This window comes from Symphalangus syndactylus, chromosome 7, assembly GCF_028878055.3.
Source record: "Symphalangus syndactylus isolate Jambi chromosome 7, NHGRI_mSymSyn1-v2.1_pri, whole genome shotgun sequence".
Lineage (NCBI taxonomy): Eukaryota > Metazoa > Chordata > Mammalia > Primates > Hylobatidae > Symphalangus > Symphalangus syndactylus.
In genome coordinates this window covers 140,624,304-140,695,467 of record NC_072429.2, presented here as the reverse complement: position 1 = coordinate 140,695,467, position 71,164 = coordinate 140,624,304, and the positions used below count along the sequence as shown (strand labels likewise).

Genomic DNA, 71,164 nt, shown 5'->3' with positions numbered 1-71,164 from the left:
CTTACACAACTCACCTCAGCTGCCTTACGCTACCCCCAGCCTTGACGGAGGCTATCTTGATCTTAAATTTTGTTATTTTGCTTCTTCTGAATGTGTTTGCATTAATTTGGATTTTTTAAGTGTGGTGTTAAAATAGCATTTGTCTTGGTTATCGAGTGCTTGGATCTCAATCCAGTCCAGCCCTGCCTGATTCCTTTCCCAAGCCCTCTCCGCCCCATGGCGCTGCTGAGAAGCTGGGAGTGCAGAGCCTGAACCGGGACTCCTCCCAAGGCATCCCTGACCCATGGGTGCCCTCAGCCCTGCCCCTCCTAGGAGCCCCGCCCTTTCTCCTCATCTCCCAGCCACCAAGCTAGGCCGGGGTGAGCCCCTGACCTGAGCTGAGCCAGCGGAGTTTCCTCCCAAAGAGGGGGACTTGGGCTGTTGAAACCCAGAGCCAAGCAACCTGGCCCTGGAGCTCTCACGGCTGTCATTTAGGCAGAACCAAGATGGCCTTGGGCAGACAAGGACACAAGCCTTCCTGTGTCTGGTGTCCTCAGCATCCTCTGGCATCGCCCCACATGTTCCTTCACTCCAACAGGCTGGAGCAGGTGCTGCTGTTTGCAACCAGATAGGCCAGGACAAAGAACCTCTCAGCCCGGGTAGCTTTTCAGGCCCTGGGATGAGGCCTTGGCAGGGGCTGGCTCGGGCAGCCAGGTGGAAGTCTTCCCTGTCCCTGAAGGGACTTGGGTTTTACAGCTTCCGAAATGGGGAGAATGGTACCAGCTGGGGTCTTGGAAGAAGGTGCAGAAATGGAAATGTGTTTTCAGCCCCTATTCACATGACCTTGAACAGGTCACTGCACATCAGTCTCCTTAGCTGGGAAATGGGCAGAAAAGTCATGAGAACAAAGTGACCTACTCCATGGGCATGGAGTTTGCACACTGAGGAGCCAGCTGTCCTGGATTTGAATTCTGGCTTTCAATTTGCTGGACTGTGGACCCAGCAAGAAGCTAAGCAACCTCCCTTTCTGTCATCTATAAAATGGGATAAAGATAGCATGTATATCTTAGGATTGCTGCAAAGATTAAATTAAATAATGTATGCTAAGTGATAAGCAATGTGCCTGGCACCAACAAAGAGTGCTCCAAGGGCACTTAAGGTGTGATAGAATCACCACCAGCATCATCATCACAATCACCATCACCATCATTACTATTATCATCATCACCATCATCACCATCATCACCATCATTTCCATCATCATCCCCATCACCACCACCGTCACCATCATCACCACCATTACCATCATCATCACCATCATCATAATCACTATGATCATCATCACCATCACCATCACCATCATCTACCAATTAAATAATGTATGCTAAGTGATAAGCAATGTGCCTGGCACCAACAAAGAGTGGTCCAAGGGCACTTAAGGTATGATAGAATTACCACCACCATCACAACCATCATCATCACAATCACCATCATCACCATCACCATCATCTCATCACTATTATCACCATCATCATCACCATCACCATCACCATCACCATCATCACCATTACCATCATCACCATCACCATCATCATCACCATTACCATCATCACCATCACTGTCATCATCATCATCATTATCACCTCCATCACCATCATTATCATCATCATCACCACCACCATCACCATCATCATCACCATCATCACCACCATCGCCATCACCATTATCACCATCGTAATCATCATCACCACCACCATCACCATTACCTTCATCATTACCATCATCACCATCACGATCATCGTCATCACCATCATCATCATTTCACAGCTCCGCCATGCGTGTAAGGTGAAGTCATGGGCATGCATCTATGGGCAGACCAGAGGATGCCATAAGGATGTTATTTTCCCAGTTTATCATTTCCAAGTCTTCCTTGAGTGGCCAGGAATGGAGAGGTGGCCTCGAATAATGTTCATTTATCCTGCACTTTCTCATAGATCCCAGTGTCTGGAAAGCAATCAGTCTCACATCTCTCATAAGTTAACAAGAAATGAATTTCCTTTGCTCATTTTGCTGATACTGAGATCTAACATGCACTGTCCGTAGCAATAATATATGGCAACAACAGTTAATACCCTGGTGACAGCTCAGCCAAAAAACACACACCAGGAGGAGTCAGCATGGCCGCTGCAACCCTCAGCTGACCAGGAAGGCCCTGGGAGAAGTAAGGATGCCGGTCGCACCTTGCTGCTGCTGGTGAGGCTATGGCGCTTGTTCCAGGGGAAGCCCACTCCACACACCCTGGAGTCCAGACTGGGGAAAGAGAGGGACTAGGAGTCCAGATCTCAGGCCTGAGTCCAGTACTATTCATGACTGACTGTGTGATGGTGGCACAGCCCTGCCCCTGGGGAGCCTGAGCAGCCCCTTCTATAAAAGCAAAGAGGTTCAGGCAATCGTAAACTGAGCAAAGACCACAGCAGGCATTCATAGTAGGAGTCCCCGAATGGCTAAGGAACAGCTGAAGACACAACCAACTTCAGCAGTAACGTGATGAACACATGGTAAAACAGCTGCTTTGCACCCCCAGAAGGGCAACGATTAGGAAGGAGGACATGGCCGGGTGCACTGGCTCACCCCTGTAATCCCAGCACTTTGGGAGGCCGAGGTGGGCGGACCATATGAGGTCACAAGTTCAAGACCACCCTGGCCAACATGGTGAAACCCCATCTCTACGAAAAATACAGAAATTAGCCAGGCATGGTGGCGGATGCCTGCAATCCCAGCTACTCGGAAGGCTGAGGCAGGAGAATCACTTGAACCCAGGAGGTGAAGGTTGCAGTGAGCCCAGATCGCGCCATTGCACTCCAGCCTGGGCAACAGAGCGAGACTCTGTCTCAAAAAACAAGAGGTCACACAAACAATGGGACATATTTCATGAGGCTTCACACGTGCTGATGCACTTAACAAACCTATCAGAGAAGGTGCCCATGGCAAGTGGGAACAGCCCCATGGGAAGCCGCAGGCAGGCAGGGCTGCGGGACCCACTGAGAAGCAATGTGGACGTGTGGATTCTGAATGAAGCAAAAGGGGAGAGGCTGTGGGGCCCGAGATCCCTCAGTTCTGACCTGGCCAGGACACCGGGGAATGCAGCCTGCAGGGCTCTCTGCACCGTCACTCTGAGCTGGGTGTGGACTGGTCTTGGGTTCTGATTTCACCAAGCAGCTGAGCGGCTGGAGCTCCCCCAGCACTGGGAGGAGAGCCCCGCATTGCCTGGCAGGGGAGGGGGACGGCGTGTGTGAAGATGATGGGGCCGGGAGTGCCCAGGACCGCAGTCCCTAACTTCCCGGAAGTGCTGCCAACCCCACAGCCACTCCGATGCCGGGACTCAGGAAGGGCCTCGTTAAGCCACTCTGAGGGCCAGCCCAGGTTGCAGCTCCTGTGACCTGCCAGGGCAGGACTCGGCCTGCAGCCCAGGGCCTGTCTCAGGGGGGGAAGGAGCCCCCGGAAGCCAAGTGGGGGGTGAGAGAATGAGGGGGAAATCGAGGCACTACCTGCACCGCCTTGCATGGGGCAGGCCCTGAGAGTCAGGAGCAGTAACTCTGCCCTGAGGAGGGTTCTCAGCCAGCCCTGAGAAAGCTGAAAGCAGGTTCTGAGTTTACAGAGGGCTGAGGCCGGCAGGGGCCTCCTCCAGCTGCAGGTGCTGACGCAAGGAAGCACTCCTGGGTGTGGGCACACCTCCAGCAGCCACAGCGGAGCCCTCCTGGGCATCTCCCCACTGGGGGGTCCCATCTCCCCCAGCCGCATCCCTGTAACTGAATTTGCCCAGGCCCTCCATCCATTCCCAAAGGCGCCTCTCCTGGGCCCCGGCCCTCCCCGTCACATTTCTTCAACCAGCTTCTTTGGCCTCCAGAACCAAGTCCCAGGACTCAGTGACGCAGCCCAGGCCTGTGACATCTGCATCAGGGCCCACGTGGCACATCACCTGCCTGTGCCCCACCCTCACGGGAGGGACTTGAATCCCCAGTTTCCGGCTTCACGTCACCCCCAGCTTTGCCACTGGCGCTCCCTCTGTCCAGGAAATGCTCTCCCAGCCTCTGTCCCTGTGGAGTTTCTGCAGCAGGGGCCCCCGCCCCCGTCACCTTCTCAGACCTCAGCCTAGAGATCCAGCCTCCCTGACACTGGTGCTGACCCCGTCATGGCAGAGGGACCTTTGCCAGGCCTGCTGCCCTCCTCATTTCCATCCCCCTCCATCCCCTTCCAGAGATAACCACCGCCAGGAATCGGACGTTTTATCACTTGCTTGTGTTTCCCAATTTTACTACATTTTTATGCTCCCATAAACAATAGAGAAGGTTCTTTTGCAGGGTTTTAAACTTTACCGAATACCACGTTACTGTACTCACCACCTCCAGCTAGAGGTTTTCACTCACAGTCATCTCTGCAATTTATCCTTATTGGTAGATGTGGCTCTAGTTCACATTTTAAATGCCCGGCCTCTTATTAAATACACTACAGTTGACTTACCGGTCCTTGGTAGGCAAGGTAGGCTGTTTTCAATTTTGCCAGTGCAAGGATGCCACAGTGAGAAATCTTAGAAATGTCTGTCTGTGCATGCCATGTGGAACTTTCTAGAAGCAATATTGCTGGGTCGTAGGCCATGAGTGGCTGCACCGGGTGGTGGTGGGAACATCCATTCATGAGCAGCGGGTTGGACAGCTCGTGCCTCACACCCAACCTCACTTGGTGCTGGCCAACTTCTAGCATTAGCCCATCTGCAGAGTGGGAAATGGCATTTTTTGAATTAGTTGTCATTTTTCCCAAGTAGTAGTGAGATTGAACTTCTTTTTATGTACTTACTTGCCATTTTGTTTCCTCTTCTGTAAACTGGCTATTTAAACTCTTCATCTATTTTTCTGTTAAGGTTTTCTCGGTCTTCTTCTTACTGATTTGTAGATGCTTTTCATGTAACATTTTGTTGGTTTTGTACATGGAAATCACTTTCTCCCGTTAGCAGAGTAGGGGAGTTTTAGGATTCTGTTTTGGACTAGCTCTTTCTAGTCCACACAACTATTTTAAGATTGGTCCACACTGTTGCATGCGTTTCTGATCCATTCTTTTTATGGCTGAATGGTATTCCACGGCAGGGATGGAACACATCACCATGGGTTATCCATTCACGTGTGGATGGCCGTTGGGCTGTTTTCATTTTTCAGCTTTTATAAATAAAGCTGCTGTGAATATTCATGTGTAAGCCTTGCTGAGAGGCACACTTTCTTCTCTCCTGGGAAGTATGGCTGGATCCTACGGTAAGTGTATGCTTAACTTTTAAGACACCATCAAACTTGTTTCCAAAGTTTGTAAATGTACCATTTCCATTCCCATCAGTAGGCTTTGAGAGCTCCAGTCCTCCCACATCCTCCCCAGCACTTAGAATGATCAGTCTTTCTCATTGCAGCCACCTGAGTAGGCATGTAGATGCATCTCAGTGGAATTTTAATTTACATTTTTTAAATGACTAACACTGTTGCACATCTCTCCATATGCTTATTTGTCAGCCTGTTATCTCTGTCGAAATGTCTATTCCTATATTTTGCCTATTTTTTTTTTGTTTTCTTATTACTGAGTTTTGAGAGTTCTCTATGTGTTCTGCATGTAAGTCCGGTATCAGATATATGACTTGCAAATATTTTCTGCCAGTGTGTAGCTTCCCTTCTTATTCTATTAACAGTGTCATTCAAAGAGTAGATGTTTAAAACCTTAGGAAATTCATTTTGCTCTTTTATTTTTTTGTTATTTTATTTATTTATTTTTTGAGACAGAGTCTCGCTCTGTCACCCAGGCTGCAGTGCAGTGGTGCAATCTCGGCTCACTGCAAGCTCCGCCTCCTGGATTCATGCCATTCTCCTGCCTCAGCCTCTCTGAGTAGCTGGGACTACAGGCACCTGCCACCACGCCCGGCTAATTTTTTTTTTTTTTTGTATTTTTAGTAGAGACGGGGTTTCACCATGGTCTCGGTCTCCTGACCTCGTGATCCGCCCGCCTTGGCCTCCCAAAGTGCTGGGATTACAAGCGTGAGCCAACGTGCCCGGCCTTTGCTCTTTTATTATGTTTTTGGTGTCATATTAAGAAATCTTTGCCTAACCCAAGGCTACAAAGGTTTTTGTTCTTATGTTTTCTTCCAAAAGTTTTATAGTTTTGTTTTTCATATTTAGGTCTATAATCCATTGTAAGTTAATTTCTGTGCATGGTGCAAGGAATAGATTAAAGCTCCTTTTTGAGTCGGTAGGGGTGTTGCATATATGACTATCTAATTGTCCCAGCACCATTTGCTATAAAGACTGTCCTGTCTGCACTGAATGGCTTTTGCACCTTTGTTGACTTTGGTTGAAAATCATTTTTTGTTGTTGTTGAAAATCATTTGTCCAATATATGTGGATCTGTTTTTTCACTCTCTATCCTGTCTCATTGATATACTTGTCTATCTTTGTGTCAGTACCACAATGTTGTGATTACTGTAGTTTTAAAAGTCTGGAAATGAGGTAGTGTTAATCATCCAATGTTGTTCTTTTTTTTTGAAAGTTGTTTTAGTTATGCTTGGACCTTTATATTTCTGTACAAATTTTAGAATCAGTTAGACAATTTCTTTAAAAAGAAATTGCTTACATTTTCATTGGGATTGCATTGAATATACAGATCAATTTGAAGAGGGTTAATATCGTAACAATATTGAATCTTTTGATACATGAACAGGGTATATCTCTCCCATCTATTTAGATCTTTAATTTCATTCAGCAATGTTTTGTTGTTTTCCAATGCACAGGTCATCCATATCTTTTATCAGATTTGTTCGTATTTCATAATTTTAATGCTACTTTAATTTTGATGCCAAATTGAATAAAAAATTCAATTTCCAATTGTTTTCTGGTAATACATAGAAATAAAATTACTTTTGTATATTGATCTTACATCCTGCAACATTGTTAGACTCAGTTATTAGTTCTAGTAGGTTTGGGTTTTGTTTGCTTGTTTTTCAGATTTCCTTAGATTTTCTACAAAGACAATCATGTTGTCTGTGAATAAAGACAATTTTACTTCATTTTCTTTTCCAATTTGCATGACTTCTGTTTTTTTTCATGCCAGTTGAACTGACTACAACTTCCAGTACAGTGTTGAATAGAAATGGTGAGAGTGACTATCTTTATACTGTTTCTGATCATAAGGAGAAAACATTCAGGTTTTTATCATTAAGAAGGTGGTTTATTGCAAATATTTCATAGATGCCTTTTATTCGCTTGAGGAGGTTCCCTTCTATACCTTATTCACTGAAGGTTCTTATTATAAATATGGATGTTGGACTTTGTCAAATACTTTTTCTGAGCCTATTAGCATGATTATATAATTTTTATTTTTCAGTTTGTAAACTAGGTAGATTAATTTTTCAAACATTAAATCAACCTTGCATTCCTGGTAGATAAACGCCACATCATCATGGTATATTATCCTTTTCATATATTGTTGAATTTGATTTTCTACAATTATGATTAGAATTATGCATCTACGTACATAAGAGACATTGGCCTATAGTTTTATTTTTTTGTAATATCTTTGTCTAGTTTTGGTATTAGGATAATGTTAGTTTCATAGAATGAGTTAGAAAGAATTCCATCCCATTCAATTTTCTGGAAGAATTTTGTATAGAATTGATATTATTTCTTCCCTAAATGGTTGGTAGAATTCACCAGTGAAGTCATCTGGGACTAGCTTCCTTGAGGGAGTTTTAACTCCCACTTCAATTTCTCTACTAGATAAAGGACTAATCAGGTAATCTGTTTCTTCTGACATGAATTTGTAGTTTTCACAGAATTTATCCATTTTATCAAAGTTGTCAGATGTATTGATGAAAGTTGGTTTTCTTTATTGTTCTGTTAATATCTGTAGGACCTCTACTGAGGTTACCTCTCTAAATCCTGATATCAGTGATTTGTGTCTTATCTCATTTCTTCCTAACTGGTCTGTTTAGAAGTTTATAAATTTTGTTTATTTCTAAGAACTAGCTTTTGATTTCATTGATTTTCTCTATTGTTTTTATACTTTCAATTTCATTTTCTGTATGATGTTTATAGTTTCATTTCTTCTGCTTACTTAGGATTTAATTTGTTCTTCTCTTTCTAGTTACTGCTATAAATTTCCTCCTAAGTTCTGCTGTAATGGCATCTTCAAAATTCTGATTTTATCTTATCATGTCAATTTGGTTCAAAGTACTTTCTAACTGCCTTTCTAATTTTTCCCTGACCCATGAATATTTTATAAGTATCTTATTTAATTTTCAAATACTTGGAGATATCTCAGATATCTTTCCATTATTGATTTTTGCTTTAATTCAATTGCGGTTAGAGAACATACTTTATAAGACTTGAATCTTTTTAAATTTATTGCGAATTATTTCATGGCCCAAAATATGGTCTAGCTTGATAACTGTTTCATAGGTTCTCAAAAATAATGTATACTCTGCTGTTGGTGCTGGAGTGTTTTATAAATGTCAATTAGATCAAGTTAGTTAATGGTGCTGTTTACTTAGTGCTTTTGCTGTCTACTGATTCAGTCAATTATTGAAAGAGGTGTATTAAAATCTTCATCCATAATTGTGCATTTTTCTACTTCTCCTTTCAGTTCTATCAATTTATCCCTCATATATTTCAAAGCTCTGTTATTAGGTGCATAAACATTTAGGATTTTGCTGTCTTGGTGACTTGACCCCTTTATGATAATGAAATGCTTGTTGTTTTTTTTTCCTGGTAATAGTCTTCACACTGAAATCTAGTTAATCACATATTAATGTAGCCACTCCAACTTTCTTTTTTTTTTTTGAGACGGAATCTCGCTCTGTCACCCAGGCTGGAGTGCAGTGGCATGATCTCGGCTCACTGCAAGCTCCGCCTCCCGGGTTCACGCCATTCTCCTGTCTCAGCCTCTCCGAGTAGCTGGGACTATAGGCACCTGCCACCACGCCCGGCTAATTTTTTGTATTTTTAGTAGAGACGGGGTTTCACCGTGGTCTCGATCTCCTGACCTCGTGATCCGCCTGCCTCAGCCTCCCAAAGTGCTGGGATTACAAGCATGAGCCACCACGCCCAGCCCAACTTTCTTTTTTTAAATCATTAGAGCATTTTACAGAAACACTGAGCAGAAAGTACAGACAGCTTACATGTATCCCTTTCTATCATGTTTGATGTATCCCCTTTCTCTCTGCTCACAGTTTCCCCTGTTATCAGCATCTTGCATCAGAGTGGTACACTTGTTACAATTGATATATAAAATTAATATATTGAATATTGATATATTTTTATTAACGAAATGCCATAGTTAACATTAGGGTTCACTCTGTGTTACACAATTCTATGAGTTTTGACAAATCTACAATGCCATGTGTCCACCACTATGGCATCATACAGGATAGTTTTACTGCCCTAAAAATCCTCTGTGCTACACCTACTCATTTCTCCTTTTCCACATTTACTCTGATTATTTATATAGCCAAAATTAAATCTGACACCTTATTACTTTTTTCTAGTTGTAGAAATAAACTTTTCGTTCATTGTTTCTTTTTTCTTTTTTTCTGCCTTGTTTTGTGTTAACTTTTCTATGATTATATTTTATATCCTTCGTTGGCTTATTACCTATAAGTCTTTCTTTTGTTATTTTAGTGCTTGCTCTAGGATTTCTAGTGTACATTTTAAATTTATCACAGTCTACCTTCAAGTGATGCCACACCACTTCACATATAGGATAAAAGTCTTCTGAAAGCATCCTTCCATTCTGGGCACTTGCAGGCTTGTGCTGCACTGTTATTGTCATACATTTCACACTTTTATGTATGTTATATGCACCTCACATCTACATACACAGATTTTGTTATCATTGTTACTATTTTTATTTAAAAGTCAGTTTTTGGCCAGGCATGATTGCTCATGCCTGTAATCCCAACACTTTGGGAGGCCTAGGTGGGTGGATCATTTGAGGTCAGGAGTTTGAGACCAGCCTGACCAAAATAGTGAAACCCTGTCTCTACTAAAAATACAAATAAAGTAGCCAGGCATGGTGGCAGGTGCCTGTAATCCCAGCTACTCAGGAGGTTGAGGCAGGAGAATCACTTGAACCCAGGAGGTGGAGATTGCAGTGAGCCAAGATCCCACCACTGCAACCCAGCCTGGGTGACAGAGCAAGACTCTGTCTCAAAAAATAAATAAATAAATAATAAATACATAAATAAAGACAGTTCTCCTTTAAAGATATTTACAGAGTAAGAAAAATAATGTTATCTACGTATTCATACAGTGCCTATTCATGTGTTCCTCAGTCTTTTGGGCAGATTCTAATTTCATTGTGCATCACTTACCTTCTGCCTGAAGGACGTTGTTTAATATTTCTTTTAGTGCAAGTCTGATGATGATGCATACTTTTTGGCTTTTATTACCGTTTAGAAGAGTCTTTACTTTCTTTTTGAAAGACATGTTCACTAAGTATAGAATTCTGGGTTGATGGCCTTTTCCCAGTGCTTAAAGATATTGCCCCATTGTCTTCCCACCTACATCGTCTTCACTAAAAAGCCAGCTGTCATCCTTGCTGTTGTTCTTCCAGATGTGTGCGACTCCCACTCTCTGCAAAAAGCTGGCTGTGTTGGAGATTCCTCTTTATCCCTGGCTTTGAGCAATTTGATTATGCTGTGCCTCAGCCCAGCTTTCTTCATGTTTCTGTGCTTGAGATTTGTTGAGCTTCCTGGAGTTCTGGGTTTACAGTTTTCATCCATCTATGAATTTTTTGCTGTTATTTCTTCAAATACTTTTTAGTGCTCCTCCACTTGGGGGACTTCATTTATGCACATATTCAGCCATGTGAAGTTGTTCCACAGCTCACTGATTTTTGTTCATTCTTTTTTAATTCTCTTTCCTCTTTCAGTTACGTTTTGGATGGTTTCTATTTCTGTGTCTTCAAGCTCATCCTCAAGCTAATCTTTTTGTCTTCGTTGTCAACCTCACTCTTAATTTCTTCCAGTATATTTTTTATCTCACACATTGAAGTTTTCATTTTTAGAAGTTTGAGTCATATTTTTGCAACTTCTATGCCTCCACTTAACTATTTTGTTCCATTTATTAAAATTTATATTCATGAGTTCTATTTATACTCAGGTTGTGAACATATATATATTTGAGCCCTGTCTGCTAATTCGAATATCTGTCTTCTGGATTGATTTCAATTGATTATTTTCTCCTCATTGTGTGTTGTATTTCCTGTTTCTCTTCATTATTGGTAATTTTTTACTGGAAGCTAGATATTGTGAATTATATTTTGTTGGGTGCTGAATGCTTTTTGTATTCCTGTCACTTTTTTTTGAAACAGAATCTCACTCCCATAACCCAGGTGGGAGTGCAGTGGTGTGATCACACTCATTGCAGCCTCAACCTCAAGGGCTCAAATGATCCTGCTGCCTCATTTTTTTGATTTTTTGTAGAGACAATGTCTCACTATGTTGCCCAGGCTGGTCACAAGTTCCTGGGCTCAAGCAATCTTCCCACCTCACCTTCCAAAATGCTGGGATTATGGGCATGAGCCACTGCTCCAAGCCTCCTATTAATATTTTTGAACTTTGTTGTGGATGCAGTCAAGTTACTTAGAAAGAGTTTGATACTTTCAGATCTTGCTTTTAACATTTGTTGTACATGATCAAAGAAGTCCTCAATCTACAGCGAATTATTCCCCGCTCTTTCGTAAGACCCTGCTGTATATTCCCGCCGATGACCCATGAATTGTGGGGCTTTCCAATCTAGCTGATGGGGATGGGCACTACTCCTGGCCCTGTGTAAACACTGGCACTGTTCCATCTAGTCCTTTCAGGTGGTTCTATCACCATTCTCAGTTAGTTCTTTCATACGTATGTGCTGATCAGTACTTGGCTGATTACTCAAGGGGGTCTCTCTGCAGCTGTCCACACTTCCCTTTGTATCTTCTCTCTGGTACTCCACCCTGGGAACTCTCCTCAACTCTCTGTCCCCTTTCTTCAACCTAGAGAGATTGCCAGGCTCTATTTCAGTTCCCCTCCTCTTGTGGCCTGAAAACTCTCACGCCCATAACTGGGGCAATTTTAGGGATCTCCTCATTCATTTCTCATACATCAGGGTCCACTGTTCATTACTGGACACCCAATGTTATGAAAGTCATTGTTTCCTGTTATGTCTGATTTGGGAGTTATCTCATGTGGGAGAATAAGTATGGTTTCTGTTATTCCATCTTTGTTGGAAGCAGAAATGCTACGATAGCTTTGAAGATTGCCTTTTGTATTAGTCAGGATTCTCCAGAGAAACAGAACTGGTAGGATATAAATAAATATGTAGAAAGAAATGTATTATGAAGGATTGGCTCATACAACTATGGAAGCCTGGAAATCCCATGATTTACTGTCTGCAAGCTGGAGAGCCGGGAGAGCTGGTTGTGTAGTTCCAGTGCAAACCCAAAGGCCTGAGAACCAGAGGATCCAATATCTGAGGGCAGGGGACAATGGATGTCCCAACTCAAGCAGAGAGAATTCACCCTTTCTCCACCTCCTTGCTCTATTCAGGTCCTCAACAGGTTGAATGATGCCCATCCCTATTCATGATGGAGGTGCTCTTGACTCAGTCCATGGATTCAGATGCTCACCTCTTCCAGAAACACCCTCATGGACCAGCTCTCTGGGCATCATTTATCCCAGTCTAATCGACACATAAAATTAGCCATCACACTTCTTCATCCTCTATATTCTCCATTATTGCAATGATGTACCATGGATAGGGTATTTTTATTTATCTGACTCAGTTTCTCAGAGGGCTCTCCTAATCTGAGGACTAATGTGACTCTCCATTTCCGAAAAATTCTCAGCAATTATCTAGTTAAAAATTGCTTTTCTGCTGGGTGTGGTGGTTCTTGCCTGTAATCTCAGCACTTTGGGAGGCCAAGGCAGGTGGATCACTTGAGGTCAGGAGTTTGAGACCAGCCTGGCCAATATGGTGAAACCCCATCTCTACTAAAAATACAAAAATTAGCCGGCTGTGGTGGTGGGCACCTGTAGTCCCAGCTACTCAGAGACTGAGGGAGGAGAATCACTTGAACCTGGGAGGCAGAAGTTGCAGTGAGCCAAGATCATGCCACTGCACTCCAGCCTGGGCGACGGAAAAAAAAATACTTTTTCTTCCTGTCTCAAAAAAAAAAAAAATCCTTCTCTATTTCACGGAGTGGGAGGGTCTCCATCTCTCCCTCAACCCTATTGATTGCTTTTTCATGTTTTTATATTTGTTTCTCTCTGTGATGTATTATGGGTGAATTCTTCAGCATGGTCTTCCAGTTCAGTACTTCTCTCTTAATGACATCCTTCTTAGGTTTACATTATCTATTGCATTTCATTTTTGACAGCTCTATTTCTTTTTTTTCTGTATCCAGGGTTTTTATTTAGTTATACGTATCCTTTCGATCTTGTTTTGTTTCTGCTTTTCTCTTTGTGTAATTTCTTATTCTTTCTGAATAATTGTACCTTTGCTAACCTCTTTAAGTAACCTAAACATACTTATTTTAAAGTCTTTCTCAGAGACAAAACCATCAGGAGAAGGTAAAGGGCATGTTTGGTTACTTTCACCCAATATCCCAGCATCATTCAAGTCTCTCTACCTAAAGGCAAAATGAGGAGTGAGGCAGAAAGGCAGCCCCAAGAAGTGTCAGCCAAACCCATGTCTTCCCACTTGATCCTGGCCCTCAGTCAGTGCCCTCTGTCACAAGCAAGCCGGACACCTGGAGGTCACCCATGAATCTCCACTTCCTGTTTCCCCTCAGTCACCACCCCTGTTGATTCTGCCTCCCAAATCACTCTCCACTCTTCCCCCATCACCGCTCTCCAGGGCCACGCCTGTCATCCTCACCTGTCCAGGCTTCTTCTGCTCCTGAGCCTCCAATCCTCCAATCCTTCCAATCCTCCCAATCCTTCCCCATCACCCTTCTCCAGGGCCACGCCTGTCATCCGCACCTGTCTGGGACATGCCTGCTCCTGAGCTGCCTGAGCGTTGTAGTTCTTCATGCATTTTGGAATTTTGCTTTGCAGGTTCATAGAGAGTAGCAGGGGTTATGTTTGTCTGTCTTGCTTTCATCTTTCTTCTTCCCTGTCTGGTTTTCTGGGCACTTCTTCCCAGCCCTCCAGCACTCCACACAGAAGCACAGAGCCAGGCTTTGTGATGGCAGTGGGGGCTCCTGTGCTTCAGTCCCCTTACAGATCCCAGGGCCTGGCTGGGCCCCCAGGTGAAAGTCTCTTTCTGCATCTTCCCACTGACTTGCCTGTCTTGGCCAACGTGCAGCCCCAGTTGGCCCCAATGGGTCTTGTTTTGTGTGTTTGTTGCTGCCTTTTTCAAGTGGGGTGGAGGGGAGAGGGACAGCCCTAGCTTGAAGCCAGGAGGCCAGCCCCAGTCCTGCCATCCTGCAGAAGCTTCGAGTGCCGTTAACCTGCGGGAGCTGAGCATCCAGCCCCTGCTGCCTGCTGCCAGGCCCTGAGCCCAGGACACCTGTGGCTTCAGCTCTGTTCCCTGCAGCCGGTACATGAGGCCCCATGACAGGCCCCTGACCACCTTTCACACCACTTCCATCATCTTCCGCCAGCCCATGCACCCAGCTCTGCTCCTGGCCTCATTGCCTTGGCTCCTGCTGGAAGCCCCTCCCCACTCCATCTTTTAAGACTCACATGGGAGTCACCTCCTTAGAGAAGCTTAATTGGATGTGTCTCCTCTGCACCGCCTAACTCACTGTGCACACTCAGGCCACTGTACTCAATGCACCATTGTTCTATGTGTCTGTCTCCCTGTCTGGACCACCAGGCCCTTCAGAGGCCTGTGCCTTATTCATGGCTCTGTCTCTGGCCCCGAGCACAGCCCCCAGCCTAGAGGAACAGGTTCATAAATGATACTGCATGAACGCACACATGTCGGTCCTCCCATCAGGAGCCACTGGAGATCCCCAGGACCCTCCCCGCCTCAGCCTCACGTGTGGATTGTGCCACCTCCACACCCCCTGCTCTTCAGCACCAGGTAATATGCACTCCTGAGAGTGCCATCCTGGCATGCTACCCCTGGGCATTTTGCCATTCTCCTAGGAGAAATCATTCAAAACGGCCCCTCCACCTTCCTGCCTGGACATCTAAGTGGACATCCCGGGTGGAATCCCAGAGCTCCGAGACAGCCTGGGCTCACCACGGAGGGAGAGGAAACGCTGGGATCAGGAAGGAAGACAGCTCCTGGGTCAGAGGCAGGGTTGGCTAATGGAGAGGACCCTGCCAGAGGCCAAGGTGAGGTGGCACAGCCCACTCATCACATTCTGCCCCCCACGCAGGCAGCCCACAAGTGGGCGAGGACAGACACTACCCGAGGGGCTGCTCCAGCTGGAGGGCACCAGAGACAGGTGACAGTCCCTGCAGACCCTCCTTCATGGGGCAGGAAACAGAGAAATGGTGGCATTCAGATGCACAGTGTGGAATAGCAGCTGCTCGGGCTGGGGCGGGGGTGTGACGTAGCCAGCAAAGGCCTCTCTGAGAAGGTGGCCTTTGTGCTGAGACCTAAAAGATAAAGGATGCATAGAGGTCCAGGCGAAAGCAGCCCACAGGCCCCGGTGGGCTGGAACCAGTGGGTGAAAGAGGTAGACAGAGGTGGCGGCAGCTGGCACATAGAGAGGAAGGCCAAGGGCACCTAGCGGGACCCAAGTACAGGCAGAGATGGCAAGAGTCAGGGCATGGTCAGGACTCCATGCTGTTGGAGTCAGGGGTCTTGCTCCGGGGCCTCCTGGAGGGGCACAGAGACCTGCCATGAAGCCATTGCTGCCTCCAGGCACATGGGGGACCCCAGCCGCCGGGAGGGCAGCCCAGCCGGGTGACAAATATGTCTCCAAGGGGCAGCTGGCGGCTGTGGATGCTCAGGAGTGGCATAGGAGGCAGTGCACTGTCACCATGAGCAGAGCCAGAGCCCCGGCTGTGTGGTCACACATGATCCTGAGATGGGAAGGAGCAGGGTCCAGGAGGGGGACATGTCAGGAACTCCATCGAGACACTGAGTGGGCCACGGAGGCAGAAGTGGGAGTGGAGGGAGGGGATCTGGCTGCAGATGTGAATTTGAGGCACAGAGGTGGCTTTGAAAGACACAGGAGACCCCAGGAGTGTATGAGGGTGGAGGTGTTCTGCAGGGAAGCTCCAGCCATGGGCTCTGGTGGGACCTGAAGACGCCTCCCGCCAGGAGCCAAGGTCTACTGTGGAGCTCAGCCCCTGCCTGCACTCCTGAAATGCAGACACCGCCTCTGGGAATAAGGAAGCCGGCCACCCACCCCGAAGGCTTCCGACAGCAATTGAGCTGCACAGCTGCCAGCCCTTGCACGCTCTTTAGGAACTGCAATTGACGCCCAGGCTGGGGTCTAATTGCTGGCCTGTTGCTGTGATCTCAGAAAAGGCTGCCACCCATGGGGGAGCCGAGAGTGTGAGGCTCGCCGCCTTCCCCAGATAAAATGAAGGAGGTTTTCTCTCTCCTCCTTTGAATGGTCTACAGGCAGGAAACCGGCAATTATGCATCAAAGCGTTGGCGTTGATGTGGCTGGGACTGGTGGCGGAGGACTTACTCCTGAACACAGTCTCCAGCAGCACTGTTAGGAGGGCCTGGGTCACGCAGTCCAGCTCCCCCTCACCACATCTTAGAGAACCGGGGCTGTTGCCTGGACCCACACGGCATGGGGAGCCAGCTGTCAGCCGCAGCCTCCGCCCCCCAGCGGTGCCACACACACGCAGAGACTGAGGATGCAGTGGACGGGGTCCGATTCTTGGGTTGGAGCTCTTAGGACAGAGGAGGGGCAGTGCCCACGGGTGATAAGGGGGCACTGCTGTGTGGGCTAAAGCACCAGAGGCCTAGCTGGGAGCATCCTCTCAACCCAGGTCCAGACTTCAATACTCCTAGAACCAGCAAGCCCGGGCTGAGGTGTATCTGCAACCAGCCCAGCCTCTCCACTCCACCCCCATCAGCATGGGGGCCCCAGGAGCAAACCCAGCCCCCACCAAGAGGATGAGCCCCTGAGGATGGCCCCCTGGCCAGGCGTTACGGCAGATAGGGGAAGAGAACACACAGGAGGATGAGATGGACAGTGGCGGGCTGTGGCACCCCTGGCCCCCAAGGCCAGGCTGCACCCAGGTCACTGCCCTGCCTCCCCATCATCCCCCAAAGCCAGGCTGCACCCGGGTCACTGCCCCTGCCTCCCCATCATCCCCCAGGGCCAGGCTGCACCCAGGTCACTGCCCTGCCTCCCCATCATCCCCCAGGGCCAGGCTGCACCCAGGTCACTGTCCTGCCTTCCCATCATCCCCCAAAGCCAGGCCGCACGCGGGTCACTGCCCCTGCCTCCCCATCATCCCCCAGGGCCAGGCTGCACCCGGGTCACTGCCCTGCCTCCCCATCATCCCCCAAGGCCATGCTGCACCAGGGTCATGGCCCCCGCCTCTCCTTTCAGCGGTGGAGCCTTGTGAGACCCTCTGTGGAGGAGGCACCTTGCTGGGGTCTCCACATTACCAACTCTGAACTCCTTGCCTCCCCCACCCACAGGCAGCCTGGAAGGAGAGGATGGGGCGAGGGCTGCCTGTGGGAGAGGGTGACCCAGACTGAAGGTGTCATTCACGAGGCTGGGCAGGAGCAGCAGCAGTTGGGGCTGGCCCAGCCTGGAACTCCAAAGCCAGGCTCCAGGCCATCAGCCCGACACTCTCTAAGACATGTGCAGCCTCCAGCTCCACCGAGGTGTAGGATTCAAACCTCTCCGGTGCTCAAGGCAGAATAACCCAGCACTGGGTCCAGAGTCTATGCTGGGCCCTTTCGTTTGTTGGTTCACAGACTCAAAAGCAGCTGTTGACTTTCCAGCCCACTCTGACATGTGCAAGCTGTCTCTGTGGTGAGCTGAGTGGCCTCGAGCCGTTCCCTCGAACCTCTGTGAGCCTCGTTCCATTGTCAAGTGGGAACTATTACAGCCCCCCATGGGGTTGTTTGGAAAATTAAACGAAGCCCTATGTGTATAAAACACCTCACAATATTCATTCCTGCCATGGCTGCAGCTGCTGCCACCGCTAGATCGCTGAGTGCTCCCTAAGTCCCCAGCACAGGTGCAGCTCACTCGCTACGAGGATCCCGTCAGGACCTGCAGCCACCCCGCACCCACGCCTGAGCCTCAGAGAGGGGCTAGAGAATCACACAGCAGGCGGGAGCAGGGCTGGGCTGCAGCGCAGTTCACACCTAGACCCTGAGGCTTGCCGTCCACTCGCTCAATGACCACCCACTACATACACACGGCCTGCCCGCCCTGGGTCACCCCACCCAATGCCGTGCCCACCAACAGCAGGTCATTCTGGATGGGCCCTGGGCTGAGACCAGGAGAGGCCAGCCTGGGAGACCTGGAGTACAGGGCGTGAACGCTCGTAATTCTTCACCCAAGAAGAGTCCGGGGGACCCCCTTCCCCCCGACCTGCCGACTTCCATCTCAGCCTGTGATTGACTCACAATTTCTAGACTGCCCTGTCAGGGGCCTGCCTCAGAAGGAGAAGCACACAGCATCCGTCCAGCAGTCCCTTGTTTCTGAGCTCAGGCCCGTGCAGTTTCCAGACCCTGCCCTTCCGCCATAAACACCCACTCTGCACTCCCAACTCTGCCCAGGGAGGATGAAATCTCGGTGAAACTCCTGTTCATAACGGGATTATCTGGGAGCAGGGCCTGCATCAGAGAGGCCAGGAGACTGGAGAGAGAGGGAACTCTGCTGTGGGCTGGGGCGGCCTGGGGGCGGGAGCACGGAAAGTCACAGGGGGTGGGCATGGTGAAGTGTTTACCAGCCCTGGGCGGAGGGAGAAAGCACCTGGTCGTGGGCACGGCTCATTCCGTGGCTCCTGGTGAGGGCTGCCCCCGCAGCCGGTGCCCGTCCTGCTCCAATCACCAGCACAGCTTGGCTTTGGCAGCTCCACGGCCGGCAGCCCCATCCTTCTCCCAGATCCTGTCTGCCCACAGCAGTGTCACCTTCCAGGTGGCGCCGAACGAGGACAGCCCAGCACAGCAGTTCCACGTCTCCCACCCCCCAGGTCGGCTCCTGGGTCCGCGGCACAGGCGGACAGCCCAGAGCAGCAGTTCCACCTCCCCCCCAGGCTCCTGCGTCCTCGGCACAGGTGTCAGCCTTACTGATGTCTACGACCCTGGTGCCCACCCCACATGGGACTCATCAGGGCTGATTGGATGCAGGCAGTGAATGTCCTGAGCCACACCTGCCTTGTCCTTCTCCTACATGAGCCTCAAAACAGTTACTGGGATCTTCGTCCCTGTGGACAGAAATGGTCAGGGAAGAGCTGGAGGGATTTGCCTGGGGTCGCAGGGCCAGCTAGGGGAGAGCCTGTGCTTGAAGCCACCTCACAACCTCAGCCCCCAGGAGACATGGAGGACCCTAGGTGCCACACAGAGAAAGAAGGCAGGTGCCTGCCCAGGGACACTCACCAACACATGGGAAGAGTGTTCTCACCCAGAATAAGCCAATGCCCAGGCAGAGAGGGAGGCCACTCCAGGGGGAAATTGTCTGGGCTGGAGGCAGGCCAGTGTCTGAACTCTGTGGGACCAACAGGGGTCAGGCACCATGGTCGCAGGCCTCATGACCAGGCGGCACTGAACACCAGATCCATCCCCCATGATAACACGTCACTCTCCTGGTACCTCAATGTGGGAGAGAGATGCTCTCCCCTGGGAGGAGGCGAGTCCAGCCCTTCCCTGCCCCACCCCCAGGCCAGGGAGAGTTTGTGTGCAGGAATCAAAGGCAGCGGTGAGACTGGCAAAATGAGGGCTGGGCAGGGGGAAATGGTGTCCCCGGGGCTGTGGTTCCCGGCGCTGCTGGCCACGTCATGCCATTCTTCCAGGACCCGTCAGCTGAGGGAGGCAGGGCGCATGCTGCTTCAGCCAGCCTGGGGTCAGGCTGGTCCGCCAGAACCAAGCATCCTGCCTCACCCTGCACTCTTACCACCTGTCCCTGGCAGGGAGCAGGTGGACTCAGGGCTCAGCCAGGGCGTAGCCTGACCGGAGAGAGAGGGGAGAGCGAGCACCGTCTGCGATGCGAGGCCTGTGTCTGCAGGCCACCTGCCACTCGCCAGGACTGCCAGCCTCCTCACCCTTGACTCAGGCTCCTGACTTGCAGAGTGGTGATGGGAGCCCTGACTTCACAGGGGATTCCTGGAGCAACACAGGACAGCACTTGGGACTGTGACATAGAAACAGGCCCACCAGGCGACGGTGAGGGCAGGCAGGGGCGGGAATGAAGGCCCAGAGAGTCGGCCAGCCCACCCCTGGAGAGACCTGCCTCGGGCGCCATTTCTCCCAGGGGTGTGGCTGACCTGTGAACCCAGTCAGGATCCACGTGGCATGCCCTGATTCTGGAGGGTTCCCAAGGTGGATGCGTGGATTCCCTTTCTTGGTGCAGCCCTGGGGCCTGGCGCTGGGCAATTCAAGTTGCCTGTGCACTGAATGGGGTCAGCTCCAGGGCTTCTGGGTGGCAGTGGCATGAGGAGGGTGAGGAGTGGCAGGAGGTTGAGCAGGAGGATGTGGCGGCCCTGGCTCAGGGGGCGTTGGCAGCACAACCGGGGATGTTTTGGTCTGGGCCATGGTGACGCCGGAGCTGGCCGTGGTGATGGAGTCGCCGAAGGTGATGGTGGGAAGCAGAATGTGAGAAGGATGAGTGTTTCGGGGACCTGGCCCTTGGGGGGCCCTTCCCGGTCCTGTCTGCCTGCAGAACTGGTTGAGGGCTCGGCAGCCGCTCCAGGTCCAGTGTGGCATCTGGGTCTGGATCACCACAAATAGGACCAACAGGGCAGGGGTATGTTCATCCCCACTCTATCCCACGGCACCGCGTGGATCTGAAGATAAACACTGTTAAAAATAGGGATGAGTCAGGAATCTTCTTCCCTCTAGCAGAGTCTCCCGGACAGATGGCGGAACCTCTCTGATGGATTGGATGCTCTGCAGTCCCTCCCGGCTCCTCGTGGCCCAGTGAGACTCATCTTCTCTCGGCATTATTTTTTAAAGGTTATTTTTGGCATTCTTGGAAAGATCTGACTTCAGACACGAAACCAGAGCAGCCCCCACTTTGCTCATTCTCTGTGTCCTGGACCCGCACCATCCAGCAGGGCGGCCACCAGCCGTGGGTGGCCATTCAAACGTAAATGTAAGTAGCAGAGACAATGCTGGCATTCTGTTCCTCCTCGCTGAAAGTGCACAGGCGCACACGAGGCCGGCAGCTGACGTGTCGGACGGCACAGCCGTGGAAGGCTCACATCCTCGTGGGAATTGCCCCTGGATGGCCTGCTGTGGGCATCCCACTCAGCCACAGGGACCCAGTCTCTGCCCCCAAGGCCTAGAGGGGCCCTGGCAGGTTTGTCTGAGTCATCCCCCCGAGAACCATGTCTCAGTTCTTTGGGGGCAGTCAGGAGGAGCACGGCATCTGGCCTACTCCCACCGGGTGCGTGGGAAGCCCTGGGGCATTCCCCAGTTTCTGACAATCTCGCCAGACCTGTCACTGGGTGTCTCAGAGCCTTCCTTTCTGCCAGGTCACCCTAACAAAGATTCAGCTTTCACCATGGCGGGGTGGCCAGCAGTGGCAGGACTCAGCGAGCACACCCGCCTGTTGCACAAGGGGTTTCGGTGTGTTAAACCCCAAAGAGGCTCTAAGAGGAGTCATTTCAGGCACTGACAGGACATAAGGAAATGTTTCCGGTGAGACTTTTGGCCCACCTTCTGATCAAGTCATCTGTGCTTTGAGTAAAATGCTAGACCCGCTGCTCATGTATTCTCACCCTGGGTATCTCCCAGCGGCTGCTGTGCCCCAGGCTCTGCATTGGATGCCGGGATACACAAAGCGACACCAGGTGTGGCCCCCAAAGCCCAAGTACACAGTCTGGAGCTGGCTGGGGGGCGCAGTCTCCAAAGCCCCTTTTCTACGAGCGAGAACAGGAAGGCTCTAGGAAGAAGGAACAGATGAGAGGAGCTGACACACAACAGAGGGGCTGTCTCAGTCACCAAGGGGAGGGGTCCCAGGCCCCGTCACTGGAGGTGGGAGCAGGGCTAGGTCAGGAAGCCCATCTGTCAAGGCTGTGGGGTGCTGAGCCCCTACCGCGCCCCAAGGCGTCCCTGCTAATGTGTGCCATGAATCACCCACTACTCACGGACCCCAGTAACACGCTCGGACTGAGCCAGCTCCGCTATGTGCCGGGCCCAGAGATAAGAAGCAGCTCAGACGCACCCACAGACGGCTCACTGACCAGCCCCGAGGAGGGACGGCAGCTCTCCCGAGTGCCTGGCAGCCGCTGTAAGTCTCATGGGCTATAGCCAAGGTGTGGGTTGAGGCTGTGGTCATCTCAAGGCTCCACTGGGGAGGCTCTGTCCAGTCTCACCCACATGGCTGTTGACAGGATTCAGCTCCCCATGGACTCAGACTGAGGCTTCGCCCCTCTCTGGCTGCTGGCCAGTGGCTGCCCCTCCATGGAACAGCTGACTGCCTGGTAGCCACTTCGTCATAGCAAGTAATCCGAGGACAAGGCGGGTGGGCAAGGCAGAGTCCTGGCGATTTGGAACCTAACCTGGGGAACATCCCATCACTCTGGCTGTCTTCTGTTGGTGAGAAGCCAGTCACTGGGTCCAGTCCAACCGCAGGAGGGGATCACACGAGGACGTGAATGCCAGGAGTGGGGATCACCAGGGCCATGCCAGGAGTGCCTACCATAGATACCGTCTGTCCTCATTCTACACATGGGGAAACTGAGGCCCAGAAAGGGCGAGGGACCCACCCACAGTTGCACAGCTGGATGCTACGGATCTGGGATAGGAACCCCGTCCGGGACTGTTTATCACCTCCAGATACCCATGAGCCCCCACGGCAGCTTGAGCTGTCACTCTCGGAACACAGATCCACAGCTTAAAATGAGAAGCGATGTCTCCTAGTGCACTCGGCCCAGGCAAAATGTAAGAGATTTCATAAATATGTAAATCACCTGGTCCGTCCCCAAGGAGGGCAGCACAGGCGCCCCTCCTCCTGCCTCGCCTCACATCCCGTCCACTTCACAAATGCTCTAAGAGGATCAGAGACAGACTTTTTAATGAAGTTAGAGTTGGACAACGAACATAATCTCCCTGGGGCGGGCGGCCGCCCTGCCTCATCATTAGCCTTTCTGGTGCTGTGCCTGTGGCGTGGGAGCTCTGGGGCCCCAGGGGATGGGATGCACTTCAACTCTGCATTCCTAGCAAGGCTGGGAAGGGTCCCAGAGGGCTTGGAAGGCATTGGCCCAGCCTTCAGAGTTGACAGATGAGGAAACTGAGGCCCGGGTGGTGCTATGACTTATGAAGAACAGACAGCAGCTTGCTGCAGAGTGAGGCCTGGCATCCATGTCTTTTGGCTCTCATCTTCCTTGCCATTCCATTAAAACAGAGATCCCCTAGCTCAGCTGAAATGCACCTGTCTCTAGAAGGCCCCACCTCGTGCAGTGCTTTTCTGTCATCTTGGTTCACCTTGCCGCCTTCACGTTGTCCAGGTGAAATAGGAAGATCGTCTCTATGTGACCAGTGCAGACATGGAGCCGGCATGGGTGGGCTGATGTGCGCCCTGCACTCAGGCCTCGAGGCTTTTTACACAGTCAAAAGTGAGGATGGCCTGGAGATGAAGGCAGCGTTCTCTGGGTGGAAGCCAAGGCCCTCCATTCTGCCCCCAAATCATTTTCACTGCCCCACTTCCCACCTGGAGCCCCTCCACAAACTCCCACCCAAGCATGCTGGTCGGCCATGACCCCACTGTCTGCTCCGACCTCCCAAAGAGCCTGTGCCTGTGCTGTTCTCAGCCCTGGGAGGTCTGTCCCTCCTGTCTGACACACCAGTGTCCTTGTGGTTCTGCCCAGCACCAGTCCTTCCACCCCAGCAGCCCAGCCACCCAGCCTGCCCCTTCCACCTTGCCACCCCCTTGGCCCTTCTGCAACCGGCACAGCAGCCGACCTCTGTGCGAGCCCTCCCATCTTGCCTCGTGTTCACCGACTGCAAGCTCAAAGGGGACAGAGGAGGAAAAGTCAGTGTCGGGCGTTCCCTGGGGCTTCCCACCAGCCGATGGATTTCCACTCACAGCCGTGGCTTGCGGTCTCCCTCTTGTCCAGGGTACACAGCGTTTCTAAGGGTGGGTGCTGGATGTGCAGCAGAACCCTTGCTCAGGGAGAATGGAACACACAGCCCCGAGACTCAGCCTCGGGAAGCCTCGCAGCCCTGGATGCCCAGAAGCAGTGTCCTCTGGCAGCCCCCAAGTCCTAAGGCAGCCTCGATGAAGAGTGGGGACAGCAGTACCAGGAATGCACCAGGTTCAGGGTCACACAGACCAAGTCTCAGGCCCTCAATCTCCCCCTCCCATTCATGCTCTTATTCCTTGTTCAATAAAGACTCACCTCACACCTGTAATCCCAGCACTTTGGGAGGCCGAGGCAGGTGGATCATGAGGTCAGGAGATCAAGACCATCCTGGCTAACATGGTGAAACCCTGTCTCTACTAAAAGTACAAAAAAGTTAGCCGAGCGTGGTGGCAGGCACCTGTAGTCCCAGCTACTCTGGAGGCTGAGGCAAGAGAATGATGTGAAACCAGGAGGCGGAGCTGGCAGTGAGCCGAGATCGCGCCAATGCACTCCAGCCTGGGCTACAGAGCAAGACTCCATCTCAAAAAAAAAAAAAAAAAAAAAAAAAAAACTCACCAAGGACTACACCTGCTGTGGGCTGCTGGGAAGTTGGAGGTGAACAAAACAGATACAATCTCCACCCATCTGGAGCCTCCAGTCTGTGGGAGAGGTGCTGATCCTGTAAAGTGGCGTGGAAACACATAAGGCACATTTCAGCAGCCGCATGGCAGGCGGGGCAGGGAGCCCAGAAGGACAAAGGGGCAGTCGAGGCTGCAGGGGCAGGGCAGGCCCCTCCGAGGACGGGGCACGTCCGCAGAGAGCTGAGACAGCAGAGTCAGCCAGGGACAGCAGCAGAGGGAGTCATCCACACACACACAGGGGCAAGGCTGAGGTGGACACGTCACCAAGATCAAGGGCCACCAGACAAGCCCCTAGGCCCTGCAGGCCACGGAAGGCACTTCTGAGGAGTAATTTGACCTGAAGGAAGTAAGGACCCCTCTCCAAGTCCCGCTTTTCTCACCTACAAAATGGAAAGTCTGGACTGAGGTTGGGTGCCACCACATGCACGAGGCACCTGGCTTGGCAGCTTTATCCTATGTGGGGGACACCCATCCCCTCTGCACCAGGCCCAAGCTCAGGAACCTAGATTTGCCTCCTTGCGCCCTGGCAAGCTCTGGGCTGCCATGAGCCCTCTGGTGAGCCCCATCACGGAGCTGAGTGTCTCCTCTCCCACCGACTGGCATCAAGGAGCTGCCACAGAATCTCACCCAGTCCAGTAACATGCAGGGACCCAAAGCACTTTCCACAGCAATGCAGTGAAGATGTGGGTTTCTATGTGGGGCTGTGTGTCCCAGCAGGGGTGGAGGCCCAGGAGCAGGACCAGGCTGGGAGCCCGTGGCTGACATAGGGACCCCCCATACAGCAAGTGGGTCTGAGGCCCACTTCTGGGGGTGGATAGTACAACCGCGGCCAGCCAGGGGCTATGAGGTGTGGATGTGCAAACCTGAGCCTCCCTTATCTGGTCCTGCAGATCAGGCAATAATACCCACCCTGCAATATTGCTGTGAGAATTAAATGAGAAAATATATGCAGAGAAATTGCAGCTGTGTAATAGTAGGTGCTGAGCTAATAGCAGCAAAAGTGAGATTCTATTTGCCTTGGAGTCCTGGCCGGAAGATGAGCCCCTTGCCCCAGCCTTGCCTGGATGCTGTGCAGAGCAGGGGCTCCGAGCCTGAATCGCAGGGAGCACAGAGCCAGCATCCTCCTCCCTAGGCCCATTCAAAGCTCCTTGCCTCTCATTGGCTCTCACTGAGTCACATGCCCATCTCTCGACCAATCCCTGTGGCCATAGGAATGTGACTCTGTGACTGGCTGCAGCCTGGGTCACATGTTCCAGGGCAAGTTTAATTCCTCCCGAATCACAGGGCTGAGAGTGGGGGAGGGAAACAGAGCAGGTAGAAGCCAGAGGAACGCTGTCCACACATGGCCAGGGGCTCCTGGGGGGGATGCCAGCCTCCACTGGGCCCAGCCTCCCCTGCACACCCTCCTCTGACTCCTCCACACACACCCTGCCCACCCCCGGGGTGAAAGGGATGCATCCTGAGTCAGGCTGACTTCACTTAGCACACAATTCGCTTGACTTAATCACTCCACAGTGTATTAAAAAACAATCATGACATCAGTTTGTACCCCATCTATGTACGATAGTAGAATTCATCAATATATAATGCTTAAAGGAGATGGGGGCTGAGGGGACACCGGAAAAAGAGCCAGGAGTGTCCCAGCTCCAGCCCGGTGTGTTTGCACAGGGAAAAGGAGGCCAGAAAGGAAAAGGAACCAGCTCAAGGTCACACAGTGAGTTCAGATCAGAAACCAGAGCTGGATTCTCACCCCGGACCCTGGGACAGCAGGAAACCTCCGAGCCCAGCCGGGCTCCCTGGCTGCAGGCTGCAGGCAGCAGGAGAGACTGCGGCCCCACAGGGAACCCCGCACTGCCTGCTGCAGCCTGGATGCCTCTGAAGGCTGAAATCTGCTCACACCACGACCCTTTGGAGTGAAGGTTTGGGAAGCTGGCAGTGCAGGTGGGAGGCGACTGTGTGAGTCATTCCCCAAGGAAACACAGAGCACAGAGCTGGAGGAGGAGAGGAAGGAGGAGGAGGAGGGGGAGGAAGAACAGAGGATGAGGAAAAGGAGAGGCAGGGGAGGGAACCTGGAGATCCACAGCATGGCAGCCTTCAGGCCCCACCCTGTGACATCGCAGAGGCTCAGAGAGGACAGGGGGCTGCCTCAAGGTCACACCTAGGAGTCCCTGGGCCCATCCACCCTGCCTGTACCTTCCCTCCACCCTGGAGGGCTGCAGCCGGCAGGTCTGGGCAGGCAAAGGAGAATGATGTCTGCCTTTGCTTCCAGGGGGATAAAGATGTGGGAACCAGGAGAGGGATGGAAATGGACAGCATGGGCAAGGCAGGAGCTGGGGAAGGCACTCCATGGGCAGGGGCGCTGGAGAGCAAGGTCCTGATGCAGGCACTGGGGTGTGTGCCTGGAGAGCCCACAGCCCTTAGGGTGATCGTGCCCCTCTTCCAGATGGAGAAGCTGAGGTTTCCTGAGACTTGGCTGTTTGCTGGGCTGTGAAGATGCCCCAAATTAGATTAACCTCTCTGGTCTCCCTCAAGAGGCTCCAGAAATTCACTTGGATCTTCCCAAGCTAGGAAGACAGAGTGTGTGTTTAGGTTGGGGTGTGATCTACCCATTTCTCTGGAGAAGACAGTGTTGGCAGGGGTATCAAGCAGGGCTGAGCACGCAGCTCCAAAGGCCACCTGGGGTGCTAAAGGGAGGATCCCCGAGGACCAGTCCATCACCATTGAAATCCAGGCTTGGCAGAATCACTTGCAAAACGGAGCATATGTCCCAAAAGAGCAGAAACTGCCTACCTGAAAATAACAGGGCCCTGCTGCACTAGGAAGGTACAGGCAGGGTGGATGGGCCCAGGGTCAGGGTGGAGGGAAGTTACAGGAAGGGTGGATGGGCCCGGGGTCAGGGTGGAGGGAAGGTACAGGCAGGGTGGATGGGCCCGGGGTCAGGGTGGAGGGAAGTTACAGGCAGGGTGGATGGGCCCGGGGTCAGGGTGGAATGGGGATACTGCAGCTGAGAGACCTCGTGACACCTGGCAGAGCTTGGGGATGTAAGATAGGACGGGTGGGGGCTCTGCCCTGCATTGGCCCCTCCTTACCTCCCTACAAAGCTTCTGGGAATGGGTGCAGGCCCAGGACAGTGAGTGGAGGGGAGGCTGAGGCCATGTAGCCTCATCCAGGGAAGTGAGACAGGTGCTGGGGAACTGCCCACACTCTCTCCTTCTCCAGGAAGGCAGAGCACCTCTGGATCCATTCCCCCTCCCTCAGTGCCCTCTCCCCTTGCCTGGCTGAGCCTTCTTATGAGCAAGGGAATGAGCCTCGCCTCTGGCCTCCCTGCCTCCACTCTGGGGCTCCCAAGGGAGCCCTCAGAAGCACAGATTGGGAGAGCTCACACTTCCTGAGCTCACAGTGCAGGCCAGACTCTCTCACATCTGCTCTGGCCAGGAGTTATTAGACTTGGTTGCTGACTAGGATGCAGGGCCCGGTGACTTCCCCTCAAGTCATAAGGCTTGGGAGGGCAGAGCAGGGACGAGTCCCTGGAGGCAGCTCCAGATCCAGTACTGTTACCACGAGCTGGGTGGGCAGAGAGCCCTCTTCGTTGAGCCCTGCAGGCCAGCCCCCCAGACCCCAGCCCCCCAGCCCCCAGCCCCCCAGCCACCCCAGCCCCCCAGCCCTCCAGCCCCCAGCCCCCAGCCCTCCAGCCCCCCCAGCCCCCAGCCCCCCAGCCACCCGAGCCCCCAGCCCCCAGCCCCCCAGCCACCCCAGCCCCCCAGCCCTCCAGCCCCCAGCCCCCAGCCCCCCCAGCCCCCCAGCCCCCCCAGCCCCCAGCCCCCCCAGCCACCCCAGCCCCCGGCCCCCCCAGCCCCCCAGCCACCCCAGCCCCCAGCCCCCCAGCCACCCCAGCCACCCCAGCCCCCCAGCCACCCCAGCCCCCCAGCCCCCCAGCCCCCCCAGCCACCCCAGCCCCCAGCCCCCCCAGCCCCCAGCCACCCCAGCCCCCAGCCCCCCCAGCCACCCCAGCCCCCGGCCCCCCCAGCCCCCCAGCCACCCCAGCCCCCAGCCCCCCCAGCCCCCCCAGCCCCCCAGCCACCCCAGCCCCCCAGCCCCCCAGCCCCCCCAGCCACCCCAGCCCCCAGCCCCCCCAGCCCCCCAGCCACCCCAGCCCCCAGCCCCCCCAGCCACACCAGCCCCCGGCCCCCCCAGCCCCCCAGCCACCCCAGCCCCCAGCCCCCCCAGCCACCCCAGCCCCCCCAGCCCCCCAGCCACCCCAGCCCCCCAGCCACCCCAGCCCTCCAGCCACCCCAGCCACCCCAGGTCCCACTGCTGCAGCCCCCGACCAATTCTCTCTGACGTGACGCAGACCCTCCAGGGGCCCAGCTCCATCTTCCCATCCCCCGTCCTCCCGAGCCCACTCACCCTGCTCGTGGACCCTATTCTCCAGCCTTTGCCTGAGCCACTTCCTCCCTCTCCATGCTACCTCCTCCATTTCACAATTCTGGGCTGAAGACCCCGCCCAAATGCCAGCTCATTCAGGCAGGCAGTGAGTATTAATGAGCACCTAGTACCTGCCAGGAGCTGTCAGACCTCAGGGGGCAGGGCAGCAAAGAAAGAGAAGTAGAGCGAGCCGCTCGGCACTCAGCGAGGCTGGGCTGAGTGCGCAAGAGCAGGCACCTTGCAGGCAGGGAGAGGGGCTGGGGCTGGGGCTGCGGCTGGCCAGGCCATGGGCGATGACATGTGGAGTGCCCTGCTCAGTTTATGTTCGCAAAAAATGAGCCTGGCCATCACTAGCGAAGGGACTGGAGGGGCAGAGAGTGGGGGCAGGGAGCCAAGGCAGCGAGGGGATTCCTGTCGTCCCTGGGGAGGGACCATGGTGGCCAGGCCCTGGGTAGCAGCAGCTAGGAGGCAGAGAAGTGGGCACCATCGAGAGACATTCAGAATAAAATTGGCAGGACTTGGTGGTGGCTGGAAGGAACGGGAAGCCAGGAGAAGGTGCCAGAAAGGGCTGTCCCAGTTTCTGGCCTGAGTGAACTCTGAGGTGGGGACGACCCGGGCCAGGAACAAGAGCACCGTGAGTGCCCCTGTGCTCATGAGAAGGGGGAAAAGACTTCCCCGAGCCAGCGCCTCTCGGATTCCCGGGCTGGAAGAAGCCGCTCTGCAGTCCAGGCCCTGAAGCCTGGCTCTCGCATGGCAGTCACCACTCATCGCCTTAGCTTCCGGGCAGCGGCTCGGCAGTGGGCTGCTGTCATATCCCAGCAGCAGGGCACCAGTTTGGGCTTGCGGGACAGCCTGGTTCACCACATGTGTCCTCCACTGGACTGGAGGCCTGAAGCCAAGTCCAGCCCCTCCCACCTGTGTTCTCCGTGGCCATTCCCTGGCTTCCCAGGCTGAGGGCCAGGCCACTGGCACCCAGCAGGAGCAGCCCCGCCGGCCCGTTTCTGCTGCTGACAGCCAGGCCTGTGCATCACCCTTCACCCCTGTGAGCTCCGGGGCTCAGCTCACCCCCCACTCCCCAGGGCCAATTAGGAAACTAGGCAGATGCAAACTTCAAAAGCACTTTGAAAACTCCACATTAGTATAAAGCTATGAATCGGTTTATGTTTCAGATTAAATGCTTTGGGCTTGTCAGCATCCTGGAGATGTGAACTTAACAAAACCTCTTTAGAGGCGGGAGGGCTGAGTTCAGAGGGGCAAAGCACCTTCTCCAAGGTCAGACAAAAGCAGAAAGCAGGGCTGGAGCCAGACCCCAGTCTCCCAGGCCGGTGGCCGGGTACCTGCAGCCTCACCCAGAAATACATGCAGATTTCTCCCCAGGATGGATTTGCCGAGTGCCACGGCCGAGGTTGGAAACCCACCCAGCTCTCCTTCTGCAGCCTGGGTAATTAGGCACAAGAAGCACAAATGCTTTGTTCAGATGCTGGGAAGTGGAAATTTTCTAGTCTGTTAGGCAAATTCTCCTTTTCTCCTTTCACATTTTTTTTTACCCCAACAGGAAAAGACTTTTCACTTGGAATCCTTCCGATGCAGATGTGTGAAGACTCTGGTAGCGACATCTCGGGGACTGAGCATCTTCTATTGATTGGAAAAACACACACAGCATCAGTGAGTTTGCAGAGCACGCGCCGCATTTTTCAGGGTTTGGGCAGGCTTGGAAAGCCAGCCGCGGGGCCTCAGCGCCCCCTGGGAGCCGTAGCCGGTAGTGCGCCCTGACGGAGCAGAAGGAGCCCAGCGGGCGGCTGGGAGGGAGGGAAGCGGGCACCCTCAGAGGCAGGCAGCCCTGCGGGAGGCTCGAAGAAGAGCCACGCACGCCCGGCCCTGCCAGCGCATCCCTGTGTGGCCTTGGGCAAATCACATCACCTCCCTGGTCTCCAGCTTCCCCGCCGTAAACTTGGGGTACAGCCTCTGTGCACCCCACAGCCTTTGGAATGGGCTGTGTGACCTCCTGCAAGCCACGAACCTCTCGGTGCGTCACGTTCTTGGCAGGGACAGCTGCCCACCCGCGGAGCTGCTGGTAGAGCTGCACAAAAAATGAGCAGCCGACTGCCACGCACAGGTGTCTTTGATCGATGGACACAGCCCAGCCTCGGGGGCCCCTCTGGGTTCGACCAGCAGGCAGGAAAGACACAGGAACAAGGACCAAAGACGACCTGGAGTCTAAGCATCAAGGACAGATGGGTGTCCCTGGCAGGATCCTGCGCTGCGGGAACCAGGGGCCTCGGCTGTGAGTCCCTGCCCTTCTTCCCCTGGGTGAGCCTCTCTGCTGCCCAGGACAGCTTGCCAGCCACCTGCTCCAGAAGCCTCCTCGCCCCATTGTGAGCCCTTCATCGGGCCGAGTGGAGGACCGTCACCATGGGTAGGGAGAGGAGCAGCCGGAGCCCAGGTGTGCAGAGCCCAAGGCCGAAGCTCCTCCTCCACCACTGGCTGGCGGGAGGGGGCCCTGAGATTGGCCCATCCTTAGGAAGACAAGAGGATTGGGGTGCTGACAGGGCTGGAGAGGTATGAGAGTTCCAAGATGGTGGTTTGCGGAGGGGAGGTAGGAGAGAAGGGCCAGGGCAGGTGGCAGGAGAGACATAGCCATTACTGAGGGAGGGGCTGTTCCCTGCTGTCTGATGCTCAAGGCCCCTCGGCCACCCAGCTTCCCTGCCTGTCCCCCTGCATCCTGCCCTGTGTGGAGTCACCATGCCCAGGAATGCAGAGTTAGGTGCAGCCAGGGGACAATGCACTTGGGGTCAGTGTCCGGCAGCAGGGATCAGCGTCTGGCCGCAGGGGTCAGCGTCCGGCAGCAGGGGCTTCCTTGACCCAACACGGCCCATGGCTTTGGGCATGCCAGCTCCTCTTAAGGTACAGCCTTTGGAACTGTGAGGCGGCACCTGGTGATGTGTTGAATGGGGCAACAGCAGTGGTAGCGGGGGCTTTCTGGGCTCTGCCAAAGTCAGAGATTACCACCTCTCGCTCCGGCCTCCGCCTGGGGTCCCTGAGCCCACCTCCTGCTTCATCCCTGGTTTTCCTGTGAAGAAACCAGGCACACAGAGACCAAGCCACAGAGCAGCCGCAGAGGGAGGGAGGTGGGCGGGACTCGCTGACTGTACATCAGGCTCTGCCGAGCTCATGAAACACTGGCTGTTACCGTGGCCAGTGTTGTCCTTCCTCGGCCTGGCTTGCAGGGAGCTTGCAAGACTCCAGCAGCCAGAGTTCTTTCGACCCCTTGAAATGGCCACACAAGCAACGGCAAGGCCTGGCTGCACACAGCACCTGGGATACAGTGGCCGGGCCCAGCAGACTGAGTCCAGGCCAGGACCCACCAGGCGAGGGGCACCCAGGGGTCCTGTGAATGACATCTCCAAGGAAGGCAGGAAACAGCCGAGTCAGGAGCCAGCAGAGGTGTGAGGTCCTGGCAGGCAGAGCCCAGCAGGAAGAGCTGGTTCCAGCAGCCCTGGAGGAGGTGACACCTCATCCCTGGAGAGTCCAGAAAGGCGAAGGTCCCTAGGAGGAGACAGAGACTCCCAAAGGAGCAGGAGCCCCCAGGCCTGGGCTGCTGGATGGAGTGAGCAAGGTGGCCTGGAGGCCGGCAAGGGGCAGGCGGTGGTCCCAGGCTAGCAGGAGAGCACAGGAAGGGGTGGGGGGCGGGAACCTCGTGCTGTCCACAGATGGGGCTGTTGCTGCCTGGGAGAAGGGACAGGAGGAGTGAAACCCACAGGATGCTCTAAAGCAGCAGGGCCATCTAGAGCAAACGGGCCAACCGATGGCCTGGCTGGGGAACATCTGGAAGGAACAGCTGTTTCCTAAAGGCTCAGAGGAAGCAGCCTGATGGTGGGGGCACTGGAGATGCCCAAGGGGGTCAGCTTCAAGCCTGATCTGGGGAGGGAAATGTTCATCTCAGATTCCCCAGGGAGTGGCTGCCTGTGGGGTGCGGCTCACAGCATGGGGCCCTGAGAGTGGCTGCCGGTGGGGGTGGGGGGGGGCTTACAGCATGGAGCCCCAAGATGATCAGAGGTGCCATTGATGATCAGTGGGTGCAAAGGAGCAGGGTGACAGGGAGGATCCCATACCTGGATCCCAGTGCAATTCTGTCCTTAAGTCATCCCGGGCCTCAGTCTCACCTATGAACCGGGTGTGCAGAGCATTTGACCCCACACCCCCACTGGGTCCCCACAACAGCCCTGAGGATTGGGCTGGGAAAATGACCCCATGTTACAGGTTAGGAAACTGAGGCAGAGGCCTAGTTGCCTCGGATACTTCAGTGCACATGAGGTGCCCAGGCCTCACCCCCGCGTACACTTTCTTGTGCTTGGAACTCGCATAGGTTCCCAGCCCGGGAAGGGAGAGCACAGGGGCCTGAGCACATTCTCCCATGTGTCTGGGACAGGGCCAGTGACTGGGCAGCAGCGGGGCCTAGCCCCATAGAGAGCCCAGCTGAGGACAGGGAAAGCTGGCCCCATCTTCGATGGACCACAAGGGCCGTGAGCTCTCTTTCCACCCCGCTGTGCTCCTGCTGCGCGGGAAGTTGGAGCTCAGGCCTCTGCTTCAGAAAAGCCCAAGAAACAACCCAAAGCAACAAATTGTCTCCTAAACAAGAGGCTGCCTGCCGGTGCCGGAGGTGGGCGGTGGGAGGGTGGGCTGCGCGTAAATCTTCCCCGGCGCCTGCAGTTACAGTGATTCAGGCCCCGAAAGGGCCGGTTTATTAAAAATCATCCCTGTGCGTTCCGGCGTGAGTTAGGGAGTGCGTCTCTCGCAGAGAACAAATGGGGCTTTTAGAGGTCAAGGTAAGCAACTCTGCCCTCTGCCTCCTCGCGCAGCAGGCAGAGGCTGTTACCCAGGACGCCGTGTGGGCCCGGACTGGGTTGGGGACGGGAGCCTCACTTTTACCAAAGCCAAGATCCATCAAGATTTCTGGCAGAACCACGACCCTGGAGCTACGACTAGGGCCAAGGATTCCCACAGTCCTACATGGCAGAGCGGGGAAGGCCCCTTGGACTGGAGTCTGGGTGCCCCACTACACAGATGGGAGCACAGATGTCCCTGCCCACCCCACCCCGCCAGCAGAGGGGGTCCTGATTCCCCAGCCTCCGTTCCCTCTCACTGCACACTCAGAACCCCCACCCTCTGGGCCTGCAGCTCACCCCTTCTTCCCCTTTGTCCTCCCTTTCCCCGGGACCATCCCCAGCACGACCCCTGGCCTGCTTCTCTCTGGTGTCTAGAGCGAGCCTCACGCCCTGGGCAGGGTGGTGGGCGGAGCGCACTTGTGGGAGGCTCCCACTGGAATCACCCCACTCCATGGCTGCCCCTGGCTACCAAGACCCTGCTCACGGCTGCCTGGGGCACAGGGCCCTTGGCTGGAGCCCAGCATGAATCCGGGACAGAGAACAAGGAGCTCTGGGCACATGCAGCCTGGCTGTCCGTGGAGGCCACGTGGAAGGCGCTGCTTCTGGCAAAGAGGAAGAGGAGAGAGGAAGGCTGTGCCTCAGGCCTGGAGCACCACAGCCACTTCCTGTCCAGTGTCCAGTGCAGCAAAAAAAAACAAAACTCCATTAGGAGAAGAAGGTGCTCGAGTCCCCACCGTTCCTCTGGGGCTGAATCTACCTGCCCATGGAACAGACCCTGAAGGAAGAAAAGCCCTGAGCTCTTAGGTCAGGCAGGAGCAGCCCTGCCGTGGATGGAAGTGACACTGTGGCACCCTGCAGTGGACCTGAGGAGGGGCCAAGATGGGAGAAGTGGGGGGTGGGAGCGGAGGAAACTCAGACACAGCGAGATGAAGGAATGTGCCCAAGGCCGCCCAGCTTCTGGCAAATCTGCCTCCACGGCCTCTGCTCCCTGGCTGGGCAACTGAGGTGCCTGCAGCCGGCCCTGACCCTGCCCTAGGGGTCCAGAGTCTAGGCACTGGATTGCACCTGGCCTCAGAGATGGGGATGGGGGCGACTGGACCCCTCGCAGGCCACATCCTCTCCTTGCCAAGCAGCCCCCAGCTGCCCCGAGGTCATTGCGAGACCACCCCTAGCCATCCCCAGGCTTGGCGAAGGGCATGCTAGACAAACGCCATCTTGACTGTGCCATCCCTGGGGACTCACTGCCTGGCCCGCAGACACAGCCCTTCCTCCAACAAGATGATTCTGTTTACTCAAAGATACTTTTGTGAACATCTGATGCCTAATTTATGAGGTGAGCAGGCGGGCAGCAGCGTGCCCTCCCCCATCCCTCTCCTTATTAAACTGTTTGTGATCCAATAAGTCACGGTAAGACACCGTTCCAGAGAGCTCTCACTCCCTCCCTTGCTGACATTTGGAGGGAGCCAGAAGTGTCCAGGCTGACCGTTGGCACAACAGGAGCTCCTGGAATGTCAGAAGGGCTTGGGGGCAGTTGATCCATGCTGCCTGCCCCATCCTCTGCCGGTAGGGAGACTGAGGCCCAGAGGGAGCCTCGCAAACCAGTGAGGTGTCCAAGCCACAGGGTCACAGTGACGCTCACCTGTGCGGGATGTGTACACGCACTCACGCCGGCCACACACTTCAGCACCATGCAGAGATGCTGAGGATCCCGGGCCAGCCCCCGGGTACAGCAGAAAGTCAGAGGACTGGTGTTTTTCTCCTTTTCAGTACAAGGCTGTGAGCAGCCAGGCCTCCAGCCCCAGGTCATTCTCAGCCAGCCCAGCCACCCTCAGAAGCTGCTTCAGGGCTGAGCTTTTGGCCACAAGATGCTGTCACCTCAGGCTGTGGCCAGGCTGCCTTTTCTGGGCCACCATCTGTGGCTCTGGGAGCCCCAACCAGCTGTTCCCAACTCCCAGAACTTCCTAACCTTCAGGTCCCCTTTGTGAACTGGTTTGACCCCAAGGGAGCTGAGAGACTCGGCTCCCCAGGGTGCTCTGTCCCTCTGTCCTGCAGGGGACCCTGCCGCAGGGAATCTGCCACATCCCTGGGGCACAGAGCACCCGGGGAAGCCTCTCCAAGTCCCCACACCTGGGCTTGGTGGCTCTTCTCATCGTTCAGAGTCCCCAGAAGGCGAGGGACGTCCCGCCAGAGATCCTGAGCCTCTGCAGAGCTGCTGGCCTTCTTCAGGGGACCCTGTTCCCTGGAGACCGAAAGAAGGAGCGTGGCAGTGAGAGAGGGGTCTCCATGACAACGTCTTGGAGAGCTAAGAAGGCTTCCAAACCATCCTAGCCAATGAAAGCACCATTCCCAGGGCCCATACTGTGCACCATGGCCTGGTCTAAGGGTGCTCAGGACAGGCAGGCTGGGAGACGAGGGATCCATTCTCCCCTGGAAAGGGCTCCTGTCTGCAAAACATTACACAGGCTTCACCCAAAGCAGGCCTGGCCATGGGCCCCGCACACAGTAGGCGGTCAGTGGACACTTGCTGAACGGATGAGGAGGGGACAGGAGCACATTAACACCCATCAACAGAGCATCTTTCATCTCGCAATGGGCTGTGCAGATGGCTGGTTCCGGCTTGAGGATGGGGGGCTGCTCTGGGGGCTGCTGAGTGTGTGGACACAGCCTCGGGGAGGAGAATGTGCCTGAGCCACAGCCACAGGCTCCAAGGCCTCTGAGCTAACACCTTGAGGAAGGGCGGAGAGACGGGGTCAAAACCCAGTTTGCATCTACTGGGCATGGAGCCGGCTTCCTGAGATGATGGGGGTGTGACACACAGTGGGGTCCTTGCTTAGAGGCGAGGGGCCTCTGGGTGCTGACGGCAAAGCAACTCCATAACTCAGACCAACCCTGCCCCAGGCATAAGCCCCTCCCGGGTGTTTGAGGATTAGACATTGGGAAAGAGAGGCCAGGGCAGGAGGAGGGGATGGGGATGGGGCACAGCCCCATCAGGACCTCTGGGAATGGGTTTGCCAATGGACCTGCACCCAGAGAACAGGCAATGGTGGGTGGGGACCTCGTTGCCTGGGGAGCAGTTTGGTGGACACAGCAGTCATCCACAGTGATTGTTCCCCAGGCACCTGCTCCTGCCAGGGCCTCAGGCCAGCGCTCTCCCCCACTTCCTGTGGGGTCACCACGGAGAGGAGATTCGGCAGCCCCAGAGCCCTTCCCCCATGCCTCTGAGCGAGCGGCCGTTGCAGGCACGAGCACCACGCAGGGCACAGCCATATTTCACAGCCATGCCACGTGCCGGGGAGACCCACTTCCGCCCTAATGACAGAGAGGGAGCGGAGGGACAGGAGGATAAATCCCTGCCTACTCTGCGAGGGGCACTTAAATCCTCTCCGAGAACGGCCCTGCTCTGCTGGGCTTAAGGAGACAGATCTGGGCTCAGCGTGATGGAGGACAGGGAGCAGGAGGATTCCAGCGGGGCGCGCACGGGGGCTGAGCCCCAGGAGGCCTCTAGCAGAAGGCACATTCTTCGAGGGCCAAGAGAGGAAACCGAGCAGCAAGAAGAACGAAACAGGGACCTCTGGAGCCTGCGTTCCAGGCCTGGGGACCCCAGAATTCCTGGTGAAGCTGTGTCCACTCTCGGATGCCACAGTCCCAGGCACAGGACAACCACGGGCTTCCAGGACCCTCAGCGTGGACCCGCTTCTCTGCTGGAGGACCTGGCCTTGGAAGGCCTTTGAAGAGATACAGAGGGAGTGAGCACCATGGGTGGCCTGGCCTGTCACCAGCCCCAGACAGGAGTACAGCCCTGTTACGGTGTGTTCCCAGGTGACAGACTCTGGATCACGTCCTCAGGCACTGTGGAAACAGCTTCCACAGCCCCAAGAGGGTGCTGCGGCCAGGCCCGAGCCAGACCACACAGCTCTCCTTCCTTCGAGCACTAGATCCTGGGGCTTTGGGTGCCCTGGAATCAGCCGCTCTCACTGCAAAGTTCCCCTGTGTGTCCCAGGGCTGGGCCCCCTAAATAACACCTGCCTTGGGTCACAGCCGGGCACTTGTTATCTGCAGGGCACCCTCAGCCGAGTGCCCTCCCATTCTTCCCACCCTCTAGCGCAGTCTTTCTATCCACCTCTCTAGACAAAGGGTCAGGAACCGTCTCGTGGGTAATGCATAGAGTTGATGGAGCATCAGAAGGGGATTTTCCTGCCCCGGGTCACACGGCTAGAAGGTAGCAGGGTCGGGGGCCTTCCCTGGCTCTCAGGTCCTAGAACCAGAAGGAAGGAAGAGCAGCAGTGTCTGTTCAGCTACTCAGAGTGAAACTGCAGGGCTGATGGGCAGGTCAGGAGCTGCCGCGTGCTGCAGACAGTCCAGGCTGGGAGAGTCTCAGGGATCATTCCCCAGCTTCCTCCTGCAGAGGGGACCCAGCTCCAGGTGTGGAAGGGGAGCCCAGGACAGCGTCCGACCATGAGGAGGGCTGCTGGGAAACAGCCCAAGCTCCTCTCCACCACTCTTCCACAAAAATGTCTACAAATGGTGATCGTTCTCTTAATTCTCAGCTCCTCTGACCTAAGCGCCAGCATGCTGCCTCCACCGGACCTGACCCCCATGGTGACGCCATGCCCACCCTCACTGCCTCTGGCCCCAGGCCCTGCTGTGTCCCCACAGCCAAGCCGGGCAACTCAAGGAGTCCCACCTTCCCCAGTTGTGAGGTGGGGGTGAAAGTCGTCCCTGCCAGGAGACTGGAGGCTAGGATGGGCTCGGGTGCAAGAACTCGCCAAGCAGGACCTGGCGTCAGGAATAATTCCTGCACTGACTCTCCCCTCTCAGTTCCCATCACAAACCAGATACAAACTAAGCCGGCCCTCAGCGTCCAGAGCCTTCTTCAAGCTGATGGAAGAGCCAGAGCGGCCTCACCCAGACCCCCACAGCCCGGGAGGACCCCTCCCCACTCTGCCAGAGCATCTTGGGTGGGGCCCCAGGAGTCCCTGTGCATAAGCCCCTCCCACTGCAGAACAGACGAGCGGGTTTCTTGGTTTCTTGGACAGGAGTCCTGGGCTTGGCCTGAGGCAGGATGTAGGTGGAGTCAGCACCTGGCTTTAGGCACTGCACCTGCTTTAACCTTCAGCACCTCGACTTGAGGCAGGTATATTCCAACCCCACACCGCTGAGAGGAGTGCTGAGGCCCAGAGAGGATGGGAGCAGCTCACACACACAGCTTGGGGGCCCCAGTGTCAGGATCTGAACCTCATTGTGTTTCCCAACTACTGAATCCAAATGAACCCGCCCACCCAACTCGGGGCACCTGTCCAAACTCTCCATACACAAGTTGGTTCTCCTCTCTGCCGTCTGTCTCCAGCACTCACTGGAAGGCACTGCAGACAGGGCAGGAGGAGCCCGGCAGGCATCTGCTGGAGGAGCAGACCGGCATGCGGACACAGTGTCCCCGCCATGGCTGGCTTCTCTGGGAGGAAGGCTGGGACCTGGCACACTGGGAAGAGCCAGGCCACCGTGGAAGCTTGGCTGCAGGGAGGAAGGCTCTGTGCTCACCTAGAAATTGCCCCTTGTTCAGGCCCAAGCCTGCAAACTCGCCCATGCGTGCCCCTGGGGCCAGTCCCGGATCCTCTCCAGGAGGAGGGGTCAAGAGGGCAGGCGTGCTTGGGATGGGCAGGCCAGGCCACTCGCCCATTCATTTATTGGACAGACATTGTGTGAGCCCGTTTTGTGTCATCAGAGTGTGGTTCTGGGGACCCAGTAGAGACCAAGGCAGACACTGCCCCTGCCCACCTGAAGGTTGGCTGGTGGAGGTAGAGTGTCAGGTGGTCGTTAATGCCCCATGGAAGGGGCGTGCCAGGAGCCGGGCAAAGAGTGCAGGACGCAGCCAGCACACTATATCTGCAAAGCCCCTGCTCCACCCACAGAGGTTTGTGTGGTTTCGATACCTGTCTCTCCCCCAAGTCCCACAATGACTGAGCCTGTGTCCACTCCTCCCCCCCGCCAACCCGGTAACCCTTCCTCATACACTAGCACACTAACACAGCCAGCAAGATTTGCTGTCTGGCTAAATGAATGAAAGGGGAGACTCCAGCACCATGTCTGGGTGGGGGCACAGGGCCGAGTATGGGCAGCCCAGGAGGAATTCACAGTGTTGTGGGGGGAGCTGTGTGGTCCTCAGGGCTGGGCTGGGGAGAAGGAGGTTGAACACCAGCCATGGGTGTGGGTTGGGGCTGGGGTACAAGGTGAGGTTTCTGCGAGGCTCGACATAGGCAGGAGATGTGATGAGGAGCCCCAGAAAGGCGAGGCAGGAGGGAAACCGTGAAGGATTTTCAGCTGAGGTGTGGGAAATGTGGAGCCGTGAGCTATGAAGGGGCCGCTAGAGAACAGGTGCTCAGCACACTCGCCCCCTATGCAAAGGCACAGCCTGCACCTTCCCGTGTGGCCAAGGCAGGACAGGTGGCCTCCAGGCTCAGGGCTCAGAGACAATGCAGGCGCCTGGTCCAGGAGGGAGAGGTGGGCCTCCCAGGGGACCTGTTCCAGGGAAGGGAAGGTCTAGAGAAGGGAGCCGTGGTGGGGCTGGAGCATTCAGGAGGAGGGCAGCTGCGGGGGCCCGTGGACCTGGAGCTGGTGAGGCACCAGGAGGGTGTCAGCAGGGGCGGGACTTGGGCAGGCTTGGTTTTGGACTTGATGGGACAGAGACACCAGCAGGCGGGTTGACGACAGGTCCAGCCAGCAGAGGGGAGTGACAATGAGGGGAGTGCCAATCTCCAGGGTGAGGAAGCAGGGCCAGAATGCCAGCCCCTCTCCTCCTCCCACCAGTGACCTGTCCTGTCCATATGGATCAAACTCCACGTGGGCCCTGGGTGGCTCAGGTTCCAGAGCAGAGCAGATCCAAGGTGCAGAGGACAGGGGTTTCAGGAGCTCCCGGCAGCCCAGCTGACTTTGGGTTAGTTCCAGGAGAAGGTCTCAGATGAGATGCTCACAGCTACGACAGCCAATCACAGCAGCCGGGGACTGGGTTGGCACAGGGTCCTGGAGGCCCCTTAGAGCGGCTGGGTGGCAGGGAGATCCAGACACTTCAGGGAAAGGCAGCTGAGAGGGCAGAGGTGAGAGGAGCTGACCTAGGCCTCCAGACAGCAGGAATGCGGCCCCCTGCAGTGGTAGGGTCCAGGGGCTGCAGCCACATGCACCACCAGCAACTACATTTGGTTTTAATAAAATGCTGCAAGCTCGGTTGGCAAGCCACTGTGAGCCAGGAATGTCCACACACTTCTCAGAGGCCGAGAGCTCTTGAAGGAAAGGTCCTGTCATTCTCTTTTTCCAGAGAAAGAAGTGGAAGCTCAGAGAGGATCCATCACTTGCCCCAGCTGGCAGAGCTCCAGTGACAGAGCTGCAGGATCAGCTGCTCTTGTGGGCACTGTCCTTCACCTAACCAGGCTGCCTCCTCTGGGGGCCCCATGCCTTCCTCCTCAGACACAGACGCTGCCTTTCCCCTAACCAGGCTTTCCCTCACCCCGTGGGCCCCAGGGCTTCCTCCTCAGACACAGACTCTGTCCATCCCCACATCGGCTCTGACCGCCTGAGTCTGGGGGACCATGGTGAGACCGTCCAGCACCATGGACAGTGGTGAGACCGTCCAGCACCGTGGACAGTGGTGAGACCGTCCAGCACCGTGGACAGTGGTGAGACCGTCCAGCACCATGGACAGTGGTGAGACCATCCAGCACCGTGGACTGTGGTCCTGGTTCTGCCCCAGCAGTAGGAAGGAGGATCCTCAGCACGGATCACCCATAGGCAGAGCCAGGTCCCCAAGTTCTCCAAGGTCCCCAGAGGCTGTTTCTATGGAGCCCTGAGCTGAGGTCTCATTTTCAAAGAACGCTGGTGCTGCTCCCCAGGGCGCCGCAAAGACCAGGCGACATTTGGGGGAAGGCAGAGGCATGGAAGAAGCAAGGCGTTGAGAGACACAATCAGGGTCTCATTACCATTTTGATTGCAGCAGCTCCCCCAGCGCCCTGGCCCGGACACGCAAACACACAATCCGGAGGCGAAGACTGAGCCAGGGTGAGGAGAGAAAAAAAGGAGCAAAACAGACTGATTTTAATAATGCTAAAAATAACCGTGTCAATACTCCCTCTGTCTGGGGAGCCACGGATCACTTTCTAAGGCACTTTCCCATCTTCCTTCTCCATGGCTGGTAGCAAGAGCCCTGGAGCGGATTCAGGCCCCCCTCCCCCCAGCTTCCAGACCAAGCTCTCCTGAGCCACTCATGGGATCTTTGGTGAAGGACTTCACCCAGTGAGATCTCAGTGCCCCTGTCTGCACAAAGGAGGTGGCAACCCTAGCTCTGTGTACCTCTGAGAGATACAGGAAGAGCTGGAGTCCTTGGAGGGTGAGTCTGTCATTTAACAGATGAGCAAATTGAGGCATGAAGATGGGGGCGAGGGGGCCACTCAAGATGGAGAGAGATGTGGTGCATCTGCTCCCTGGGAAAGCCAGGGTGATGTCCCCCATGAAGGAAACAGCTGCTCACACAGCTCACACAGACCCTCCCGGCAGCCCCACAGGAGGCCAAATGTGGATCAGGCAACCCTGTGTTAGAGATGAGGAAGTCAAGGCCCAGAGGGTGTTCCAGCCTGGCCCACGTCAGCAGGGCTCAACCCCAGCCTCTTGACTCCCACAAAGACCTTCTCCAAACAGGCAGTGCCAGTGGACCCTTGAGGTGGCAGTGCCTGACCAATACAACATGCATGACTGAGGTCTGGATCCAAGAGGGTCACGTCCCTTCCCCACCCAGCTGTCTCTCTCAGCACTATCCCTGGACGGTCTGGACATTGTACTCTTCTGTCATTCCTGGCTGACCCCTGTTTTATCACAAGTGCTGGTGTGGCTTTGCCCTCTATGAAGCCAGATGGCCACTATCCATATCCAGATCACTTGCTGGGATCTAGCTGGCCTTGCCTGTGACTGGACCCACCACTAACCACTCTCCCATCAGCTCCTCCAACCTCCCTGATGCATGAGGACACCAGCACTTCCTGGACACTTGCCACGGCCCCTGCATAAGCCTATCACCACTAACCAGACGCAGAAGCCCAGGCCCAGAGAGGGTTTGCCCGGTCCCTGGGCGGGTGGTGTGGGAAACTGCATTTTGAGACTCGGGCAGGACACTCACAGTCCTCCCGGGGTTGCAACACATTGACTTTCAGGTTCCCACACTTCCCCTGGGCCCTCCACCCTCTGAATTACTAGATCCTTCCCCAACACCCCTGTGCATCTCTGCACCATCTTCCTTCTACCTGCTATAATGTTCTCCCCTTCCTCTTTCTGCCAATTTCTTATTCCATCCTCAAGTTCCAGCTAAATGTCACCTCTTCTGTGAGGTCTTCCTGGATAGCCCCTGGCAGAGCTGGCTTCTCTCCCCAGTGAGAGCCTGCCCAGTTACTCAGACCTCCACCATGACCACCCCTGACTGTGTCATAATGGGCAGCCAGGTGCTCTTATCTAACAGTCTGCAGACACTCCTCTCAGCCATTCAGTGTCTGTGTTACCTTGGAGAAATTATTCAACCTCTCCATGTCTCAGTATCTTCAGCTAAAATGTGGCTTTCGGTAGACCTGTTCAAGCCTTGCAGAAGACTTAGAATACTACCTGGCAGATGTCGTGTGCTCAAAAAATGTTAATTACTACTGCTGTCAGCAATATCACCACCACCATCATCATCACCATCACCATCATCACCATCATCATCACCACCATCACCATCATCACCACCATCACCATCATCATCACCATCACCACCATCACCATCATCATCACCACCGTCACCATCATCATCACCATTACCATCATCACCATCACCACCACCATCATCATCACCATCATCACCATCATCACCACCATCACCATCATCATCACCATTACCATCATCACCATCATCACCATCATCACCATCATCATCACCATCATCACCATCACCACCATCACCATCATCATCACCATTACCATCATCACCATCACCACCACCATCACCATCATCACCACCATCACCATCACCACCATCACCATCATCACCACCATCATCACCACCATCACCATCATCACCACCATCACCATCATCACCATCATTATCACCACCACCATCATCACCATCACCACCACCATCATCATCACCATGATGACCACCATCACTATCATCACCATCACCATCATCACCATCACCATCACCATCATCACCACCATCATCACCACCATCACCATCATCACCACCATCACCATCACCACCATCACCATCATCACCACCATCATCACCACCATCACCATCATCACCACCATCACCATCATCACCATCATCATCACCACCACCATCATCACCATCACCACCACCATCATCATCACCATCATGACCACCATCACCATCACCACCACTACCATCACCATCACCACCACCACCACCATCACCATCACCATCACCATCATCATCACCACCATCATCATCACCATCACCATCATCACCATCACCATCATCACCATCACCACCACCATCATCACCATCACCACCATCACCATCACCATCACCATCATCACCATCACCATCATCACCATCACCAACATCGCCATCACCACAATCACCACCACCACCATTGTCACTATCACCACCACCACCAGCATCATCACCACCATCACCACCACCATCACCATCATCATCACCATCACCACCACCATCAGTAGCAGCATCTCCCTTACTTGACTTCCCAGGTCCTTGCAGGTAGGGAATACGCACAAGTCATCTTTGTCTCTCTAGACTGGTGCCCTGGCACATAGTAGGACATAGTAGGTGCTTCTAACCTTGTTAGATGATAAGGTGGACAGGCAGGTGGGCACGTGGATAAATGAATACATGAAGGGGCAGGTAGATGGTTGAATGAGTGGCTGAAAGGATGGGTGGGTGTGTGGGTAAAGAGGGATGGAATGGATGAATGAGTCAGTGAATGAGTGAGTGCACCGCTGTAAGAAGCGCAGATGGGTGGCTGAGTTGGTCCCTCCCACACCCAGGCTTCAAATGCTGAGCCGCTTAGTAACAGCAGACATCACAGTGTCCCCATGGAGCCATGATATTAAAATCCCTGAAGGCTGCGTTGTCAATATCCGGGGGAGATTATCTCTGGAGCCATCAGCAGCAGGAGTGGGCCTCCCACTTCCCGGGCCCTCAGTTCTGCTGGGGCAGATGACACCTCCCTTTCTGAGCTTCTGCAGAGGGACCAAGCAATGCCTGCAGAGTCTTGCAGGTTCTGGCTCGCTGGGCTAGGCAGCTCCTTCCTGCTTCAGACCCCAGGGGAAGTCTGGGGCATGCCAGGACTGGGGCAGTTAGCACCCTGGCTGTGGGCATGGTCCCCACCCACCCACACCCAGGCCTTCCATCCTCCCTCTGAAAAGCTCTGCAGCTTGGGTTTTCCTCCATCCCTGCCATCGCTCCTGTCCAGTCTCTTGCCAGCCTCCAGGTACCTCTGTCCCCACCCCTCATGGCTCTGCTGCTGGGGGCACACAGAGCTCCCATCCCCTACTGAAAAAACCACATGCAAAGTGAAGTGGGCAGATGGCAGCCCAGCTCTTGGGTCCCCCACCCAACCCCCAGGGCCACCACAGGGCTTGCTTCTGCACTTGGGTTCTACTTTGTTTGGGCAGGACCCCTTCACATCCTCAAAATTAGCAAGCACCTCCGAAAGCATTTGTTTGTGTCGGTTTTATTTATCCATGCTGATGGTGTTAGAAACAAAATATACATTAAAAATGTTAACTCATTTGAAAATTACATATTGATGCATATAACATGTTTTTATGAAGCTGTATTTTCTAAACCCCACCCCACAACCCCGAAAAAAAAATAGTGAGGAGCAGGGTCAGTGCTGCTTTGTTGCTGATCTTTCTGAATAGCAGCCACTGGAATCCCAGGTCCGCCCTGTGTTCAGCCCATTGCTGTGGGTAACTTTGGCTGAAGTTGATGAAAAAAATCCCAGGACCTTGTGTGTTCCCTGAAAAGGTCATGGGGACCCCAGAGACCTTGGGGTTTTGGGAGGATTAAATGACATAATGTGTATTATTTGCAGAACGTCACACCTGATTCCCAGGGGTGACTCAGGAAACAACATCAGGATGGCACTGGGAACCAACAACCCCCACTCTCTCCCATGCCATCCCCACTCCCTGGCCTACCCTTTGTTGCCCCCACACACTCACCCCCTCCATGCAGGCTTCCTGGATTGACTACAGCTCCTTCTTCCTCTCACACTTGCCTCCTGGTGGTCAAGACTCACTTCCAGTGACCCCTCTTTCCTCCCACCCTGCCCTATCGTCCCCTGCCCCTGGACTTGCCCCCATCACCTCGAGACCCACAGGGGAAGGACAGCATTACTTCTACCAGCACCACGTAGTGGGCACAGTGATCAAGAGGTTCCTTCTGGGCTCAGGCAGGCCTGGTTGTGTGAGTTCACATGAGCCTCTAGGTTAACGTCCATCAGGTGGGGATAATAGCCTTGGCCTGATGGGGTCACAGTGAGTAGTGGGTAAATGACCCATTTGGATTCTCGGCACACTCTGAACACTTAGTGTCAGCCATCAAGGCATCCAAGGCCCCTGTCCTCATGGAGTCAGTAGGATGGGGGAGGCAGACATGGAACCAACACCCAGAGAGAAGAGTGGGGGGTGGCCACCCAGGTTAGGGCAGACACCAGGGAGATGGGAGTGGTGGGGATGAAGCCCTGGAGGTTGAGAGGCCCCTGGGAAGCAAGGGGGGCCGGGCAGTTCCCAGGGAGGCACTGAGAAATCTAAACACAGGGACAAGCCTTAGACGGAAAGGGGTGAAGAATCCTGAGAGCAAGTCCCACCCAGAGCTGCAGGGCAAAGGGCCTGCCAGGGTCACAGGGAGCTGGGGTTCCCCAGGTAAGAGGCCCAGACTGGAGCAGGCAGTGGGAGGGAGAGCGCACCCCCGAGGCTTTGGGGTGAGTCGTCAGGACACCAGGAGGGTCAGTCTATGCCAAGACCCCTGCCTGTCCAGCATTCCTGCATGGAGCAAGGGGCTCAGAACATACGTATCCAGGGAATGAATTCGTTCCCCTTAGAAAAAGGCATGACAGCAGTAACAATCACCCCCTAAAGCCATGTGCATATTGGCCCCACACCACCGGGTGACTGTCCACTTGTACAAGCACGTGGCTCTGGGAGTCACCACCCTCCCAGGCCTGTTCCTGGGCCCCAGCTGGGCTGGAGCCAGTTCCCCCAGTTTCCCTGGTCCCCAGCCCCTCCAGGTCCTCCCAGGCTATCCCAGGCTCCATGTCCATACAAAGCCCCCAAGGCACACAGACATCCCAGGCCTGGCTCTCTGCACACGTGTGTTTGTTCTCATGATTGGACAGCAAGTCCCTGGAAGGAGGAGCTGGGCACATCATCTTGTGCTGTGTGGCCTGGCCCAGGACAGGGACCAGGACCAATTTGCCTGGAGAGCCAGGCGCACAGGGCAGGGAACTGAGCACAGCAGGCTGGGGACTGACTGCGGCTCTGGGGGCAAGGGAGAAGGAGGAACCAGAGAGACGGAGAGAGGCCTTCACCCCCGTCCTCCGCCCCATCCTCTGCCCTCCCTCCACACCAGCCTGGCCATCACTGAGGGGCCTTTGTCCAGCCAGTACCTTTGCAGAGTGACCCCCTAGGTGCTCTCCAAGGAAACCCACACACCCTCAAGACCAGAATGGCAACTTCTTCTCACAGCCCCTCCAGAGACACCCTCTTCCCTTACCATGCTTTTCCATCCTGCACTTCACACGTAACTGCTAAGCATCTCTGCACACCAGTCTCTGCTCCAAGGGTGAGCAGGGGGACCATGAGCCACGCTGAGCTGGGGAGGTGATGCCCCTCCCCGGGCCCCTGAACTTGTCCCCTGCTGTCACTCAGGCACACTTGTATTGCCATAAGCAATGTCCTGCTGTGGTGCCCACCATCACACTGAGGCTAAGTAGAGAAAGGATGGCATCTTCAAGCTCGTCCATGCCCCAGGCCTGGCACATAATAGTTGCTCAACAAAGCAAGGGAGAGAGAAATAGAGGGAGGGAGGGAGGGAGGGACAGGCATCAGCTGGGCTTTCTCTGCTGAGACCGCCTTCCTCTGGGCTGGCTGTCCGTTGAGGCTGGCTAAGCCACCCTGGTCCCTGAGTCAGCAAGAGCCTGCATGTGTGCGTGGGGCTGCAGGTGACGGGCGGTGGGCTGAGACATTCTCATGCCGAGCAGGCTCTGCTCTGTCCTCGCCGCCCGCACAGTTCTCGCTGCTGCTTCTGAAAATGTCAACTTCTTATCTCGCCAGAATTTTTCCTGACTTGGAGAATTCAATAAAGCAGCTGAGTAACACTTAAAATAATAATGAAGCTCTGTATTTCTTCAACTCCCGGCTGGCTGTGGAGAGCCGGGGCTGCCTTTCCACGATGATCAATCTTCATTTTCACACCAGGCAGACAGCTCTGCTGGGCTGGGCTGGCCCCGAGGCCCGAGGGAATTGACAGGTCCCTGGGATGCCCAGGCTCCCACCTGCCGATCAGAGCGCTCGTGAGAGGGGAGGCCGCCGAGGCGCAGCTTAAGGGTCCCGAGTTTCCCCTACGCAGTGACCTGCCCCCCAATCCAGCCCACCCCACTTCCCGCTCATGCTGCCCTCTGACCCTTGCCCCATGCCCTCCCGTCCACTCCACTGACCCTCCAAAGCCCAGCTTAGGGCTCAGTTGGCCCTCCCTGACCCCCGGACTTTGGACAGGCTGGGCTGAGCAGTATCCCAGGTCCATCCAAGCAGCATTTACAACCCGGGTGGGAGGAGGGTTGGATTGCCAATTCCTCCTATCTGCAGAGGGTAGAACTGAGGCCCAGGGCGGGGCCCTCGCCCTCACCTGCTGCCGGCCATGTGCTTCACAGGGATAATGTGCTGAGCACAGGGAGTGAGGCCTGGGAGATGGGGGCTCGCTCAGGACCCTAGGGCTGCCGATGGCTGACTCCAAGCATGGAGTGGACTTTCCGCTAAGATCTGGTGGTGTTTTCTGACTTCCCTGTGGGTGGGACCCTGCTCTGAGGGGCCTGGGCCCTGACAGAGGTCGACCTGCCTCAGGGTGGCCCAGGCAATGTGGGAGGGGACTAGGCAGGCAAGGCCTCCGGTCCCGACTCCACTGCTGCCGCTGCCCCTCTGTGTACTTGGTCAAGTTCCATGGCCTCCAGGAGCCTCGTTGTGCTCTCCTGCAAATAGGGACAGGGTGGTCTCCTCCAGCGGGGCACCGGGGATGCTTGCAGATGCCTGGTCACTGCCCTCCCACTCACCAAGCCCTGTCACACGGAGCTGCGGCTGGCTCCTCCCTTCCCTCACCGCTCACACTCCATCCCTCAGGACTCAGCGCTGCTTGGTTTGAATCTCCTCCAATTTGTCAACAACCTTCTCGGATAGAGCTCTTATTGAATGCCTGCAAATTGACTCCCAGGATAATGAGAACTAATTAACCTTCCTTCCTCCCCCCAGAACCTGGCCAACATCGATGGGGGCCACCCCTCACTGACTCTGTCTTTGGGGACAGGGCAAGATCAGACAAGGAAGGGCCCAGCTTAGAGGGCAGGCCTCGGGGCCTGGAGCAGGTGGGACGCTCTGGGCTGGAGACCCCATCCTAGCCTGGCCCTGCCTTGGGCTCACGCTCAGCCTGGGGCAAGCCCAGCCCACCTCTTCATCTGGGAAAAAAATGAGCCCAGGTCCGACTCCTTCCCAAGGTCGCTTAGTGTTCAAATGGGACAATAGGTGCTTTAAAAATCCTCCAGGGTGGTAGAAAAGCCACACAAATGGGAGATGTATTACGAAGCCACATTGCCTTGGATGTGGTAAATAAACGTTTAAAATACAATCGAGTCTGTAAATCAGCATCTAGGAACACAATCTTGCACATTCGCTGACATATTGTCCAGGCTGCTTTCATGCTGCCAGGCAGAGCTGAGGATTCCAACAGAAACCGTGTGGCCCACAGAGCCAAAAACACTGTTTGGCTGGTGGCAAAGCAGCCCTGCTTCAGACTCGGAGGCAGAGGGATTCCCCTGAGTCTCCCTGGTCCCATACAGTGCATCCTCCGTCCCTGGAGCTCCCAGGGCCCTGGGCAAAAGCCCCTACCCTCTCCCACCCCCAGGTCCTCCATTAAGGAGCTCTGCCTGCCTCAGGGCCTGCAGCTGCTGCGGGGGGCCCCAGAGTGGCCCGAGGGTAGCTTTGTCCTGCCATGCCTGGGCCTGCGGGGCCCCCCCCCAGCCATGGACAGACCCCTCCCTCACCCGCTTCCCCAGGTCATAGCCAGGACTCAGCCTCCTCTTCCGGCCAGCCCTCCAGGCCATCCCAGGGACCAGGGTTGCTGACCGTGTAGCAACAAACCTCAGACACCAGCAGGTCCTGAATAGCTCCTTAAGGAGACAGCCGGGATTTCTAGATCCTCTAAAATCAGAAGCAGTTTCCAGGGTCTCTCACGGGGGGAAAGGAGTTATCTGTGGGCCAAAAATGATCTCAGATACTGAGGGGAGTCCTGGGAGAGCAAGAGCCCCCACAGAGGCCTCCTTCTTTCATGGTGGCCAGGTCCTTAGGCAAAAAGGCAGCCTGTAAAGCCCTGCCTGGGCTCACCCCCCACCCCAGGGACTCGGGAGGGGACCAGGAGGGAAGTGGAGGGGGCAGAGGAGAAGGCCTGGGGCTCCTGGGGTTGAGGGGTCCATGGGGGGTGGCGGGGGGGGCACGAGGCAGGTGCGGAGAGAAAGCTGCCCCCGTCTGTGGATGGCGGGGCCTGGTCACCCCTCATGTGGTCAACCATGGTGATTCTGCTCACAGTAGTGTCTGCTGACCCATACACAGCAGAGCAGCGGGACCCCTGCTCCCCAAAGCTCCCATCCACGCTGGGGTGTGGAGAGGGGGGTGCCATCCATCAACCAACCCAGGAGTGGGTCGAGGAAAGCTCCAGGGAGGAGTGACAAGGATGGACAACAGGATGCTGAGCTGGGCTAGTGAATGTCACGTGGAGGGGAGGACGTGGGAAGGTCACCTCCCTTCCCAGAAGACACAGCAGGTGCAAAGGCATGAGGCTGAGGCAGGAGCGGAAGCAGGAGAGGAGGGAGAGGGCAAGTGGGGTCTGGGGTCAGGGGTCATCCCAGCAGGGGACTATGAGCACCACCAGGTGTGTGCGCCCACCCGCCTGGAGACCCCTTGGGGCATCTTGCAGTGGTCCAGAGGTGAAAGAAAGAAAGGGACTGAGTCAAAGGACATTTTGGATTGGTGCTTGTCATCCCAGCCAACCCATCAAAAACAGCAACAAAAACACATGCGGAAGAAATGGGGCTTGGGTGTCATCTGAAGCCAGCTCTCTGAGTCACCTGCTCCCCTCCCTCCTCAGTGAGCCTGGGATAGAAAAATACCTTCCCCCTCCGGCAGCCCAGCCCTGCCTCCTCACTCAGCTGTGCATCGCTAAGTGATATTACCAGCGATTACGTGCGTGGCAGTCATAGACACCGGTTACCGCCGCCTAATTGGGTCATAATTTTGACAAATGTGTCATTCTGGAGATCCTGACTGCAGAAGGATCCCGACAATCTCAGCCTCGGAACTGCCTTGCCCCTCCCCTCATCTCTCTGGCCCCTCCTCCGTGTCCTTTGCTTTCAGCTTCGTTTCCTTGTTGGACACACTGTTTCTTGCAGCCCTGGGGACCCCTAAGCCACCCTGCTGGGCACATGAAGTGCTTGGCAAATGTCTGTGTGGCATTCAAGGGACTGAGGCTGGGGGAGGGAGCAAAGGCTCAGAGATCCAGAGCCTAGCCCCACCAGGAGGCAGGTAGAGTGAGGAGGGAGCCCCACTACCCGAGGTGGAATCCAGCACCAGCCCCCACACACCCAGGGCATCAGCTCCTTGTAGGTCAAGAGAGCAGCCAGTGGCTGCAGGGCACCATATAGTGTACAAAACTCATTCACACCCACCCCCTTATATGATCCTAGGATGTTCGAGCTGGACAGCACTTCAGCAGCCATTGAGTCCAGTCAACCACGATATGAGAGGGAAATAGAAATATATTCCCACATCACACATCAGGTGAGGAGAGTGCAGTGGTGAGGCCCATCTCCCCATCAACTCCCCATCATCTCCCCATCACCATCTCCACATCATGCCTCATCATATCCCCATCATTTCCACATCATCTACCCATCTCCCCATCTCCCCATCTCCCCATCATCTCCCCATCTCCCCATCATCTCCGCATCATTCCCCCATCATATACCCATCATCTCCTCATCATCTCCCATCATCTCCACATCATCTCCACATCTTCTCTGCATCTCCCCATCATCTCTTCATCATCTCCCCATCACCTCCCCATCATCTCCGCATCATTCCCCCATCATATCCCCATCATCTCCCCATATCCCCATCATCTCATCATCTCATCATCTCCTCATCATCTCCACATCTTCTCCGCATCATGCCTCATCATATCCCCATCATCTCCACATCATCTACCCATCTCCCCATCTCCCCATCATCTCTGCATCATTCCCCCATCATATCCCCATCATCTCCCCATCATCTCCATATCTTCTCTGCATCTCCCCATCATCTCTTCATCATCTCCTCATCATCTCCCCGTCATCTCCACATCATCTCCACATCATCTCCTCATCATATCCGCATCATCTTCCCATCTCCCCATCAACTTCCCATCATCTCCCCATCACCTCCTCATCTCCCCCTCATCTCCCCATCATCTCCTCATCTCCCCATCATCTTTCCATCATCTTCCCATCATATCCCCATCATCTCCCCATCACCTCCCCCATCATCTCCTCATCTCCCCATTATCTCCCCATTTTCCCATCATCTCCTCAACTCCCCTTCATCTCCCCATCTCCCCATCATCTCCACATCTCATCTCTTCATCACCCCATCTCCTCATCTCCCCACCTTGCCGTCTTTTCATCTCCCCATCTCTTCATCTCCCCATCATCTCCCCATCTTCCCATCTCCCCATCACCTTTCCATCATCTCCCCATCTCTCCATGTTCTCATCTCTCCATGTCATCATCTCCCCATCTCCTCATCTTCCCCAGTCTGCCCCTCTCTTGGAGCCCTATGCTCCTCACACCAGGACAGCTTGAACCCCTCACCTCTTTACCTCTCAGGAAAGCCAGGCACTGGCAATACCAGTCCACTTAGATTGGGGAGTGGAGCTCCCTGGTGCTTATGTGGGGGTGTTTAGAGACTGAAGAGACCCGAATGGTTGTCAACTGTTGATTCACAGTATCACAATTATTACCATAATTAATAAGTTTTGCACCTCAGAGAATGGCTGCACAGGATAAACATCTGTGTAGCTAAAAATAAAGACAACCAGGAGATTCCAATTCACTTGGACTGTGGTGGACCCTAGAGATGCGCACTTTTTAAACTTTCCTTTTGATATTTTGTAACATCAGGACTGAGAGTCGCCTGGGTCAGGGAAGCCTTCAGGACAAGGCCATCCATGTCCCTGTCCCAAGTCCTGAGGGGCTGTGGCTCTCCCGAAACACCTGTGCTACACTGCCCCCTCCCTTGAGGGCCACCCTTGCCTTCAGGGCAGCAGGCATGGCCACAGGAAGGCTGGACATGTGGCTTATTCTAACCCTGCACAAAGTAGCCAGAATGATGGCACTTTCCCACCCTTTGGAGACAGAAGGGCTGGCCCATGCACAGGGGCTTTGGAGTCCAAAACTCGTGTCATGCATCCTGATTCCACCACTTCCAGGGGGGAGAACCTCTCTGGACTTCAGCCTGCCCATCTGTAGAATGGGGTGATGAAGTACCTGTGCCCTGGGAGGATGCAGTGGGCGAGTGCTGCCTCTGAGAAGTCTCCACACAGCAAAGCCAGGCCCACCACAAACCCTAGCTCCTCTCTTGATCCCCCACCTCCTGTCAAGGGAAGTACTGGAGAAGCAGCTCTGAAAATACTACCGTGTCGCAGGCTGTGTGGGTGCTGGCTGCCTCCTTCATCCACATTTAAGTCTGGCTCTGCTCCAAGGGCCTGGGAGGGCTGTCTGGGTGGGGAGAGTTCAGAAAAACATTGTCATGAGAGACCCCCCCAGCCCTGAGTCAGGTTGAGCATGGTGGGGGCTGATGGCGCTAGAACCCGTGAGCTGCAACCCTCAGCGCCATCCTGATGAAGCACAGCCTCCTCCGTATTGTTGTGACGCAAGTTTTTGATCAGGGAAATTACTGATTAACATATTGGCAGAGTTACCAGCTCCCGCCTGAGAAAGACTCCCTAGCAGATGAGGGTCAGGGAGCAGGAGGAGAGGTGTCGGTGTCGGTGGTGGTGCTACAGAGCGGGCTCATCTGCGAGAGGAGAGCTCATCTGTGAAACAGCACCGTTGCTGGCACACTTGCTGAATCCCGCCAGCTCACGCTGCCTTCTCCATGGACCGGAAATCCGCTCTGATGGGGAAGGAGTAGGGGCTCTGGGGGAGGGTTGTATCCATGATGGTCTGGGCTAGCCTCCCCTGGCCAGGCTCCGGGCCTTTGGAGGCAGCCTCTGAGGTCTGCTGGCTCCAGACATGTGCTGCACGCCCACCATGGACTCGGGGAGGCAAAACCTTCGAAGGCCCTGAAAGATGGCGAGGGTGTGTGGCCTGAGCTCTGTGGACTCCGCCCAGGGCTGTGGGGTGTACAGAGTGGGAGGGAGCTGAGGAAGGGAACCCTGGGCCGAGGATGCTTGGCCTCAGCCTCCAAGGGGGCTAGAGCAGAACCCCTGGGCACGAGAAAGGACAAAAGCAGTGAGTGTGCACAGGCCGGGCAGCCTCGGTCGGGCTCACCTTAAAGGCCAGTTTCAGGCTCACCTTAAAGGCCAGTTTCATGTCGCTGCCCAGCTCTAGCCCATACCCCTCCTCCCCAAAAAGCCACAAGGGACCACTGAGTCTCCTGCCCCGGGCGTGGGACCCAGCAATCCCCGGCTGCCTGAAAGATGGCCAAATATGGAATTCCATGATGGCGACTGCTGATCCATTTTGGGCAGCCGGAGGGGGCTGAGCAGGTGACAGCACCTGGCAAGCCTGCCCCAAGGAGATGCCGAGAAGTTCCTGGGCTCAGAGAGAGCATGTTCTCAGGTGAGATTTAATAAGAGGCCTGGGAAGAACAAATCCTGCGACACAATTTTATTTCCCAGCCTCCCCTGAGTTGAATAGCAATTGCCAACACGAGCTCCTGCTATAAATAGAAGAATCCTGGGCTGGGTGGCCTGAGCACCACCTTGTCATCCCTCACTTTGCAGGTGGGAAGCACCAGTGTTCTTTCCTTCATCACCCAGGGGTGCTGTGGAACAGGCTTCAGGGGGAGGCAGACACAAGTGCCGCTCCTTGAAGACCAGTGGCAATACGTGCAGTGCGGGTGCCGCCTGTGAGCCCTCCAGGAGGGCTCCCGCTGCAGAATGCCTGGCAGGTGCCCCCTCCTTCCACAAACATGTATGGAATTCCCAGGATGTGCAGGCAACATGGGGGCGAGAAGGACGAGAAGAAGGGAGAAAAGGAGGAAAGGAGGGAGGAGAGGGGAAGGAGGAAAGAAGGATCATGGCAAGAAGAGACAAGGGAGGGAGGAAGAAAAGCCTGCCCTGGCTTCAGGAGCCCTTTGTTGAGGAGGCAAAGGGAATCCCAGCCTGTCCCAGGCATGATGAGAGTGTGAGGAGCACAGAGTGTGGGAGTGGGGAAAGGGGCACCTAGACCTTCTTAGGGATGCTGGGAAAAGCTGTTCATGCGTGACCCACACCTGAAGGGCAGGGGGTACAGGTCTAGGCAGAGTGCCTCAGGCTGGGAGGAGCACGTGCCAGAGCAGAAGAGGTCCTCATCACAGGAGCAAGAGGCAGAGTAGGGGCTGTGGGACAGAGCCAGGGGTGTGCAAAATGGGAGGCCTCGTTATCGCGCTCAGGAAAACCAGGGAAGGGCTCAGAGCCAGGGAGGGGGTGACAGGGACACGGAGGTATTTAGAAAGATGATGCAGGGGCCTGGGGAAGGGGGAGCAAGGCCTGAGCCCTGAGCCACCCCTAAGTGTGAGCTGCCTCTGGGCTTCGAGAAGGCTGTGCTCTGGGGTCCCCCAGACTAACATCCCCCACACACACTTCTCTCCCAACACTCACACACACACTTGCACTCATATACAGAGACACTCACACACACATTGTCTCCAATACACACACTCACACACCCACATACACTCACACACCCACATACACTCATGCACACACCCACACACATGCACACACCCACATACACTCACACACCCACACACATGCACACACGCTCACTCTCACACTCACACACACACCCACACACTCACACTCACTCACTCTCACACTTACACCCAACACTAACACACACACTCTTACACTCACACACCCCCACACACTCTCTCTCTCACACACACACCACTTGTCTGTTGCAAATTGTTTTAGACACATGGCCACTGGGTGAACTGGGGCATAGGACTGATTCAGAGAGAGCCTGAAACTCCAGCCGTCAGCGATGAAACCAGAAACAGCTGATGTCTGTTTGGAAATTTACTTTCTGCAGGCGCTTCTGAGACTGCTTCCCCCCAGCCTGTGTGATTGCTCCCATCAGCCTGGTGGGGTGGGGATCACAGGCCCGGGCGAGGCTGGAGGAGCCACACACACCTGGGAGGTGTGGGCAGGGGCCTGGGCCTGGGGCCAGCGCAGGGGCTGAAAGGTTGCTTTTGGATGATGGGGCTCTTCTTGGCATTCTGGCTTCTAAGCTGAAGCGGGGATGCAGGAGAACAGCCCCCTCCCACCAGCCCCCCCAGGGCGACCCGCACAGGGCTCGGGGCTGGGCATGGCAGGGCCGGGAGATATCCCATCATTGCAACCCTGTGGCTGCTCCGTCCGTGCCAACAGTGGGTCTTGCCCACGCCACAGGCCTCAGCACTGCCGTGTCCTGTCCCACACTGGCCTCTTCTCCTGGGTGTCTGCCCACTGTTTCCCCAGCACCACTCTCCTCCCCAGCCCAGCCCAGCCTCTCAGGCAACAGACCTGCCCCTGGGCCTGTGTCAGCGATAGCAGCTGAGAAAACCCCTCCCTCCCTCCGCCCTGGAAAGGAGACCCCACCCAGTGGTGAGGCTGTGCTCCACAGTGAACACAGACTGCTCCTCACTTCCCCCTCCCTTCTGGGCCTGGGCAGGCAGGAGGGGGCTTTCGATGAGGAGGTGAGCTCTGGCGAGACTAATCTCCTGTTCCCAGGGAGCCTGTCAAGCCACTGAGAGGTGGGGAGACCTCCGAGGCTCCCACTCCCAGCTGTGGGGCAGGTGGACGGGCAGGGGAGAGGGGCATGGCTCTCACCGTCTTCTGACCCCAGGCCCTGGTTGGATACCAATGGGGCTGGCATTGGCATTCCAGAACCCCTGGCAGGAACTCCGGCAGCTCCTAGAGCAGGAAGGGGCAGGTGGGACCAGGTCCGAGAGGGGAAGCCCCCAGGACCAGGGGCCCACAGTTAGCCAGGCTTCAGCTAGCCAGCATCCAGGGCGTTCAGAGGACTCAGTAGGGAGCTGGAGACACTGAAATCTTTGGTACCACTGAGTGCTTGAGAAAAAGAGTGGTTTGCGCTGAGGGAGACAGGGTGGTTATACTGCTATATAGCCTGCGGCTCTGCTGACAGCAGGAGGAGGCTGCTCCCTCTTCCCCCAAGACGACCCCAGCCTCTCTCCCCTTCCCCCATCCCACCTCTCCCCCTCCCCCTTCCCCCTTTTCCCCCTCTTCGTTCCCCTCCCCCTCCCTCTCTCCCTCTTTCTCCTCCCTCCCCTCCCTCCTCCCTCTCTCTCTCTCTGAGCGGTGCATCCCGCCTCTAAACAGTGAGGGAAAAGCAAGCCTTCTTATTCAAAACGTTAAACAGACAACCCGGGTGTTCATCCGAGGCAGGAGAATGGCTCCGTGAGATAGAGGCTGTCTAGCCCTGACCCATGTCGAGCTCCCCTGTGTCCTTGGGGTCTGGGGCAGCACCTGGCCGCCTGGCCTCCCTGCATGTCCTTTTCTGTGGCATGCAGAGCCCTGAATTGCCCTCCTGCATCCCCGCCCCATGTCCAGGCCTCTGTAGTCCCCCTGCCTCCAGTGGGGGACATCTGCAAATAGGATCAATGCCACGCCTCTGTTAGGTCATGTGATATGGCAAAGAGGAAGGGATTTTGCAGGTGTAATCAAGGCCCCTAGCAAGCATGGCTTTGCTCTGAGCCAAAGGGAGATTATCCTAGCAGGCCTGACCTCATCAGAGAAGCATCTTGGGGATCTTTGTCCTTCCCTGAGCTCGGAGACTTCAAACCACAGGGAGTCTCTCCTGCTGAACCTGAACAAGCCAGCCCCCACAAGCAAGGCAGCTTTAAGAAAATGGATTCTTCAATGAGCACATGAGCTTGGAAGCAGACCTGGGGCCACAGAGGGGGTCTCACTGCAGCCAGCTGAGCCTGCCATGACTCCTGACCCAAAGAGGCAGCGAGATAACACCTGGGTGCTGGTGGAAGCCTCTAAGTGTCCAGTGATTTGTTATGTAGAACAGAAAACAGGTGCCCTCTCTTTGCTGGGCATCCAGCTCCACTGCCTTTCCCAGCCTCCTTTGGGGTGGCCACACAGCCAAGGTCACCCAGTGGGATGTGGACGAAGAGAAAGCAGCTACCGCCAAGCCGGTGCCTTGGCTCAATGGCCTGGGGCTGGGTGAGAGGAGGCTACAGCGATCGGGGTTCTCCAGAGAGAACAGACTGGGGGACACACATGTGCATGTCAAGAGACGTGTTTCAAGGAATTGGCTTACATGATTGCGACTGTGGGGCTGCAGGTCGGAAATCCATAAAGCGGGCAGGTGGGCAACTCAGGCAGGAGCTGAGAGGTGGAACTTCCTCGGGGAAATCTGTTTTGCTCTTAAGGCCTCGGACCAATTAGGTGAGACCTGCCCAGACCATCAGGGTCATTCCCTTTACTTAGGGCCAACTATCGCCCATATTCACCACTTGGGTAAAAGACCGTCTTGGCGGCCGCTAGTTCTGTGGTTGGTGAACAGTGGGGCTGCACCCAGCCAAGCTGACACACAGAGCTTATCATCACGGAGCCCTAATGGGGGTCACAGGAGGGGCTCTGTGGAGGAAGCTGGGTCCCTGAATGGCCATGTGGAGGGGAAGCTGAGAAAGAACCCCCACTCCAGATGGAGCCTGAGTTCGAAGTCCATTTTCCGCCATCACGTGTGTTGAAGCAGCTGCCCTGCCACAGCCTGCACGGGACCTCTGAACTGAGTCCCCCGGCGTGACCTCGCAGGTGCCAGGGGCTTTGCCCCCCTGTGACACACTGACCTGGGAACAAATGGAAGAAACCCCCTTTCTTGGCCCCAAAGTGCCCCTGAGATCGACAGGCATCCTGGTCTTCCGTACTGAGCAGCAACGTCATAGGCAGAGAGGAGGCAACCAAGACAGAAGGTGCCAGCCTCTGCTCCTGCCCCTCATGGTCTCAGAGTCCCAGACACAGCATACCTCCCACTCGCGGACCAGGTCTGTGCCAGGGCCCCGGCCCCTAGCCCAGCCTCGTGGCTCCTTGTCCAGGTCCTCTGTGGCTCCACCACGGGCCTGCCTCCACCTCCAGGCTGCAAGGCCAGGGCACCCTCCCACGTCTGAGAGACTCCAGGCCCAGATGCATCTGCAGCCTGCAGCCCTGGCTGAGCCCCACTCTGAGTGAGCAGGGAGAAAGCTCTGTGGGCTGGGAGGGTCAAAGGGGCTGTGTGAGGGCACAAGGCTGAGCTGTGCCTAGTCCAGTCCACCCCTCTCTGAACTTGAAGCCATGGCAGGAGTTGAGCAGACAGAAGTGACAGAGGCAGGTGCCATGGGGGGTGGAAGGTCCCTACCAAAGGCGGGCAAGTCTGGTGACTTCCAGTGGGCTGTCCAGTGACTTCCCCACCCCGGCATCTACCCACAGCCTCACAACTCCCATGACTGCCCACAGTGCCAGGACCATGGTCCCGTCTGAAGGGTGGGGCGCCGAGGCTCCAGCCAGCTCACGGCTGCCTGAGGCCCCACAGCAGCCTCATAATGGGCCTGGTCTGCACCCAGACATCAATGTCTCAACCTGCTCCAGAGAGAGATGGGGACAGAGACGCGGCTTGGGCCTGGGGTCCTGAGACTTGAGGCTGGGAACTCACCAGGTGGCCTGGGGTCTGGGGCCACTGGCAGAATCAGTCCTAGTCAAGTGCCAGTGGCTGCAGCCTGCTACACCTGCTGATCCTGATGCTGTCTGGATCTGCATGAGGGGAAGAGGCAGGGAGGGGGAAGCAAGGAGAGGAGGCTGCCCAGGCACATCCAGGATTGCTGTCATCACCCAAACCCTGAGCGGCCAGCGTCTGGGCTGTTTGTGCCCTGAGCAAAGCCTTGGGTCAACTCTCCAGTATGAACAGGGCCTGGAGTCAGGAGCACTGGGTGGTTGTGGGGAGGCACCTGCAGGGTCAGGCCTCTCCCTCCAGGCCCAGCGCTCCCCCTCCCCACCTCCCAGTTCTCTCCCACCCTCTCTCTCCCTGTTCCGTCTCTCTCCGATCTCTCCTGCACTCTCAGTTCTACTCCACTCTCTTCCTCCTGGCCTTTCTTCCCTCTCTGATTCTCAGGCCTGGCCATGTTCCATCCAGCTCAGCCCTGTCCACAGGAGAGCAAGAAGCAGTGTACATCCTACCACACCCAGCACTCACTCCAGCCCAGCAGCCCAGGCGCAGGCCCAGGGGCGGGAGATGAGGGAGATGAGGTGCTGACAGGTAAAAATCCCTTCTCGGAGATGCCCAGCAGGTAAGACGTGGCTGAGTGGGAACAGATTGAAAAGTCAGGGACCTGTTCACCCTGCTTGTTTTCCCACACAGCTGCGCACTCCAGGGATGCAGCCAAGCCTGCATGGCCCCTGCAACCAACCTCCCAGTGCCTGCAAATGGCTGGGCTCAGCCTTGGGGACAGCAGTGTTTGGGCCTGAAGAATGGAGAGCTGCCCCACTCGAGGCTGTCTGTCCCCAAAACCCTGCAGAGGGGACTCTCCCAGCCCCAGAGTGAGACCCACAGGCAGGTGGCCTTGTCCTTCCAGCCTCTAGGGACTAAGGACAAGTCACTCTGGGACAGGAGAGCTCAGGGAAGATCGTGAGGCTTCAGAACCACCTGTGTCAGTGACCTCGGCTTGAGGCGGGTCCTCATCCCCGGCTCCCCCAGCTCTCTCCTCTTGGTTGTCCTCTTGATCCCCTGCGGTGATGAAAACCAAGGGAATCTCACCATTTCTCCCCTAGAGCCAGCTGGCCACATCTTACCCACAAAAGATGAAACCCAAGGAATGGAGCTCAGCAGGCCTGGGCTGGAAATGGCCCCGGCACAGACACCCAGGTCACTCACCAACCGTGAACAGGCTGTGTCTCCTAACGGGGGCCTTTGGGGAACCCGAGTCTCATAACATGCCTTGTACATCGTCTAAAAGGAGGAAGGATCTAAACTTAGACCCGCTGCCCCTCAACTCCCATGGTGCTCAGGGCACTTGCTTCCTAGAGTTTGTCGGGGACACCCTTGTGACTCAAGGCTCACCTCTGGGGAAATAAGACTCCATGTCCAGGCTGGAAGGAAGGTGGAGGGGGCATGGGGGCAGAAGGAAAGGACGTGAGAAGACGCATTTTTCATCCTGGCATCTCTCTTCCCACCGGGCTGATGGCTCACCTTGCCTCCTATGTGAGGACAAAGCCACAGCCCTAGCGTTGCTGCTCTGTGTTTCTCCAAGTTCCAAGCCCTGCCCAACCCCGACATGCTCTACCCCAACAGCCGCAGGGTGACACTACTCACATGCCAACGTTGTCGCCCATCCTGCAGGAGGGGCCGGGCATGCCAGAGAGGGGCAGGGAAGCCTACGTTCTAGGAGCCCCATTTCCAGGACAGGGAGATGCCCCCCAAACTGGATGATGTCAGGATCCAGGTGATATTTGCCCCAAGTGGAACAAGGCAGGCACAGGTGGAGAGAGAGGCCGAGACTGGCAGCCTGATGGAGAAGTTGCGTGCCTGGGGAAGGAAAACAAGAACAAGCCGGTCCTCATGCTAAGGGCTACTGTCCTAAGTGCCTGGGGTGCATTTTCTCTTGACACCTGCAAGGCAGGTATGTTTAGGACCCCAGATCTACCCCCCTCACCTCCCTGGCCTCAGGCCTCAGCCTCCTGTTCTGCCTTACCAGCCGGAGTCTCCTCTGGGGCCTAAAACACACCAGGCGCTCTCCCACCCACAGCCTGTAAACTTGCCGAACCCTCCTCCCACAGGCTGGTTTGCTGTTGTTTTAAACAATTTCTAATTTATAGAAAAGTAACAAGTACAGCACAGGTAACTTTTTCCCGAACCGTTTAACAGTGAGTTGCCCAAATATTTCCTCTTCTGCCACAGACTCTTGAGTATGTTTCTTAAAACTCAGACCTTCCGCACCCCACAGCACGATCAGTGAAGTCGGGGGCTGCTGGCTGCTCAGGGCAGTGGGGTCCTCCCATCTGCAGGCCCCATCCCAGCTCTGCCAGTCGTCCCAGCTCAGAATCTTGGGTTCCTGTGCACTGTCCTGGCTCGAGTCCCCTCAGCCTGTTATGTAGCACAGAAAACAGGTACCCTCTCCTTGCTGGAAATACAGCTCCACTGCCTTTCCCAGCCTCCCTAGGGGTGGCCATGCAGCTAAGGTCACGCGGTGTGGTGACCTTGGCCTTTCTTAACTTTCACGACCTTGACACTTTTGAAGGTTACAGGCCAGTTCTTTAGTGGAATGTCGCTCAATCTGGTTGCGTCCGACGTGTCCTCACGATTGCATCTGGCTCCTGCATCTTTTATAGGAACATCCCAGAAGTGATGCTGTGTTCTCACTGCTTCCTGCCCGGGTGGTGGGGGTTGGGGGAGCTATGGTTTTGATCTGTTTCATCACGTTTATCACTTGTCGGTGGGGGTGGCTGTCAGGTTTCCCCCATGTGAAGTTATTTCTCCTGCTTTGTTATTAATAAGTATCTTGTGAGTGTGTGGGTCAAGCTGTGGTGCTTTAAAACCATGTGTGTATCATATTCTTCATCAAGCTTTCCATTCATTCATTCATTTATATTTGTCTGGATTTTTCCCAATGGATTATAATGCACTATCAGCATCATCAGACTGTCCTAGATTTGGCCAGTGGGAGCCCTGCAAGCTGACCCCTGTGGGCTTTACATGTCCCCAGTGTGACCTGAGCACCACCTTGCTTTCTGGCACAAGATGCTCCAGGCACATCCTGTGCTGTCCTCACCCAGCCCTGGTCAACCTCTTCTCCAAGGAGCCCTGGCACCTGTGAGTGAAAAATGGTATTTAGACACCAAGGTGGGGGCTCCGGTGTGCTCACTGCTCTTGGGGCACCATCTTTTTCAGGCCCTCTAAGTGGAGAGAGCTACAAATTAAGGTATCTATTGATGTGTGAAAAAGCACTCCAAAACTTAGTGGCTTAAAACAAGAAAAACTTTTTTTTTTGCAATTTGTGTCAAAAATTTGCAATTTGTACAGGGCTCGGTGGTGACAGCAGATGTCTGCTTCACTCAGCATCCACTGAGGCAGCTTTGAGAGCTGGAGTCATCATGGCAGGTGAAAGTCACGTCATCTTTTACGACTTAGCTTTGGAAGTCATATGGTGTCAGTTACAGGGTGGTCACCCTGCCCAGATTCAAGGAGAGGGAACATAGACCCCAGCTCCCAATAGAACAATGTCAAGGCCTCACTGCAAAAAGGACCTGAGGGTGGGTGGCAGGGATGTTGGTATGGCCATCCTGAGAGTACAACCTGTCACAGGAATATATATATATATATATATATATATATATACCATCCATCTATTTATCATCAATCTCTGTATATCTATCTATCATCCATCTATCTCCTTACCTACCCACCTATCTATCTATCTAGAAAATTATGAATTCATCTGGTGTTGTGGCTTAAGCCAATACGAATTCATTCTTTTATCATTCTGGAGGGTGGAAGTCTAAAGTGAAGGTGTTTGCAGGCTGTTTTTCCCTTGGAGGCTCCACCACCTCACCCCAGCTCCTAGAAGCCACCTGCATTCCTTGGTTCAAAGCCCCTTCCTTCACCTTCAAAGTGCATCACTCCAACCTCTGCTTCCATGATCACTTCCAACGTCAAAACAGGCTCTGCTGTCTCTTATGAGACCTTGTGATGATGCTGGGCCCATCTGGATAATCCAGGATCACCTTCTATCTCAAGAACCACAGCCTCATTACACATGTGGAGCCCCTTTTCCCATGTAAGGGAACATATTCCCAGGTTCCAGGGGTGAAGATGTGGGCATCTTTGAGGGCCATTTTTCAGCCCCCCACAGTCATGACCGTGTTTGTCAAACCACAAAGCCCAAGAGAAGAGAGTCTCAAGGTGATGGGGAGGGTTCTGCACACCTGTGTGCATCTCCATGCCTCTCCCTCTCCCTCAGCCCCGCCCCCAGCCCTTCAAACCCACCATGTGTCTCCACCTCTGCTGCCCACCGGGGAAGCTGTGCTGCAAGCCTTCACATGGCTGACGAGAGGCTCCGTCAGCCCTCAGCACTCCACCTCTCATCCTCTGTGACCAGCTGCCATGGGCACACACACCACACAGATCTTACCTGAACATCCTCCTCGGGCCCCCTTTGTCTTAGCTACATCCTCCGCCCAAGGACAGCCTCTGACCTCTTCCCTCCCTCCCCATCACCACCAGCATGGCTTTCTCAAGCTTCCTCCCTCCTTCCTGCCCATCCCTCAGGATACATGTATAGAGCAGGCTTCCAGAACCTTCCTGCATTCCCTGGGGTTAGCTGCTCCCTGAGGGTGTCTATAACTTCCTCTCTCACCCCTCATGGTGATGATGGTAGGTCCTTAGCACGCCTTGCCTCCGTGCTGGGCCCCACCTCGGCTCCCACACCTGTTGGCTCACCTCCTCATCACAATCGCCTGGAGGTTGGGGCGTTATCATCAGCCCATTTTACAGCTGGGAAGCTGAGACTCGAGAAGGTTGCTCATTGGCCGGAGCAGACACGGGATGGAAGCTGCACCGTTCCCCTCTCCTGGGGGACATCGCCCTGTATTGGAACTGCTGTTGCCCCTGTCTCCTCCTCTCTGGCCTGGGGAATCTTCATCCTGTCCATCACTGCCCGAGGCATGGTGACCTACAGCAGGTGCACATAAAACGTGCGGGTAAATGAGAGCCTCATGGGCAAGGATGCTTGAGGAACAGAGGGGTGCACGGGGTGCAGGAATCCAGCTAGACTCACCGGAACTCAGGTGGGGTCAGCCCTCACCTCATCCTCCCGCTGAGCCTCCCAAACATGCATCTTCTCACCATCAGAATGTAGCAAGAGCCCCTTGAAATCCTTAAACCCAAACAAATGTTTATCTTAATAAGCAGGCAAACAATCAGATAAGCCTCTTGAGCATGAAGGGCTACCCAGGGACTGACTTCTCACTGTGGTTCCTGAAGCTGAGACTGAGACCACCTGCCTGCTGGCCCGCCCGGCCCACAGGCCCCAAGGGAGGGAACAAGCAGGGCCCTGAGGTTGCCATCCAAGCCTCCTGTGCAGGCCCTGAAGCAGCTGCTGGGCCCCGGGCTCACCTCTCATTCTTCCCTCATGAGGCAGGTGAGACCAGATAGAGTCCCAAGTCCCAGCACCTGGGTAAGGACACAGTTCCCCAAAACGTGTACTGACCACACTTACCACCATCACAGTTACAGGACTTGCCGCTTTGTGGATGGGGCGAGCAGTGGGGTAAAAGCTCTCCCACCCTGGGTTCAGATCCTGCTTTGAGAGCTCACCACGGGCATCTCAACTTTGCATGACCAGGTATTCCCATCTGTAAGCTGGGGATGAGGCCGAATCCCTGGCAGGTCGGCTGTGAGGACTGCATGGATTAATTATTAATTGTGTCCTGGTTTGCATGAGAAATGACAAAGTCACCTGTCTGGGGCATTTTGGGGTGCCCAGAATTGGTCACCTCCTTGGTTGCTTTGCAGGAGAAGCTCCTGTGCAAAGGGCCCCTTAGAGAAGCACACGGAAGGGGCATCGGTCACAAAGTCCATCAGCCGTCACTGTTTGCCCATGTGGTGAGTATCAAGAAGGGTGCTTGGGCCAGGCACAGTGGCTCATGCCTGTAATCCCAGCACTTTGGAAGGCCAAGGCAGGCAGATCACCTGAGGTCAGGAGTTCGAGACCAGCCTGACCAACATGGTGAAACCCTATCTCTACTAAAAATACAAAAGAAAAAACTAGCTGGATGTGGTGGTGGGCACCTGTAATCCCAGCTACTCAGGAGGCTGAGGCAGGAGAATCGCTTGAACCCAGGAGGCGGAGGTTGCAATGAGCCGAGATTTCGCCACTGCACTCCAGCCTGGGCAACAAGAACAAAACTCCGTTTCAAAAAAAAAAAAAAGTGGGAGTGCCTTTTCGTCTTCATCTGAGAGCACTGCCTAATGTTCTCACGCTCAAAACTCGCATGCAAGCCAGCTCACTCCCTACAAAGCAGGTCTGCTCACCGGAGGAGGTTTGATCAGAGGTGACATCATCTGTCAAGGAAGGCAGGGTCGCAGCAGAGAGAAGTGAAGGTGAAGACAAGACTCGGGGAAAAGGGGGACTCATGGCCCAGAGTGGGGGAGAGAACCCCCTCATGACTTACCCTGCGGCGTCTCCAAGAGGTAAGGGTCAGTGGTGGTTGGAAGTGGCAGCATGACCACCCACGGCCAGCTGGGTATGGCCTGGCTGGGTGTGGTCCTGGTGTGGATGGAGTGTCAGGACCCCATCCTACCTGAGACACTCGGCTGACCCAGGTCCCCAGGGCCACTGCCAGGAGCTCAGCTTCCCACAGGCCATGGGCCATGTAGGTGAGGAGTGGCCTGAGGCGTGGGTGTTCCCAGGAACTGGGAAGTGCACCATGGTCTCTAAGTGACTCTCAGACTCCTCAGGAAACCAGTGCACACGGGAGCAGCTCCAGGACCCTCAGGGTGGCCCCAAGATACCTATAGATTGATCTTGGTGGCCCTTGGATGTGCCAGACAGCCCAGAGAGGCTCCCAGGAGGACCCCCACAAATCAGAGGCTGACCCCACGCATCGACACCTGAGCATCCCCTCAGAGACCGGGGAGCACAGGGGGACTCTAACTTCTCACTCAAACCAGGACACAAGTAATCACTACGCTGGAACCAGAGGCACATGGGGGACTTCCAGCAACCCTCTGGAGGGAGAAAGCTAGAGTCTGTAGCGCAGTATCCTGCTGTATCGCTAATGTAAAACCTAACTCTACCGCCAGGTGAGCACCAGGGGAAATGCCTTTCGCAGGAATATTTATCACGTAGATGGTTCGACACCTTGCTTTCCCTGGCGGCCAACACTTCCCTGCCTGCATGGATTTATTAGAAGTGCTCACACCTACCCACCCACCCGACCCACTGAGGAGGGGTCCCTGGGCCAGGAGCACACAAAGGAGAAGGTGATACCATCAGCAAGTCTGACTGTTCCTTCCTTGTCGTTTATTTTTCACAACTTAAAAATCATGGAGTAATCCAGGGTCACGCAGTAATAATCAACCACCAACCATCTCTCCTGCAGTTGGCCAGGCTTTGGCAAAATACACGCCTGTCTTACAAAAGGTAATGCCAACTGCGCGAAGGAAAACTTGGAAAATAACAAACAGTAAATAAAATAAAGCAAGCTCTGCCTATAACCCCATCATGCAAACAAAACCATTGCTAATATCTGGGGGCACATCCTTTCATTATTTCTAAAGCGCTATTTTCCTAGCTTTTCCTAAGATGATGGTGATTTCTTGCTAACAGTGTTGGAATCATATTACACTATATTACCTGTTAGGATCACACTTTTTGTTCCCTGCAAGCATTCTCAGTATGTGCTCTTAGCAAGCATTATTTTTTAATGGCTGTAATATTCATTCAAGTGGATAACCCACAGTTTACTTAAACATCCCCCATGTTCAAACACTTAGGTTGTTTCTAATTATTTTGCTAAAAATATCTATTTTTTTGTATTTAAGATTACTTCCTCAGGATAGCATCCTAAAAATTAAACTGCCAGTCTAAGGGAACATTTTTAAGCATGTGATGCAGGCTGCCAACTGTCTGCTCCTGGGGCATCCCTGGCTGCACCCAACACAGCACACTTCGGACATTACCATGTTTTAATGTCTGTTCCCCTTATTAACAAGAATCCGCACTTGGTTTTAATGTGCATTTCCTTTATTACTAGTAAGGGAAGAAAATTTTTCCATGTTTATTTCCTAACAGTATTTATGATTCCTGGGAATTGGGCAGCCACATACTTTGACTAATAACCTATTTGAGGTTCCACATGTTACTTATCAATTTTTAGAAACTCCTGTTACACGCTGAAGATGTTAACCCCTGGAATGCTGTGTTGGCTGGAAATATATTTTCCATGTGGCAGTGGCTTTTCATTTATGGCCTTTTCTGTGTTTGCTAAGAGGCAAGAGCTTCTGATTTTTCTATAAGTCAAGCTGTCCATCCTTCTCTTTGTGATTCTAACATTTCTTGTCTGACAATATCCTCCCCTTTTATGTGTCCATTTTCAGTTCTATTTGGTTCTAGATTTGCAGATCCTGAGCGTGTGTTTTCACACCATCATCTCAAATCTGGGGTTTATCCAGAGGACAGATGATAGACCAATTGCACGCTTTCAGCTTACCGTGGAGGAGGTCACTTGTGATGCGGGCAAGAAGGGGGATGTGGGGTGGGGAAGTAGTGAGATAAGGTCTCTGGAAAGTGGAATGTCTCCCCCAGCCTGTGACTGATTTTCCCTGCGTGACCTTTCTCCTCCAGTCATCACTTTTTGTCTTTGCTTTAAATCAGAGGTTCTCAATCAAGGACAATTTTGTCCTCCAGGGACATTTGCCAATGTCTGATTGTCACAGCTGGGAGGTGCTGCTGGCATCTAGTGGGCAGAGGTCAGGGAAGCTGCTCAGCATCCCGCAATGCACAGGATACAGGATGGCCCCTGTCCCCAGAGCAAAGAATCACCCAGCTCAAAATAGCAATAGTGTCAAGGGGAAGAAATCCTGCTTTACACTGAATGCTAGCTTCCCTAGATGGATTAGCTAAAATTATACTAAAAAATGATCAAACATGGGTGGGTCTGAGAGGGCTAATTGTCCTACAATGCCCATTCTCTCCTCCTTTCTTGCACAGAAAGTTTAGCTGGGCACAAATAGAAGAAAGTGGTTACATATCACAATTCTCCTTTCACCCAGGCACAGCCACATGACTAATGTTCTGGCCAGTGACATGCAAACAGAAGCAAGTGTCCAGGGGCAGTTTTAAAAGTCAGCTGCCACTCACACCTTGCCTCTCCCTTGCTGCCCCCTAGAATGCAGATGTGATCGTTGGAGCCGTAGCACCCTTTTTGCACCTTGAAGTGGCTTTGGGAATGGAGGCCATGCTTGGGGGACCAACAAGGCAGAAGGAGCCTGGTCTCTGAGCTCTCTTTGGAGAGACCGTTTCAGTCCTGGCTGGCCTGCCTCCAGGCTCTATGGAAAAGGGAGAGTGAAGCTTCTTTCTTATTTAGGCCGTTGCTATTTTCAGTCTCTGTGACTTACCACCAAATCTAACTGTTGCAAATGGTGAAATGGGAAATGTTTGTGAAGACTTCTGATAAAATTCCAGCGTGAATTTGAGAGGATTAAATGGAATAAAATGTGCAAATTGCTTAGCTGATCACTTGGTACACAGCAGGCATTTAATAGTAAACTGGCTGAGTTATTGTGAGCCCCACCATGTGATGGGCATTATGCCAACAAGCTTATACCCAGTGTTTTAATCCTCCCAGCAACCTATGAAGGTGGTGCATTCTGGTCCCTGATAGGGATGGGGTAACAGAAACACAGAGACTACTCTCAACTTGCCACCATCGCACTGTCAGGGCAAAGCCAGGCCGAGTCCCTGCACTGTGCCACCTCCACCTCAGCAGACATGGGGGACTGCATGGTTTGGAAGCATTTAGGATCCAGCAACTATGAATAAAACTCTTTGCCTGAAGATCTTGCTTCATCCCAATACTGTGAGCTTTTTGTCGCAGCCCGACAGGGCTGCTTCAGCTCCAACCATCACATCTGCATTCCAGAATGCATCTCCAACCCTGTGAGATACCCATTGTGGCATTTGTGTTGCCACAAGAAACCTGAGTCACAAGGAGGCTAAGTGACTTATCCAGCATCACACCACGAGTGGCAGAGCTGAAGCTCAAATCCAGGTGGATTTGATATCAGAGTCCATGTGCTTAGCGACGTGGCCACACTGCCTCTCAATACATACAGCTGAATGAAGGCAGAGAGTGCAGGAAGAAATGCCAGCTGTGGCTATGATGCCACTGAGTAGCAGGATTAAGTAGCCACCGTGCACTGACTCACTCAAACTCACAGCAATTCCTGATCCAAAGATAAGGACACGGAGGCTCAGAGAGGTCCGGAGACCAGCCTGAGGTCACTCAGCCCGGAAGTGTGGGGCCTGGATTGAAGAGCAGATCTGGATGCTGTTCCCCTACCCTTCCTGCCTCCTCATGGGCCATGTGGCCACAGTCCCCAAACTGGCACGGATGCTTCCTTGGCCAGGAATCCTCCTCTAGTTGGCAAGATGCTCTGGTGTGAGGCAGGCGGGGACCCAAGCACAGCCCTGGTGTCTTATGTTACCCGCCTCCATCCCTGACACCAACAGGGACTCACGCTTTGCAAAAGGGGCATACAGCTGGTCCCCCTTGGAGCTGAAACAGGCTCTGTGTGTGGTGGGCCTGCAGTCGCTGCTGCAGAAAGTGAGAAATTGAACACATTTCTTGCTAACGCAGACAGAGCCACCCATTTAATGTTGGAGAAGCCCTGAGAATTGGGGCGGGCAGGGAAGACCTCCTGAAGGAGAGGAGGTTTTACTCTACTACCTGCAGAGGG

At 54.7% G+C, this 71,164-nt stretch overlaps 1 protein-coding gene across 1 annotated transcript; it reads left to right on the top strand.

Moving 5' to 3' along the window:
- Nucleotides 1-42,142: 42,142 nt before the first annotated feature.
- Nucleotides 42,143-45,971, top strand: LOC134737261 (uncharacterized). The gene is made up of 2 exons (XM_063643616.1): nt 42,143-43,026; nt 43,060-45,971. Exon 2 carries the CDS (start codon nt 43,807-43,809, stop codon nt 44,896-44,898), a length of 1,092 nt encoding a protein of 363 aa, XP_063499686.1. The 5' UTR covers nt 42,143-43,026; nt 43,060-43,806; the 3' UTR covers nt 44,899-45,971.
- Nucleotides 45,972-71,164: the final 25,193 nt, after the last annotated feature.

What these genes read in the sequence shown, in the direction of transcription:
- LOC134737261 (XM_063643616.1), top strand. Translation starts at nt 43,807, where the DNA reads ATGTCGTGTGCTCAAAAAATGTTAATTACTACTGCTGTCAGCAATATC.